Raw genomic sequence first — 62962 nt, 5'->3', positions numbered from 1 at the left:
TCAGGCGTGCCCGAGGGGTCGTGCAGGGGTCCTGTTACGGTTCCTTGTGTGCTCTCTCTTGGCAGGCCCCGCTGTTGGACTCGGACTTCCAGGGCCTCACACAGAACGAGTTGCAGATGAGAAAATGGTCGAAGTTCACAAGCATCCCTTTTAATTAGGCAAAGGGACAGAGGAGGGGCTGTAGCTTCACCAGGCAGAGCCGACGCATAGCGTGCCTTTTAGTGGGTTAGGAGGCAAAGCAGGTTGTGATGAGGCAGGTGAGCAGAGGGATAGGGAGAGAGTTCAGCATTGGAACGAAGCTCGGAGAAAGGTGGCCTTCAGGGCTGCCGCCTTTGGCCTGGAGGTAAGAAGCGTCTTACCGCAGGCAGAGCAGCAGGGCCACGCCTGAACTTAGGAGGCACTGCTTCAGCCTCGTGATGCTCCGCAGAAACACAGGGGAGTTCATTTAATGCTGCTGTGCATCAGATGACTTGAGGACCTTTGATGAAAAGAACCTGTGGAAAGTATTTTGTTTAAATTTTAATTTGTTGGGTTTTCTCTTCCACTTCTGTTTTTATTAAAAAGAAAACAAATTGCTGAGAAGCAGACTTTGTTCTGTTCAGAGTCAGAATTGTTTCTGTGAAAGGAAAGATTATGATCATGCTTTTGGAAGAGGTATTGTCCAGCTTATTTACCCAGTGGAAAGAGGATATGTTCTAGATGTGTTCTGGCAAATAATAGCAGTAATGCAGCAGAAAAGAGCAGACTGTTGCAAACTAAACAACTAAACCAGCCTGTGTGCCTGTTGGCCTCATCTGCTGAACAGACAGCCGGTAGAACGGCCCAGGAGTTCTTGTACTCACTTTCTACAGCTGAAATAGGACTTTTTTAAAACAAATTGTAATGGAATGAAATGGTTTGTTTTGAGACTGTAGCTCTCAATCTACTATTTCTTGGAAGGCAGTACTTTAGGATGGTGTCTGCATGGTAAGAATGATGGCCTGGTGGGCAAAACTGCAGGTGGTAATCATAAGACTGCTTATTATTTTGGCCCTATCATTTGTCTTCTGTGAGTCCTCAAGCAACTTAACTCACACCTCAATTTCCCCTCTGTAAGTAGGGTGTATTATTATACTTCTCTACTTTTCTGGGGGTAGTGAGGATAAAGTGCAGTGAGAGATTGCAAGGCACTGTGAAGAGTCCTGTGTGTTAGGGACGGAGGGGATCCTTAGTTGAGTAATCTTTGTGCTTCGGATTTTGTCTTCAGGAGGATGCTGTATGGAAGAGAGCAGGAGGAACAACCATCTAGTCTGGTTGAGTTAATCTAGAAGGCTTTAGGATAATGCTTTTATTCTAGCCAAATTTTACAACGTGTTTCCCTTCTCTGTTTAACCAGTTGTATCTTATATTTTCTATTGCAGCTGTTGCTGTGATATTCTCTGTTAACTGCTCCTTTATTAACAAAGCTTCTCGTCCTCTTGCTGCTGGAGTGTTTGCAGTAACAGACCTTTTGTCTGCTACATTGGAGATCCACTTTTGGAGCACGTCAATGGTTCCCCACTGGTTTCCCATGCTCATGCTGTTTTGGAAGCCTTGTGTGACTCCTGGCTGGAGGTTCTCTCTGCCTTAGTTGAAGGGGTGGTGACAGGACTGCAGCTGTGCTCAGACGCCCCTTGTCCTGGCTGGGATTGTGTGTGTGAAGGGGGAAATTAAGTGTTGGGAGCAGGGACATTAGTGACTCCATTCCAGCTAGAGGTGGAGGCTAATATATGCATCTAAAAATACCTGTAGTGATGCCTTGGTTTTCCCATGTAGTTTATCTCATGCTTTATATGCTTTGTTTTCTTTTCTAAAGTAGAAATCATGCAGTGAGTGCTGTGGACAAGTGTTGTGTGTTTGTCATTCTTGAGACAGACACGACACAGAAGCTTGTGAGCAAGAAGACACTTTTATTGTTCTAACAAGCCTTTTTATACCTTTTCTTAAACATGTGTGTCTATATATGATTGGCTTAGTCAAGGATCAACAATTCATGGTTGGGCAACTTTTTCTCTCTCCTGTAACTTCAGGAAACTTCCTTTGTGTTCCTCCCGGTGGTCTGGTAGTTCCTTCTGGCAGTTCCTTATCCTGTTTACTGTGCTGCTCTCAGTAGGTCCCAGCCTCTTGAAGGACACACGGTTACCTGCTTGCACTCCGACCCCTCAGGCCAGCTGAGGGTCCCACGTGGTGCTGTGTGTCCTGTGCATCTGGCCAGGTGATGCTCCTGTCAGTGCTGCAGGACAGAACCACTTCTTATGTGCACTGAGCTTTCCAGCTGTCCTGTGGCATCAACTGGCACAGTTCATTTAAGAACTGACAGAGTAGGGTTGGAGATTACAGCTGCTGTATGAAAATAAAAACCCCTCAGTGCTATGTTTGATGTTCCTACACTGGCGGCTGCTTATGCTCCATCCTTTTCAGTGTAGCCTTTGACGCTGCACGTATTTTTTCCTAATAGCTGTGAGGTGCCTCTGGAGGCTCTATCTCTTGCCAAGAGCTTGATTCTTTCAAATTTTGAAAGTAGGCATGGTAAGGTACTAGGTGAAAGACAAAGTTGCTGCTTTTCCAAGAGCTTTCTTCGTTTTTGAAAATCAGACTCTTCCTGACTTCCCACTTCACAGAACATCCAGGTTGTTTAATTGAGTGAGAGCCATCATATGCTCTCTAATATATTTTTGTAAAATTGAAGACTGAACAGTAGCTTCCTGTTTGAGAGAGAGTTTTCAGTGCTAAGATGTGCAAATTGCATTCTTCAGAGGGAAATCTGAATATGAAATAAGTGAAGATAAATGGCAAGACATGCTTTTCTAATGGTCTTTATTTTCAGTGTAACTTTGAGTATACTATGGGTATCTAATGTAATATAAATATTACCTCTAATGTTTAATAAATATTTTAAACACTGTAACTATATTCTTTGCTGTCTTAATGTTTTGTTTGGTTTGTGTTTTTTTTTTTTTAAGAAATATGATACTCTGTGCATAAATCATGTCTTGCATGGAATGAAAATAAGAAACTAGGATTTTATATTAATTTGTATCTGTTCGTTTTCCTGCTTCTTAATGCTTTTGGATGCCTCAGGGTGAAAACTTTAAAATTCTAAGCAGTTGAGGCAGGTCATAGTTCAGTAAGTTCTGTTCAGAAAGATTTATCATGCTCTAGTGGGGAAATGCCTCTTTTGGCATTATCTTTTTTTGTAAAGCATGTTTGCAGTACTATTCTAAAGGTAATTTTCACTGCTTTCTCATAAGCAGTGCTAAGAAAAAAAAAACACCTTTTTTCTTTCTCGTCTGTATGCATTATGGCATGGGAACAGTTTCAGATTTTTGAGAACTTACTAGGAATGCAGAGTAAGTAAATAGTACCTATGTTGAAAGCATCTTGTTTTGTCTAAATGGGAAGTGAGTCACTGAGTCCAGGTCCCCTACCATTATGGGAATGACATCATATCATTCCTCATAAGAATTCTTTCATTCTTAATGTTTTCTTAATCGAGAAAACTCTTTGTGACATTTACCTGCTTAGGTGTCAGAAAATGCTTATTCATTCCCTTTTTCATCTTTTTTTTTATTTTTCTGAAAAGGACTAACTAAAAATGTCTCAGAATCCTGACGAGCCACAGTCAAGTGAAGAAAAATTGAGTGGTTTGGAGGATGGTCAAGAGGAGAGCTTGGAGAACCCAGATCAGTCTGTCAGGAAAAGAATGCGGCAGAGTGCTCCAGGCTCACACAGAGGTGACAGTCCAAAGTGTAAGCCAAACTGCTTTATGGTTTAAAAAAAATAAATTTGTGAATTTTTTTTTTTTTTTTTTTTTTTTTGTGGCAACAGTTCGCAACAGTTCTAGCGTTTTATAGCATTCTGTGCAAGAATATCAAGATTGACAGTTTTGCAGTTAAATACTGCATGGCTCCTGATCGCTTGCTTTGAAACTGTTGTTAACACATTTTCCCCCATTTTGTGTTAGTGATTTATTGTCCATGATAACCACGTGTATCTTGAATACCTTTGCACGTCTGCACTGATGGGAAGAATAACCACCACTCCAGTGCTTTCTAGCTGAACCACTGCTGCTCTTTGCATTATCTGCTAAACCTTCTGCATTGTGGTAGCTTCTGCTTCTACTGCAGGATAAGGAGGGCTGTTACCAACTAAGTAATGTCCTGTCATGGAAGGTTGTATATTCAATCTAAATGCTACTACAGTCAAGCAGGACTGAATATTTTCAGGCAAAAATAAAATAAAATAAAATAACCTAGGAAGTTTATTCCTAAGGCATATTTTTCTTTGTCGTTCCACTTTTAACACAAGGAGCTCAATGCAGTATGGCTACCAATTACTTGTGGCAAATCTAGAGATAAAACAAAGGGGAAGTTTTCTGGTCCCAGGGATTCAATTCGAAGAGGCAGAAGTGCTCAGATAGCTACTTCCAAACTTCTGTAGAGTGTCTCAATATTTAACATTGTATTTGTTGCATTCCTTTCATTTTTCAATAGTGTTCCTTATTACTTGAGGTTTAGTGCCATGTTTGGTGTCATGTCAGAGGAGATGTTCTGAGAGAGTTCCGTTTGTTTGTCTTGCTGGTTGCCTGCCAGGAGATGCAGGGTGTGTAAGAGAGGGGCTACAAGCACATGAAAGTACAACGCCCAGCACAGTCTTGCACTGCCTTGTACCACAACACAGTGGTAGGTCTGGATCCCTCCCCTTCTGCAAGGGAGCAGGTACACTGTGAGATGAAGAATGTGATTTAAGAGAGTTCTTTGGGAAGTGAAAGCCCCTTAGATTTTAGTGCATCCATCGCTAGGGTGAAGTCACTTGGCAGTCAGACAAGAGCTTTCTCATTTAGCTGTGAACTTTGTTATCCTGCTAGTTCTCAGAATATCAATACTTGCTGTGTTCCCAGATATGCTGTGCAAGATAAAGGTCCAAGCAGAAGGAAATAAGGGTGTAAGAGTGCTGCATGAAAAGAGCAAGATATTATTGGATAATTAGCACATTATAAACATACTGTATATACGTGGAACAGCTCTGAATGGCAGACAAGTGATGGGCAGTTACTTTTAAAGGACCTTTTCTATGTTACTAGTTTTAAGTCCAGTTACACTGGATTATCAAATGAGGCAGACAGGATAGGTTGCCTAAAAGACATCTTAGTGAACTCAGCCTGTGAAGATCCATGGTTGGTTTCCTTCACTTGGGGAATTAGTACGTTGCTCCTATGCCTGAACTCTAATTGAAGTGAATGAACTACGGAGAGAAATCTATCCATTAGGGCAATTCTGTTGTGGCTCTTTTCCCCTCTTCTGCTTCACTAGATGTTTTCTGGAGGAGCCAGAATGAACCTTGCCATTCTTGTCTGCCTGACCTGAGGATAGTAATGATGTACCCTTCTCCTTTTTCTTAAACACTTAGGCCAGGGAAGAGCTGTGGTACTTCTGCTAACTTTTGGCAAGGCATTGCAGAGCACCCACACCCACTGCTGGCACTGATGGTAGCACAGCTAGGAGGAATCTCTACCACAAATAATCAGTGGCAACAGGTTTCAGTTCACTTCACTGGGGAGGGGGTGACTCCTCTAACCAGCATGGCCTGTGCCCTTGGGACCTTCTTTGCATTTATGTTTACTTGTTTTTGGGGCCGTGACACTTCCTGCCCTACAGCAATGCCAGTAGCATCCCAGGAGGATGTTCTGTAGTCTAGAACAATTAGGAACTGTAATTCCCAGTGCATCCAGGAAGCAAATTAAGTTTTCTGAAGCTGTCCCTGTCCCTCTTCTACCTTCTAGATTTATAAAATCAGTTGCTACCTTTGTCTTCCATATAATGAAAACTGGCCTGTTTTTTCAGGTTTGGCAGTTCCTCCGTCTTGCCTGTAGGTCCCTGGGCCCAGCTGGAAGCTGCTCACCCGTCCCTGTCAGTCCCAAATGCTTGCCAGAGGAACAGGGCTCAGGCATTGGTGCTGGGACTAGGTTTGATGTCCTTTGTTGCTTGGACGAGGGCCTCTGGGGAAAAAGAGAGTTTGGAGAAGTGCCAGTTGTGCTGGAAGCAGCGAGAAGAATTAGCTACTGGTGTGTTACTGCTTAATGCTAATGGCAGTTTGTTTGCTGACTGCTTTAGAAATGAAGTCACTTCCTTGAAAAAATTAAAATTGAAATGGCAACATCTGCACAATAATTGGAGAAATAGTGTGGTGAAAATACTAGTACTTACAATACTTTCTTCCTACGGTATGGAAAAAAAATGCCAAGAGGCTCTAAGGGAGTCCTAAAGAAGTGACAGTTTGGCTGTGAGGCTTTTTTGGTTTTGTTTTTTAAAAGAGCTTGATTGAACTTGGAAGCAATTGACATACTGAGCCCAGGGTATGAATGGGGGTTCACTCCTTGTTTTCTGTAATACTCCAAACCTGTGTCATCCACCACTGGGGAAGGGAAGGGGAGGAAAGGAGAAGACTCTTCAGACACTGTCTTTTGGCCCTCAAACTGTCAAGAAGCTGGAAAGGGTCCAAAAGTATTCTCAGACTTTTTTTTCCCCAGATTTCTATGGCTGTCTGAGAATTTAATTTATGTTGCAGCTAGTCCTCCTCAACTTGTGTCAATAGAAGAGCTCATGGAGACAGCTAAGGGAGTAACCAACATGGCATTAGCACACGAGATTGTTGTGAATGGAGACTTCCAGATAAAACCAGCTGAATTACCAGAACACAGGTAAGTAAGATTGCTACCAAACAGATACATAAACCTGTACTTTGGAAAGTTGGGTGCTCTTGCTCACTGATGCTGAGCAGTGGCTGTAGTTGTTCACCAGAGAGGCTGATCTGCATCTCTTTATCTGATCACAGAAACGGATGGATTGCAGAGGTCCCCTTGCTCAGGAGAGCCTGGGCTTTGTGATGGGGCAGGCCTGCTTTAGTAAAAGGGTCCTGTATTTGGCTTAGGTGAGGGTTTTGTACACAGCTCTTTACCACATGGAAGAGTGGTCAGTCAGAATGTGCTTGAAGAGGGCTCTGGAATCTTCCTTGGATTAAATGTGGGGGTTTTGTGTGACTAGAGTGTGTAGATAAGTGGTTGGAGCAGAAAGCACCTATGACTGTATCTGCAGTTGTAGACACTGTCAGTAGAGTACTGTATTGGCTGCTCCTGGAGTGCCCCAGGGCATTTACTCCTCAGCTGCACACTGAGAGAGCCTTGGGAACCTGCTGATCCCCATGGGCCTGCTTTGTGTGCCTGTACCTGTCATCATTATCCTGCTTCAGTGCTGAAGTTAACCTGGGTGTGAACAGGAGCCTGCCTGCTGAAGAGGAGGAACTTTCAGTGTTTTGAATTAGGATTTGGTACTGAAGTAGTAGAATTGGTTTTTTGGTTGTTGGTTTTTTTTTTTATATACAAATGGAACTGATCCTTTATCTCAGAGTAGTGAGGAAAATTACTTCATTTCTCTTAGGCTTACTTAATGAATGTTACTTGTTAGTAAAGGAATACAAATACTGGTCTTTTGAAGACAAGCAGTAGTTTTTGTGATTTCTTCTTTTTTCCTTCCAGTTGTTTAGTTTAGAGGTACCATATGATAGATAGCTTCAAGGATTTTAATTTGTAGCCACCTTTGCTTGTATGTAACCCTCTATTAGGATACAAGGCATTCTAAATCCTGTGTCCAGTTTTTCTTGCTTTCCTGTGCAACTCCAAATGACAGATCTCTTTTCAGTTAATTGTTATATATTCATTATGACATTATATTCATATTATTACATGCTGGTTTTCAGGAGCTGCAGGTTATCTTTGTAAGGTGGTGCAGGGACAAATCTTTTTAACTGGTCATATTTACCCACAGCTTAGAAAAACAAGTAAGAGATATTGTGCATAAAGCTTTCTGGGATTGTCTGGAAGCTCAGCTAAAGGAAGATCCACCGACCTATGACCATGCAATTAAACTGCTTGGAGAAATTAAAGAGGTAAGAGGATGTGATATCAAGATAAATTATTGAATTTGAGTAGCTGCATTGATATATATGAGCAGAAGTGGTTGAAGTTTGGCTTTTCTTAAAGGACTCTGTCTATCTTTTTTGTTACTGTATCGCTGTCTGTGAACATACCTAAGTTGTCCGTAAGTTGTATAACCCCAGAGGAGAAACTTGAATGTATAAACAAATGCCAAACCTGTAAGATGATTAAAAGGCAAGTAATACTAGTTTCCTAATTCCAGGCTTCCTTCCTGTTAGAGCAGTGGTATTAGTGACAGGATCCGTGAGATGCCCCACGCTGGGCTGACAGAGCCAAGGACAGGAGTCTGACGTATGTACTACAGAGTATTTACCACTCAGTAACCTCAGTACCACCAGAATGAGGTGAAACATTTGGAGCTGGTGAATGGTTGATGTGTTTTTTTAAAAAAAATGAGATTCCACTTGTAAAGGGCAATTACTTTAAATAAAAAGTGGTTCAGTAACTGTTTCAATCTTTGTAGTCTTTGATACGTAGAACTAATGCACTGTTAAAAACTTCCCATTTCAGAATCTCCTGTCTTTCTTGTTGCCTGGTCATACTAGACTGAGAAACCAAATCACAGAGGTTCTTGATCTGGATTTGATAAAACAGGAGGCAGAGAATGGAGCCCTTGAAATTTCAAAGTTGGTTGAATTTGTTATTGGGATGATGGGGACACTCTGTGCTCCAGCTCGAGATGAAGAAATTAAGAAACTGAAAGATATTCATGAAACAGTTCCTCTGTTCAGGTACTGAAATGGCATTTATTAGTCACATTGGGGGTCTCTTAAATAATTCTAAATATGGGGGTGTTTTCTAGCAGGGCAACTTGCAAATCATTGTAGAAAAAAAGAGTGGTAGGGAAGGGGATATAGTTGAGGGTGTGAAGGCGAGAGATGCTCCAGAAGTCTCTAACAAGGACCATCTTTGTTCTGGTGAATTGGAGTATTTGTCTTGCTCCTGCATGGCACTGAAGGATATCCTCTTAAATGTCAATAGCAGGCAAATGGTCAGTTTGTACCAGAATTTACAATCCACAGCAGAAAGGGGGGAAAAAAGCAAGTAGGAGCATGGGGAAAAAGAGCAACCAGGACCATAGGAAAAAGTGTTGCTGTTCTCCAAGCAGCTTGTCCTTTCTCCCCAGTCCGAGCTCTCTGCATCTAGACCCGCTCCCTGTAGAACGTCCTTTCGGTTCTAGAGGGAGTGTGTGTGCCAGATGTCAGAGCAGAGAGGCTCTTCCTTTGTCACCATGTTCTCAGCTGAGCAGCACAAGGTCTCAATAGTTCAAAGAAATTTAATTAACCTTGCTGCTTTCTAATTTGATAAGCTTCCGGGAGTTCAGGAGTGACGTGGCAGAAATACTGCCAGCAGAAATTAGGTTGCCTCAAAATTAAGGTGGTTTTCTTTGGTGTTTATTTATTTTTTTTTCCCCTTGGGTCTGATTATTCACTTTCCACTGAGGCTGGCTTTATAGGCTGCCAACAGAGACAGCATGCAAGCCTAGAAACCCAGGTGTCTTCTTAGGTATTCAATATAAGACCCTGCACATCCTGGGAAATAGAATCTATGGAGCTAGGAAAATTAATTCCATGGAGGGTTTTTTACAGGAGAGCAAGATTGATTTCCTGCTTGGAAGCAGCACATGCATGTGTGTACGTGCTTGCTCAGGCTTTCTCTCTGTCTCATGCTCTTCAACGGTTAAGCACCCCGTTAATGTTTCTCCCATGCATGTTTTCCTTCTTTCCTTAGACAATCTGTAATGAATCTTGTACATAGTACCTCTTAAACATCTGCAGCCTTGAATAACTTTCTCTGTTTGTTTGTTTAGAGCAATTTTCTCTGTATTAGACCTAATGAAAATGGATATGGCAAACTTCGCTGTCAGTAGTATTAGGCCAAAATTAATGCAGCAGTCTGCTGAATATGAAAGAAAGAAGTTTCAGGAGTTTCTTGAGAAACAGCCAAGTATGACTTTGTTCCTTCCTTTCTTCCCTTCTGACCTCCCGGTAAACTGCATGTCTTTGCTTGTACACCATGAAAAGAAATCAGATTTTTTTTTAATAAGTTCTAGAACTTGTATGGTAAATGACAGCTTGTGCCCCAAAACTGTGGTGTGAAAAAATCTGCTGGAACAACAGTTCTGCACTGAGTACACTGGAATTCAGTTTTGTTTCAGCACAGTGTGGGACATAGTGACCTAGTGTTGTGTCACCTACAGCTCCCTGAAGCTGTATTGGTTAGTTCTGTTTCAGATGTTCTGCTTAATGCAGTAAGTGAAGTGCATGTCAGTAACTGATATCATGGAGATAAGTGATAGTAACTTATGGGATTATTTGGAAATTATTGGTTAAAAAAACTAACTTCAAAAAGGAGTTTTCTTAATGATTTGTTTTTTCCCCCTCCTCTTCTAGATTCTTTAGACTTTGTCACAAGGTGGTTGCAAGAAGCAGCAGATGATCTTGCAAAGCTGAGATGTAAAGCGTTGCCTCCCCACTGTAGTGATGATGGTGCCACTGGTGGAGCTTCTGCCTTGTGCTCCACTGCTGTACAAAATCAGGCCTATCTGAAGCTCCTAAAGTGGGACCATGTAAACAGGCCCTTTCCAGAAGTAGGTATTTAACAAAAAGTGGATCTCTATGCTTGTTCTTTTTTGGTTTTGTTTTTTATTTATTTCTGGGGTATAACAGAATCTGTTTGGATTTGTAGCCTTGTAACAGGTGCAATACTAAAACCTTTATCTCATTATTGAGAGCTCTTGTACCTGTCAGGTACCTTCTTCTCAGTATTGAAGCTTCCTTGGTTGGAAAAGATTCTTTTCATTTTGTTCCTGATACTCACCTACCGAGTATGTGTTGCTCTTGTCTGTACCTTATCCTTACTGCTGTCAATAGGTGAGCACCACAGTGTCACTTCACAGCCCTGTGTCCTGACTTCATTCTGTGCTGCCCTCCTCATTCTTTGCAGACAGTGCTGATGGACCAGACTCGTTTTCAGGAAATACAGCTGGAGCTGGAGCAGCTCCTCCTGACTGGGACAGTCCTCCTGGTCACATTCAGCGCAGCCGGCTCGGCGCTGCTCGACGTTCCTGGCTTTGCTGAGAAAATCAAAACCATTGTCAAGGTGCTGCTGACAGGAGTGCATCTCCCGTGAGTATGGAATAGTCCCAGTCACATGGAGGCAGCTGTAGTGGTCTTTTCACCCCACTAAATAAACAGTTTAAGCCTCTCTGGCTGTGGAGCGCAGAGTATCTAGAGGCAGCTGGGAGGGCTTTTTATGAGCCCAGGATGGCAATTTTAATTGTTTATTCACAGAACTTTCTTGTTCTGTTATTTTCTGATATATACATGCTCCTTTTTCCAGAGTACGCTTTCCATGATGCCTGGCTGGCACATGGGAGAGCAAGCAGCTAACCACACTCGCAGCTGGGGCCAGGCTTCCTCAAGAATTAGAGTGTGGAACAGTAAGCTGCTTGCAGATGTTGAGTGATGGCTCTGCACATTGCAGGTGGATAACTGGTTTTGGCATTAATCAGAGCTGTCTGTGTAGGCAGAAAGTCAGCTCTTATTTGTATGGATTGTTCAGGCTGGAAAGCTTTAATGGTATCCCACCTCCTTCTCTTGTATCTCAACTTTATTCTTCATATGTATACATGAAACCTTGTTTATAGTTCTGGCTTTATCTGGATTATGCTTCTTCAATTACATTTGATATGTAAGACAACTATAATTGGATAGTTCATTTTTAAAAGGTGGGAAAAAAGTAACTAAAATAGCTAAGTAATGCTTTACTCCACATTCTCTAGGTCCTTTAACCTGAAGGAAGCTTTGGCTACCATCGGTGAAAAGGTGTGTGCAGAAATGAACAGCTGCCTTTCCCAGCACGGGTTTACGCCCTTCTCAGCCGAGAGAGAGACTGTACTGAAAGGACAAATCCAGGCTGCAGCCAACCCTGACAACACCGTATCCAAGCTGATAGGTATGCTCTGACAGAACTGCTCTGTCCTCAGCCACCCCTTGTCGCTCAGTGCACAGCTGTAGGTAGCACGTCGTGCATGGTTTCTCATTTAACGTGTTTCAAATTCTTGTTTGCTTGCTGTATTTGACATGCAATTACACTGTTTCTGACTGACTGTCTCTTGCGAACACAAACCAAAACCCTTGGTCCAATTTTTCCAGATTCTCGAATTCAAAAGTTTCTGGAGAATTATCTTGCATCTAGTCACCAGAAATCGTTACCTGCTCTTCCTGGAGGATTAGGCCCTATTCAAAAAGAGCTGGAGGAGATTGCTGTCAAGTATGTTCGTCTTGTCAACTACAACAAAATGGTCTTCAGCCCTTACTATGATGCTATCCTTGGCAAAATACTGACTAAGGAAGAATCCCAACTTCTGGGGAAGTCAGAAGAATCATAAAACCAGTTTGTATGCTACCAATATGGTATTGTCAGCTGTTTCTAAAAATTGCACCGATATTTGTCTAGGAAAACAGCTTTCCATGTAAATACTGGCTCCTTTTAATTCACTAGTGATGGCTGATGAGGAAAATAAACGAGATGCAAAAAGGGCTCTGAAGTAAATAATGAGAGAGATGCATTTTTACTGTAAGTATGCAACCTGGGGGGATGTCTGGGTAGTGTTCTGACTGCAATGACTTTTGAGCTGATGCTAGGCAGAGCAAGTTTAAGAACCAAACTTAGTATTTGACTGGCTCATTTTAGGGCATTTTACACCAATTTACCGTGAATTTAGTTTAATTAATCCAGAGCAGGTTAGGAATGGTCCTTCCCAGAAGCGGTTATTTGGCTTTAAAAAAGTCTTTAAAGACTTAAGAAGAAAATTAAAATCCTAGATAAGAGAAACTTTAACAAAGGCAAAAAACAAAGCCAAACAGCACTTTATTGTAGTGTTATGGTTAGTATGGTAGGCTACTAGTTTTTTCTGCATTTTACTGCATTTTTTAATAGCATTTTTTTGCTGTTTACCTGCAAATGTTACAAAACACATGATATATTTTTGTAGCAAATTTTCTGGTTATTGGGTAACTGTCCTCTGCTATGTACAGTACTTACAAAGGTGGCAATCTTATAGATTGCAGCTGTATTTATCTCTTGTAAAGACTTCAGAGGGGCAGAGCTAAAATGTTTTGATAAAAGTGGCATTTCTTACCTTTTTTTTGCTAGTAGTTTACTCCTTTTTATGTGAAATACTAATTTTCAAGTAAATCTTTGTCATTTTTCGGAAGGTGGATTTAAAGTGTGTGAAACTTTAGACTGATAATTTTACTTGTTTTTTAAAACTACGACTGGAGATGGGAATATTTTCAGTATAAGATTTTTTTTGACTTTGTAGAGGTGTTCTTGAAAATTAAAATATTTATAGGTCTTGAATTTAATTAGCTATATCTTGTATAGATGGGTGTTCACAGAAGAGCTCAGTGATCTTACAGCCTTGTTGCAATTTCAAACTCAGCTAGGAGGTAAGTACCTTTGAAGTTTTTCCCTAGTTGAGCACAATGCTGTATTACAGTCATCAAAATCTGACAATTTTATGAAAGCAAAGTTCATAGTTATTAACAGGAAGTGGCTCAAGTACTGGACTATCCAAAACAAAAGAAAACAACACATTCTAAAAAAGACCCCAACAAGTTATGTAAGATAAATATATAAAAGGGCCCTTTCATTGCTAACGTCCGCGTTCATTTTATTAATCAACTGCTCAACCAAAATAATAGAACTTGAAGGAGGCACTTGATCGTAAATCAACGTTGACACTTCCCTTTCCAGTTTTCCTTAAGTGTCAGTGTCCTGTAGCTGCACTAACTTTGAGTTGGGAGGAAGGTGGGATAAACAAGACCTTTTATTCCTTATGAGCCTGTGCAACTACAAAACCAAATCTTTTCTAATTAATTACAAACCACCTTCCCTAAGGGAAACCCCCACCAGAACCCTGCAAGAGATCACCAGCTCAGACAAGTGATTCTTCTCTTGGCTAAACATACTCAGATAGTAAAAATGGATTTCTGTTTTTCAATCTGTCCTTGATAACTCAAAACTGAATAAGTTGTTTAGCCAGAAAAAAAAAGTTCTTAAGGAAGTTTTTGGTGTGGTCCATGTCACTGTTTGAATTGGCAAAGGATACTACAAAGGTCTTTAAAATTGCTGCGTCTGCTTACTGCACTCTGTTATTAGTGCAGGATCCACCTCAAAACACAGCCTACAGCTCTACAGCTCCAAAAAAAGGAATTCAGGAGTCACTGTAGCAAAAGAACGACCAGAAACGTTATTGCTAGAGATCTATAAAAAACACAAAGCTGTTTTGATTTCTGTTAAATGAGAGTTGCAGAAGGTATGAATTGCTGCTGTTACGTTGTCTTTTAGTATTGCCTAGCAGCTGCCTTTAAAGGCCCCTGTGAATTATGCATACTGCAAAAATTTAGATGCTGTAGGGAACATTCTGAAGGGATGTGGGGAGGAACATTGTCATGGTGAAACAACCTACCTAGGAAAGGCTTAGAGAAGTACATGACTGATGCTAGAATGCACAGGGCTGTGTCATCAATAGACAAGATTGTACTTCCTTCATCTAGGAGGTAGCTGCTCCCAGTTCTGGACCTGTGAGTCCAGATGTCCGTGACGGCCAACTCCTGCTGAGCCTGGCGGCGAGGCATGGGCGGTGCAGAGCACAGGGGTCGGTGCAGGGGGTGCCACCTCCCCTCAGGGTGGGGACTTGGTCCCAGGGCTTCACAGAGAGTAAAGCGCAGGGCCCACTTCTGGCTCTGGTGTCACCTCTGGGGGCACACACAGTGGGGAAGAGCATCTTGTGGGTGGGTGTTGTAGGCCTGTCAACAGTAAAGGTCGAACGAGACTCTAGTAAAGTGCAAACCACGTTAGTGATTTTCCGAGGTTGGTGTTTTAATGATAGTGGCTGATGAAGACTTTTTCTATGTCCTCTGTAAAAGAAATAGAGAGACACGATTAAGTGGCAAAGCAAAAAAGAAATTCTAGGATTGAATTCACACCTCCTTGTGAATGTTTGCAGGGTTACACATATGCTGTTTCACCCCTCAGTCTGGCAGATTGGAGCACTGACCTATGGTCTGTGCTGCTGGTGACAGGGACGTTTTCCAGCTTGTCCGAGTATCTGAATTCCCTGTAGTCCACAGGGGTTCTTAGGGTCTCACCAGAGTGCAATTCTGAATCATCAGTTACAAGTTAAAAGCTCAAGTATGCCTAGAAACTGCTTCGGAAGTTCATGTAGTGTTTTTGTTAGCTTGTTTGAAAATAACAGGTGAAACTGTGTATCTAATATCTGAACATTTAGCTTTGTACATTAAGTGGAAGACCAATGCAGTTATCCAGGAACAGACTGTGGCCGTTAGTCCTCCTGAACAATCCACATCAGAAATGTGTACCGAGTTTGTCGTACAGTGCTGTCTTCTTTGAGCAGTCATGGAATTAAAAGCAAAAGTATACTGTATCCTCTAGAAAAATGGAAAAAAAAGCTAATTCTAATATGTACGCTCTGATGAATTTCCTGTGACAGTCTTATTAACATTGCTTTTGAAGTGGCTGAGCAGTATTTAAGAAGTACCTTGTTGTGTTTGAATAAAACCAGAATGAGGCATGATGTTATGGATATCCTTTTATTTTAAAGGAATGTTGGTTTTTTTTCCATTTTCAACTACAAAACAGATTCCATACATTCTGCCATAAATAAAAACGAACAATAAGGCAGGGCACTACATGAACAAACTGAGAACAACTGTTTTCCAGAAAATGTGAATTAAAAATGCTTCACAAGTATAAGCCATCCAGTTTTTAAAATAAAACTGTTGAAAACCCACAAGATTTCAAGTGGTAGATGTGAACACCCTTGAAGAACAAAATGCAGTTTTGACATTTTGTACTTTTGGTTTTGAAAACCTAGTTTTGTTCAGGGCACATTCTAAGGTTGTTCTGGCTGTTCTCAGATCAAGAACCATAGGGGAGAAGAGGCACCACAGTAACAAAACCATTTTCAAGATTTTTTTTGTTTGCAGCTGTCCCTTTTAAATGCTTGACTTTTAAGAGACTGACGGACTCAATGCAAGTCTTTGTCTGTCACAGTAGAACTCCGGGCTTGTTTCACCGGATCCTCTTCTGCTGTCGTGCTCTGTAAATGTCATGTACAGGGGGAACTACGGATCCTTTCTCCTCCTCGTCGTCAGAGTCCTCGTGTGGTCTCTTGGCGGCCTTGTTGAGCACAGCGTTATTCTCCACAGGTCCATTGCCTTCCACGGCTATTTCAGGTAGGCCTCCAGTAATTATTCGGACAGCTTCATCAACAGCTTCAGACAGAGAAAAAGATGAATTTAATTTGTGAAACTAAACTCCCTGATTAGAACCAAGCATGTGAACAGGGACTCCAAGGCAGATGCATTGTGGAGATTTCTGGAACATGAGACCTCTTCCTACCCTGTTCTAGAAATGTTAAGAAATAAGTCTTGACTGACTAAAACTCTGAGCTATGGCAAACACTAATTATAAAGTAAATGCTGCTGCTTCAGCTTGAGACATCCCTTTGCACAAGTATTGAGGTCATCTGCAAGCTTAATAAAACAGGAAAGCCTACTGGGGAAACTGTGTAACTAGTTTGTGATTCATCAGAAGGTAGGCAGAGGAGTCAGTTTCTGCTTACCAACAGAGAAAGCTTCAAAAGTACCATGTATCATTTAAATAGATGGTTTATTTTCACTCTAAAGAAATGAAATCCTAGCTTGGTTTCTCTCAAATCATTTGCTCCTTAAACTAACAGATGTGGTGGAAAGTAGTGCATTATCAGCTGCTGTAGTCTACACAAAGCCTGGAGTGCGCATCTGTCCTGTTTTTATATTTCAGAAAACAAAGCTCTGTGAATTGTTCTTAAGCACTGCAACAATTCTCATTCAGAGTCAGGCCTGCCAGTGAAGTTACCACACTGCAAGTCTGGACTTTAATGTTACAGTTATGATGCTGCCAGAAATGACTCTTTGCTTGTTTTAAAGGATAGTCTGAAAAAAATCTTCATTTCTTTCTTTTAATGGTTACCACCAAAATGTTATTTAAAGTAGGAGCTGGTGATTTCCATCCAGGTTTTTGTCTTTGGGATGATCTCCCCACAGTTAAATGGACAAACTCTCTGTACAGGTTCCAACCTAGGGACGTAGGCAGTTCAACAGCATACTCTTAAATAATAATTACACATCTGTAAATGAGGTCTGGATTTTAGACAGCGATATGCACATGTAAAACAGAGTCATACCCAGCACCATCACAGACTCCAGGGCGAACAAATAACTTACTGTCTGGCAGTTTGCATCTTCTGAATATCTCCATGAGCTCATCCACTTGAACAAAGGGACCCTGATGTGTTACCGGAAAAAAAAAGTTTAGAAGATTATTTTCAACAGAGCAATAGCATACTGTGGTTCTGGCAAAAGAGAATCTCTTCTACAGCTTTTTGAAGTTTTCAGAATTCATTAAAACAAACCTGAAAACAAACAGGAGGTGGCAGGAGCTTCATGAGAACTACAGCTGCTGGTGGAACAGGAAATACACCTCCCGGGACAGGATGTAAACCTGGAGCTGTGGGAAGAAAAACTATGAAGCCAGGGCAAGAAAGCCAGGCTTGAACTGCTTCTACAGCCTTATTATCTGGTGCAAATTACTACCCTGTCACTTTTACCTCTACTAATTACACATCTAGTCAGTGATCTGAAGTCTACGAGCAGCATGTGTAACAGCTTATCATTTACCAGACCCCAAACTACTTGTTTTTATTTCCATGTGACCTTCCCATTAAGTAAAATATGCCTTTAGCAATCCAATTAAATAACAGCCTAAAATTTAAGCACCTGTTTAGATGACTAACGACTGGGAAGAGCCTGTGATTAGCTTCACCAAGCACACAGGTTAATACCTGGCTGCCAGGTGAAAGGTAACCACTTCTGGCTGAACATCTGACTTACGTGCCAAGTGTCTTGGCTGAAATGGGATCATTTGTTGAGTGTCCGGTTTTGGATATTCAGGTTTTCTGTCTACTTCATCTTTGAGAACAGGCACAATGGAAGGTGCAACCACAGGGTCTGGAATTATCGCTGCCAGCTTGGCACGGGAGACATCCTGCAAAAGCAAATTAAAGAGCACTGAACTTGGCAGGATCACACTGCTTGTTTGAATTAGAATAAAATATCTCTCTACACCAGTTGCTTATTCTCACGTTGTCATCGTTGTAATTTCAGAAGACCATCTGGGCAAAACTTGCAGCATGTTTTCATCAGACATTTAGTCCTACAGTGTCCCAGCTGGGAGTAATGAAATTTATTTTTTTTTTTTTTTTTTTTTACCAAACAGGACCACATTTGTAATTTTTGAGTGGCTCTTTTTCTAAGGTTAAAAATATTTAGGTGAACAGGTGCAGACCACTAGGCCTTCACAGCTATCGTTTTCCCCTCATTTCACTCCCTAGACTGCTCTAGCTGGAAAGGCAACAGAGCAGAAGGTGGTCAGCAGGCATGCAAAGCTCCAGTTCAAACAGAATTCCACGCTGGATTGTCCCAGGTACACCCCACCAAACACCCACTCAGCGAGACGCACTCTCCTGCACGTCAAAGCACACCTCTGACTTTGAAATAACTGTGTCCCAGTTGTGCTAAAAGTATTCAATGACTCAATGTGACTCTTATTTCTACCAATGGAGTTGTTTTACAAGTGTATGAAGACCAACAATTCAGCCGCTTTGCTAACTTTGATGACGTCTGTATTTTAAAAAATTCCCTTTCTGTGTAAGAAATAAGTGGAAGCTGAGGCACTATTTTTGAGACATGAATTGAAGGCTCTCTTCCTGCTCACACAAACAGGAACCAGCAGTTCCCCAACAGAGCTGTTTCTTCCTCTCTGGAAGCCTATTTTACATCATGCTTAAAATAAAATCAAATAAAAAAATCAACATTCTTTTCCATTTGGATGGTTTTCTAGAGAGTTATGACTTTCCACATGACTAAAATAGTAGTTAAAATACATGTGGTGAGAAATGAGATGGGAGACCACCAGAGAGAGGTGTCTGGCCTAGACTTCTGAACAGCAGCACCAAAGCACTTTAGCCCTAATCAACAATGGGAAAAAGCAAGCAGCCACTGATCTCTGCAGAGACTTCTCCTCAGTCACTGGCAGCTATCACTGGGCCTGCAGAATCTTTGTTTTGATGTGGTTTGCAATGAAGTGAGTTTTGCCAGCTGGAGCAGAAGGGCAGGCAGTGATGCTTCATAGACATGACCTGAGTCTACAAACTTTCAAAAGAATCTTGGTGTTTGAAGGAGCTCAGGTTTACGTCTGAAGTGGAGGCCTGCAACTGAATGGTGATGGTGTTAACACATCGACCTTTCCGTGGGAGGATGAGAGGTTAAGATGAACACAAGAAGTTTCATCTGTTAGTCCTGTTCTTGCTCCTGTTCTGCCCTGGCACTTCATTGCCCCACAAGACTACAAGGCTGAGGCATACCAGGCTGGTTTACCAGCATTTCTAACAAGGGAAACATCTGTAAGGCAAGTCCTAAACAAGGAATTACTCAACTTTGGCAGGACTGAAGAGAATTAGCAATAAAATTGAGTGTTCTTACCCACTTACCTTATAACCCAGAGCCTTCAGTTCACTAGCAGAGCAAGGGTACAAATCCATGAACTTATACCTGTCTACCAGCAGAGCTGTTTCTTTACCCTCATATTCTTCCTTGAATGCTGTAAACCTCCGTTTTTCCACTTTCAGTATACTGGCTAGATCACCAATGTTACTTTCAAAAGCTAAAAATCGAGCCCAGATTTCCCTGTAAAAGAAGAGATAGACAGCTGCTGAAGGAGAACAGATTACTGATCCCAGTTAAAAAACACACAAGAAGAGAGATTCAAAGAAGGTAATTTAGGAACACATGACCACTTCTGTTACTTATTTTAGATGCATCTGGAACATGGGTTACCTTCCCAGCACCTGACATATTTCTGTAAGAGCTTTCAGTCGGGTGGATCATAAAGGACTTTGGTATGGGAAGCGAAGGACTTCTGCTGTGTATGACTTCAGCATTTCAGGTAAGCTTTTATCATCAGTGTAACATGCACAAATAGACTTTACTCATCCCACTACACAGAATTTCACTCTGATATATGAAGGCCTTTTCAGCACAGGTTATGATTTAGTTCATCTGCATAGCCAAGTGTATTCTAGCAGCCAAGAGCAATACCCTGCAATGCCACAGGCGGCACTTAGGAGTTTTACGTAGTCCGGAATAGTACGTTACTGCTTATCTCTCTGTGGAAAAATCTCATATATAACTTAAGCAACATCTGACCATATTCTGGACTTAATTCGACTTTCATTTTAGCTTTGGAGTTCACCTTGGAAAAAGATTCAGATTTAAATTCTTGGCTTTCTCGCTTTTGAACTGGCCATGAAACCCTTCTGCCCGACGGGAGCGGCGGCGCCCATCGGTGTGCGCAGCAACGCCACGTGTCGCTCCCGAGGGCTGCTGCCTGCTGCCAGAGCAACAGTGCTGAACACCTGGGCTGCAAAGGGGCTTGTAGCTGGGGTTTTTTGAAAAATAAATTTTTTTAAGTAGTAATGAAAACACAGTGGTGCGTGGTTAATGCAAGTATTTTTCTGGTTCTTTTGCCCTTTTATTTTCAGTTGGCTAGATGTTAGCATTCTCCTCAAATTCCCAACTCATCTTCTCTAGTACAATGCTCCTCAATCTCCCTCAACTTGAGCTGAGAACTCAAGATGTTCTCAACTCCCTCTCCCCATCCACCTGGAGTATCTATCTGGTGAGCCCTACCTGTCATTAGCCACTCCACCTGCTCAAACCCCTGAACCATTATCTATCCTCAACACTCCAGCACCAGTGAGGTTTTAAAGCCAGTAAGATAGGGACTTTCCAAAACCTGTCACAGTTGTTGCTATTGTGGACAGCATGAAGAGGGGAAGGAACATCTGTCATGCTAATTTTGTCATGCTGTTCATTTTTCTAATTTCTTTGGGATGTTTGTAGCTGAAAGGGGTTATGTATCTTTTTTTAGTGTAGTGAAACTGCTTTTGCAGACATACCCAGATTTCTCAGGTGGAAGGCTCCCTGAAGTTAAAACACGTTCAAACAAAACTCTTGTATTATTGTCCTCTTTAAAAATAGAAAGAAAAAAGAAAAATCACACTGAGTAAAATATATTAAAGACAATTTAAAATAATTTCCATTCAAAGAAACGTGTACATTGAACTAAATGTAAGGCTGACATTCTGATACCTGGATTTGAATTTCAGTACGTAGAAAAAAAATCTGAACACCTACATAAATCTTAACCAATGTCAAATTCTACTGTGAATTTGTTATTTGAAAGTCTGCTTTTGTTGACAGCAAGAAACCAATCCCAGTACATTTTTTTTTATAACAGCACAGCTACCACTTAGCATAACTTCAAGATCTCTGTTTTTTCTGGTTTCTTTAATTATCACAGTGGCATATCTCAACAGTTTTAAATTTGGCTTTTCAACTCATTACTTCCCTTTTAAATTAGGACAATTACTTATATATTCCTTAGTACTTATATATTCCTCAGAAGTCCCCCTCATATTATTTATTAGACCTGGTTCCTGAAAGCAGTCAGCCTTTGTACTTTGCCAGCTGAGGAAAAGGAGTGGTTGGTGGTTTTGTTCTTAAAACTGCTGGCTTCTGCCCTGTCTCTCTCGCTGTGTCTGTTACCCTATCTTACATTCACAGGAGTTCAGAGATCAATTTTCTTGTTTTCAGCAGTCTGCTGGGTTGACAAGATGGAGCAAAACAGTGGCAAGTTTAAGATAATTTTTTTCTGGTGGCAGTCCATGGAAAGGCATTGCAAATACTCATGTGGACCTAAAATAATTTCTTGCAAAATTAAATATACTTTGACTTAGAAAATAATCTGTTTACACCCCATAGGTGATAAAGCTCCAAATCTGTTCACACTTTCAAAGCCTGAAAGAAAAAAAAGGTACTGTATAGTCTGACAGGAGAGATTCACATGCCTGGTGCCTACAGACTGCCCTGGCAGGTTCACAAGCTCCAGCAGCACAGCTACCTGCAGCCACCACTCTCGCTGGCACCAGAGAGGCTGGCTCCCAAAACTGAGCTAGCAGTTCCTAATAAACCCCAGACTGTTACACCTCTGTGTTGTTATGCTACAAACAGTGAGCTTGAGTACTGAATGCATGAACAAATACCTGAAGAAATCTGAAAATCTAATGGGTACCTGGCAGAGAGTACTGGGCAGAGAAGAGCCTGGGATGCACTGCTCTTCTCCCTCTTCCCTAATTCCCCACCAAACACAGAGCAGGGCAGTTCCACACAAAGGTCTGTCAGCCCCTTCCCACTCAGCAGCTTGAGTTTCTCTTAAGGTATTAACTCCTGCATGAGGGAAACCCACACAGAGACCTCCCAGCCTCCACCTGGCTGAGGCTCTCAGTGTACTTCTAGAACTCCAAGAAGGACAAACCAGCAGGTTTTAGTTTTCAAATTAATTGCTTGGTTTCATGACACGGTTTCATCGCTCTTCAAGAAGAATTAAAACTAAAATACATGGAATTTGGCTTGAACCTAAACTCACAGAGAAGGCAGATCAGTGCTTCGTTAGATCTCTCAAAGCTTAAAGCTTACCATTAAGGTGAGAAAGGTAGTCAATATATGCCAGTACATATTCTGGAATGTCCCCGTATTTTTTCAGCCCTAGCTCAAAAATCTTAAAGGCCACAGATTTATCCTGCAAACATTAAAAAAAAAAAAGTTATTAGCGTCAACGAGCTATGCATCCTCCTGACAATTCTTTAATATCAAATAGAGCATCTCTGATTACCTTACTGCAGTAATACTCCATTAAAGCTGCTGTAACATAGACGTGATGGCGGGTGCGGGCATCCTCTCTTGCCTTCTTAAATATCATTCTTCCGGATTTTATGCCTTCTGCTCGCCTTGCAAATTTCATATATTGGATATAAACCTAAGGTGCATATTAATATTTATATAGTACCAGTGCTAACAAAGAATAATAGGATGTAATAAAGTTTTTGGCTATATGTGAAATAATCTTTAGTCACAAAATATAGCTAAGGAGTCATAACAGAAACAACATTGTGCTGTGCCTCTGTGTTCTTTGGCTACAAACACTAAAGCAAAGCTTTTTATATGTTTTTTTGTTTTTTTTTTAAATAAATGGAATATACTAAGACTGATGCCCTGAAATGACAATAGTTAATACACAGCCTTTTCAAGGTAAGTAGGTGAATGCAATTTACATAAGCTGGTGCCTTCAGAGAACCAGAGGCTTATTGTAAAAATGGTAACTTTCCAATAAAGTTAAGGCATCCAAGAAGGCTACAGAAGAGTCAAAACGCATGATGAAGCATTCTACTGTACATTATACAATCCCAGACACAAATCACCCTGTCTCCAAATATTTATCCTTCATCAAGGAAATAATGAACGTATTTAATTCAGTGGTAAACTTGTGATTTGCATTTCTCTGGGATTTAACTTTTCTCCACTCTGCATTAGATCACCACATCATTCCTCAAACAGGAGAAACTGGTGTGTGGTTTCTCAGAAAATGTGTATTTGGGAAGAAGCACTATGATCTGTGTTTACTGAATAGAACAAATCAATAAATGGAAACTTCTCCTCTGACACTGACCTGGTGTTTTAGACCTCAGCCCTTTTTCCTTCTCATGCTTTGTCGTGTCTATAAACAGAGCAACTTTAGGAGGGCAGGTACTTCTCACAGCATTTGTTCAGTGCTAGCACAGCTGGCACTACAGACAGTGTTGTTTACTGGATGACTTAAGCAGACGTACAGCATTACATGGCACAATACAAACTTATTTACAAACCACATGCACACAGGATGGTGTATTTCTATGTAGGGAGGACAAGAGGCATAGGTAACGAGCTTTTAATCAGTTAAGGGGAGGCAAAGTGAAATATTAATTGAGCCAACAAAACATATTCCAATTCTTATGAGCTGTGTCATGAAATCTTTAATGTCATCACTTGTTTTAAGAGATTTTCCAAAAGAGAGGAGAGAAGTGCACGACTTAGTGTATCTAAGTAGGTGAAAGCCTTTAATTATCAACCTTGCTGAAATTTTAATCTAATTCTGTCATCTCAGTACTCCACCTGCTCAGTCACCCTTGTGACCCAATGAACTCCTGGAAGTCCTTCCCCATTCTTTGCGTGTACTCTGGTGACTATCCACACAAACGTGGAAAAACTCAACACTAAGGATCATCTTACCAGAGTGGGATCAATGTCTTCAATAGCCAGGAGTCGGTTATATATGCTGTGTACCTTCTCATACTTCATTCGACTCTAAACGAAAAGGAAATGCAGACTGCTTGGTAATGCTGTTACAATTCATTTGTGAGAATCCAAAAATCACTCTGAAGAAAAAAATAAAATTTAATTTTTCTGTTTCCTTTTTTCTGCAGCTGAACTCTCTGTATGTCAGTCCCTTTACTCAGGTGCATCTTCTGTCTTCTATAGTAATTTCTTTTCTTCCCACATGAATTTCTCACTAGTGCTTACATACAATGCTTGTCAAGAGTCTTTGAAATCTTTTTCTAAATTAGTAATACCGCTGCAGAACTGCCATTGGAGGTGTGTGGGATAGAAAACTCTTTCCTTTATCTCTGTCTACAAGTAACGTGCAGGCAGCCAGGAAAACCACCACCTTCATTCTCCAACCTACACATTTCGAATAACTCGTTCTGTTCTCTGCCAGCTGTAGCCCTCCAAGTTGCATTGTGCAGACTCAAACCCCCTAAATATCCAGTATGCTCAGGGCATGAGAGGCTGCACTGCAAACCAAGGAAGGCTTTTTCTTTTCAGGGCAAAGGGGATTTTTGCTGTTGTCCTCAGGATCTTCCTGCAAAGACTCTTCCACGTTATGGTAAGTGGGCAAAATACATCCTGCAGAGGATTCCACAGCCCTCATCTGACCAGGGGGAAACGGCCTTTGCTGCTGATGGCTGATGCGCACAACCTGCCACCGCCAGGGCGCTGCTCAGGACAGAGGCTGCGCGACACGGCGCCAGCCTGGGGAAAGAGATTCCCCAAGAAAGGTGCAGGGTAGAGTGCTCCCTTCTTCCTCACAGTCATGCAAATACCAACATTAAACACCCAAGGATTTGATGGGAAAGGTGTTCTTTATCCCCACATTAAAATAAAACAAGCTGATGCTCTGGTAAATGTAAATCTATGGCCTTTCAACTTCACATTCATTTGAAAGATATAGTCAAGATTTAACTGGAAAGATGGTAGATTAAAAAAAAAACCCAAAACTTTCTAACTTGTACTATGGGCTTTTCCTCTCCGTTCTGTCCACTCAGTTTCAGAGACACTGAATGAGGTTAAGACGAGAAGAATCAGTAAACTAATTCTATAGAATTCTGTGTATTCATTAAGGTTTCAAATAAATGGCATTATTGTTGGGAGATGTCTTTGGGTTTTAACATCAGTACATCACTGTTTTTACTCACCTCTTCATAATCTGCATATGCAAAATATAGAAGCATATTCTTCTTTAATAAAGTGCTGATTGCTCTTTCATAAATGTTGGCAGCCTCATCGCTGAAAAGTTTAGCATTGTTCATGTCCTGTTATAAAGTAAGTATGACAATGTAATTGTTCAGCATCTGTGGCAGTGAAGGACAATCCATGGAATATCTCCTGTGTGTGAGATGTCTCAGTGAACTTCCACACAGTGCTCCGGTAAAGAGACAATCATCTCCCCAGCACTTAAGGAATCACAAAACCAGCCCAAACCCTTCCCCAGACCTAAGACTAGCCAACACTGAAACAGTTTTTTATCATTCTTAAGTGCAAGTATTTTGACTTCTTAAAACAGCCCCAATTTTAAAATTCTGACCATGACACAAGTCATGGTGATAAACATCTCTCACACCTCCCTCCTTGGTTCTTAAGTATTTGAAGAAAAATTAACGGTACTCCATGTCAAAGCAATGAAATAAGTAAGAAAACCAATGGCAATCTGCTTACCCCTTTTTCAGCTAGCAGTTTACTAGATTGCTCGAGGTACTGAGCAGCTTCATACCAGATGTCTGGGTGATGTCCCAGAACCAAAAGGCATTGCTCATAGGCAAACATAACTGGGGGGAAAATGTAAGAAATGCTCCTTGTATGTTACTGCAGAAACAGTGCCATCCTGCACAGTACAAGTACAAAACACAACACCCAGCAAACACATCAGACAGCATTAACACTAGTTGGCTTTGAATACGATGGTCACAACTAAGTCCTTCTGTATTGCCAGGAACTTTCTCAATCATAACCAGCAGCTAAAACCTGCCTCCTCCACAGAGAAAGAGCAGAACTCCTGCAAGAACATCAGCTGTAAAACCAGGCTGTGATCCACCATTTCCTGACCTCCAGTGAGGGTTCAGCGGCACATAACTATAGCCCCGCCCCCCCCGATCCATGTATTCCTTTCAGCTTGGCTTGAGCAAAACCTAAAAGAGTAATTTAAAAATATCACCTGCACAATTCAAGGAACTAAATCAGCTTCTGCTCCAGCATGATCCCTGAACGCTAAATCACATCATTTCTTCCACTGAAGGTCATTAATGGAGCTAAGAAATACAATTCCACATGTCCTAGCACGGTATCTAATTACCTCTTTTTGTTATGAGAGTTTGATCCTCTGTTCGCAGAGGATTGCTCTTTTCCCACTGGATGTATTTCTTCCACATGTCTACCTGCTGAGCCTCCTGTGGGGTGTTTTGAGGGGGGACAGAGGGAGCATTGCGGTCCAGACCTTTCATCACTGTCTCATATTCCTGAAACAGCAGCAACGTTTTGAACAGGACATTTAAATGCATCAATGCTTATTTTAGGTTACACTTCAGAAAGCAAATATTTCAGTGTATCAATCTTATTAGTCTAACACACACTTCTATTTGAAAATAAGTTTAATGCTAGTTTGCAGAATTAAACAGAAAAAAGAAAAAGTAACAGAGGGTTGTACCTTTGCTACACGTCGTGCATTCATATAATCTCTACTCCTGTCTTCAATCATCTTCTTAGCTAAGTGAATATTGATGCCCTGGAGAAGGGTGAAAAAAGGGATTGGGAATGTGCAATTTCACTTTGGATATACTTCATTTAATTTCACACAGAAAACAGCTTGAAAGGGGATGCAACAGTGAGCAAGAAGGACAAAGATATTTTAAAATACTGATCTTGAAAGGTACTGCATTTCTCTTAATAAATGTATGAGCAAGAGCTTATTTATCAGAGAATAAACTCACTACTAAAAACCAAGTGACCTGAAGCACCTCAGTATATTTTTTATCACTTAGAGCTTTCAAAAAGACAATGAACTTTACATAAACCTGCTGGGGGAGAAAGTGGAAAGAATGCATTTGTGATTGACATTTTTCCTTTCAAATCTTGGTTTGTGCCCAGTCACAGTCACAGCTCCCCACCTTGCAGCTGCCTGCTGGTCACCAGGTGAAGCCTGAGACAGCATTTGAGCCCTTCAGCTTTCTTGGGTAAAGAGTAACAGAGGTCAACCTCTGAGCTCAAAGCTCAGCCTTCTCCTCAGCTCCCCGACAGCTTTCAGGTCACATTCAACAGGCGCCCTGCCTTGTGCGTTCCTCTGCCAGGCGGGAGGCTCCCGGCCGGTCCCGGCAGAGCAGGACACCCCTCCGGGCCCGCGGGGCTCTGCCCTGAGCCCGCAGGGACCCGGGGCAGATCTCGGCGTCAGCAGCACAGGCCTGGGTGCCGACAGAACCCCAGAGGCCGCTCGCAGGGCAGGATAAGCAGCAGCCCTCGTGCCCACGCCCGCGTCCGGGTACATCTCCCTGGCATGGCCTGCCAGCACTCTGAGGAAGGTGAGTGCAGCTTTTGGTCCTTTTCACTCCTGAGCTGGGTGAGGCCCCACTGTGGAAGCCCAGGTGCCACCGGGACCCGTGCAGAGGGCTGTCTGGGGCAGCCATCTGGGCCAGCTCACATAAAACCCCAGCAACACCCCACTTAGCCCAGGGCTGGGCCAAGGACACAACAACGCTCTCCCAGCCTCATGAGGGTTGTTGCTTCTGTGTCTCACTGGGGTTGTTACCGCCTCTGACCAGTTGTTTAATTAAAGACACTGGTGACTGACAGGCTGATATTGCTACCTTGTGGCTACCAACTGAGCTAAAGGAAAGCTTGAGAGTGTTTTAATTAGAGCAAACAGCCAGTAGCCTTTGATACCGAGACCTGAGCACGATCTGTGTTGTTGGGCTGCTGATATGGGGAATCTCCCCAAGGCCCTCTTGGTGAGGAGCATCTCCTCTGTGCCGGGACACCTGTAAGCCCCTTCCCCTGGAGTCAGCCTAACCAGAGCAGGACGTGCAGAAACCCATGTTCGAGCAGAGCACTGGCCCTCAGCATCCAGGATTCTGAACAGCCCAAGGTCCTGGTTTGTGTTACAAGTGTGAGCCAGAGCTGCCTCAACCAGAAGGTACAGAATGAACGTAGGACTGGTTTCAGCTATTGCTTTGACAGTCTCCCTACTTATTAATGAAAGTAGTAGGAACCAGCAGTGACAGCCTTCACTTGCTATGTGGGAGGAGAGGAGAATTACAGGGAAGTTGTACTAGGGATTTTCCCAGGCAGGAGAAAGACTATCACCAGGGACCTTCCCTGTGGTCAGTAGCCTGCCTGCAGTATCCCAAAACACTGACTGGGTGCTGAGCTCTTACAGCACACCCTCGTGGCTGTGGACGCCTGGAGGTACTCCCACTGCCTAAGCACAGTGGCCCTACTAACATCAGAGGTCACCAAGCCTAAAACATGCCTAATCAGCAACAAGGGATGAGAAATGGTCCTTCCACAGCACAGCAGCACCTGCCTCCCCAGCCGTAACAGGCGGGAGGGGAGAGCGCTGCCCAAGCACCCCGGCTTGCCGGCGTTGTGTGTACTGGAGACTGTAACTTCACACTGCAGAGGGGAGAAGGGAGCCCAAACCAGCAGAGCCAAATGCCATCCCATCCTGCCCAGCTCTAACTGAAAGCGGGGGAGTGCCTCCCTGGGGAAGCAAGCCCTCATTGCCAGCTGACCTGCTCTAGGTTCCACTAAGTATATTTTCCATTGCTGATGACAGTGATTTCTACTTCACTAACAATTCCACTGGGACAACTGGGAAATGGGACAGTTAAATGTATCCTATGGAAAGCCTTTCAAATAAATTTTAAAATTTGCTCAGGTACCTGTAAAGCTTGGCCACAGGTCTTGGTGCATACTGCACAAGCTAAACATGTTAATACTGCCAGTCATCTCAATTATTTAGTGGATGCAGTTTGGGCACCATACTTTATTATTATTATTTCTTTCTTAATGTCACAAAAAAATTCAATGTTCTTGATTACCTCTTCGTATTTGTTATAATCTCTCCAGAGCTGTTCTATGTTTATCATTGGATTCACGCAGCCACGCTGGTAAACCCTACGGACAGCTGTTATCCTCTGGTTTTCTGCATAAGATCCTACTGCTTCTCTAAACGGTGGGAGAGAGATTCATGTCAGCTATTACAGGTCACAACTGGTATGAACATCAACATTACATTAACTGAGCTCAAAAAAAATTCTTTTAAGGTACTTACACGCCTTTCAAAAAATTGATGTAATCCACCCAGATCTATGTAAGAAAAAATATTACACGTAATGAAACCAATGTTTACTTGTACTTGTTTTAAAATTAAAAATAAAATGTGTTTTGATAAAAAAACATACCTGGTATGACATGATTTCCATGCCAATCTTATCCAGAGCAAAATCATATGCCTGAGCCATTTTTTCTCTGAGGAAAAAAACAAACCACAAAGACCATAGAGCAACTGTTTAGTATTTAAAAATTCTTTATTTTTCTGTAAGAGTCTTTATTTTTCTGTATTCTTTTGTGCAACAAATTCTAACCCAGCATTAAAGTATGAAAAGTACCATTCAACAGCTGAGAGTAAAACTGGCATTCAGATAGCTTTACATTCTGCATTTAGGGTTTTTGTTTGTTTTTTACATTTAAGAAAATTATTTCCATCTATCGGTGGCAATCTGGCATGCTAATAATTCCTGAGCCCCTGCCCCACCTCCCCTTAAGTGAAAATCCACATCTACTGTGTGAAGTTGAGGAAACAGAAAACAACTGCTCTCCACGTCATCTTAGTGGACAGATGTACCCGTGGTTTCTTTTCCTTTCCCCTCAGAACTCCCCAAACCTTGTTGTAGTTCTCCAGGGGCCCCAAAAGGCTGAGGCAATCAGAAGTAGCTCCCCTGTATGGCAACTGCCTAAAATCTTTCACACGATTTCTTTACCCCCAATTCAGTATTTTTCCCCAGATGTAAAAAGCTCACAGAGTACTTCCTTCAAGTTTCAATGAAAACTTTTTTTTTTTATCCCTCCCACTCTTCTCCCAGTTTCCTTTACTCAGACATCTTTCAGTACCTTGCTACCTCCTTGACCATATTAACAGGAAAAACAGAGGGAAGTTCAATTGCAGGAAAAGACTGGGGAGGGGGGACACACGACATGGACACAGGACAACATAGGGACTGATACCTTCTTCATTGTTTATAAACAGTCATAAAAATAAATAAAATCAGCTTTTTTCTTTTTTCCTGTTAATGCATTAGTTATCTTTCCAATTATAGCACAAAGAAATTATGGTGGGCTGGGAAAGAAACAGTTTATAGATGCAGAAAGGTACTGATATTTTTTGAAACCTCAAACAGGAAGAAGCAGCATTAAATTCAGTATACAGGATTATAAGCAAATAGAATGTAGCTGAAACGGGATGAAGATTAATGCACTCCAAGACTTTGCACCCTGACTTTTTATGCCTTTTTATGCATTCCAAAACTCCCTCTAATTATGGAACCATTTACTAGTGCTAGTCAAATATAGTAGCTCAGCTGGAATCAATGCTGAGTTTTGTGGAGACTCTGCACAGGGCACCCAGGGGGACGACAGCACAAGGTTCCAGCTGAGGAAGAAGCGTGTTTCGGATTGGCTCAAGCACCGATCTCATCTGCAGGGAACTGGCACGGATACACCAGTTACTCCCCTGCCCTCATCCCACCTTCTTATATAGATACAGGATAAGGAAGCAATTTTTCCCAGCAAGTTCAACTAAAGAAACTTTGAAGAAAATGTTTTCTAAATGCAGATTATATTTTAACCCCCCAAACACTCTACCAGAAAATCCCCAGGCAGGTTTGCCACCCAGGTTCCTCCCCACCACCTAGACAAAAATTGAGGGCAAATTCACCATACAACTAGAATAATTCAGAGCAACTCTGTTAACTTACTTGTAACTAGGTAGCTTCCCCTTGGTTTCTCGTACATAGGAAAGGTAACATTTCCATAAATCAATGTGTAAAACCTTCATAAGGCATCGCTGAAATAACTGTTTAATACATCAAGAAGACGTGATCAGGATTCCAGATACAGAAATTAAGTTTCTACTTTTAAAGCTATACAGTATGAATCAAAGTAATATTGGTAATTATGATTGAGATCTGTAAGAAAGGACAAGTTAAACCACTCATCCTTTTGACTAAAGCACCTCTGCACTATGCAAGGGAATTGGAGAGAATTAGAGAAATTCCTCTGTGCACATCGCTGATTACAGCTTGGGAGCAACAACAAATCCACTTTACTGATATTTCGTATCTGTTGGTTTTGAACAGTGCAATCAGTAAGAGCTGTAGCTCTTTTCAATCTGCTTTAGCCAAACCACAAGATACTTGTTCTTACCACAGAGATATATTACATATATTAATAGGACTCACCTTTTCCACTTTGTCATAATTTTTTGCTTTAATCTATAGGGAAGCAGAAAAAAATAAATCACTTAAGAAACTATTTTAGAATAGTAGGAATATATTCTTCATACAGTATTATAGCATTCCACCTTGTACTTTGTCTGCCTAAACTAATTACATTGTAATTACATCACATAATGTTGCAAAAATATAAATAAACATACAAAAATCATGTACTTAGCTTTTTCAAAATTAGTGTTTTGTTTGTTTTTCACTTCCACTAGGGCCAAAATGTAGGTGTCAATAGGTAAAGTTGCTTTGCTGTATTCTGTTTGGGACACCCAGACTTAGCCTCTTATTTCAAGGTACTCTGTTGCCTTAAGTGCATACATTCACTTAAATACCACAGCTTCTGGATCAGGATTTCGGATATTAAGGGCAAAATACCATATTTACAAAACTAATAGTCTAAGAAACGTAGTATATTTGAATATTTATTTCTCAAAGTACACTTTGCTATAATATGCTGATGTTGAATAAGCAAATAATAAACGACAGAGAACCTGTTTTTCCAGAGGTGCCCCCAGCCCCGGTGCTCCCTTCCAGGAAGGGCCAGACCGCACTCACACCCCAGCACTTGTTTTGGGAAGACAGCACGCACAGCACAAGGGCAGTGGGTGAAACCTAGTCTCAAAGTAACAAGCTGCCTTTCAAATAGGACAAGGAAAAGCACGAGACAGATGTACAAGGCAGACTGGCATCCTTCATGTATTTATTAGCTCCAGTTATGTTAATATACTAGGCAATCTGTAGAGACATTCTGAAGAAACAAGGAAAATCCACAATGCCTTTAGAAGATGGTTATCTGCATTAAAACAAAGTGCCTTTAATGAAATAAGGATGTTATGCTGAGTTGCATTGTTTTAAGGATCAAAATTCCCCTTTGAACCCTATTGCTCTTTGTTGAACCCTACAGCTCTTTGTTTACCTACAGGACTCAGCTTTTTTCTTGGTGTGAACACGAGAGCCACTGTAGCAGCTCTGAAAGCCTTTCCCTTTTCCCATGGAGCACAGTGACAGGCAGCAAACAGCGCCTTTTGCACCACGTATTAATTATATCGTTTTAATATCATACCCATTTTACAGCAGAAGAGAATTTTTAATGGAAGCATTAGGAAACACCAACTCATCTGTAAGAGGTCTAAAATAACAGTCATGTCTGTCCTGCTTTTGAACTGGAGCAGTATCCTGCCCAGGCTGACAGGATTTCACAAAACCCAGGTTTGCAGAAAGTTAAATCCAATTACATCTTGCATATATGATTTTCACAGAGTCTTTCTGCAAATCCTTTTGCTACAAGACAGCTGGCCAGAGAAATGACTGATTACAGAAATAACAATCATCTGAAATAACTAAAATCAGGAGGTGGCACGTCCATGCTATGAAGACCTCTAACCCCTGTGGTTACACTGACCCAACACACGCTCAGGTACGGGTACATATCCTACTGCCACTTTCTCACAGCTTTTTGTGAGTAGAGCACAGCCTTCCAACCTTTAAAATAATAATTGCAGGGTTATTCAGACAGAAGTCTTCTGTGGATACAAACTAAGGAGTTTGATGCTACCCTATTTCTAGTTAAGGAAAGTATATTCTTATAGACCTTTCTCCTCCATTGTAAAGTCCAAAAAAGACAACTCCCATTTTAACTTCATCCATCTTCAACAGTAAAAGAAAATTTTCAGGTTCCTCAGCACCTCTTAGAATAAAACAAAAGGGATTCAACTTTCATTAAAGAGCCATAGCTTTTTAATGAAACACCTCCTTCTCCCTGTTCCCAAATAGAAAAGAACAAATTTATCTTGGTTTGTATGTCTAGCACAGAGCACAGCTGCCTGCACCTTTTTCCTTGTACTTACTCAAGTAAAGTCTTCAATAAGATTAGCAGAAGTGTTTTATTTTTTCTGCAAGTAGGACAAAAATTTGCATGCCTTCCAGGTTTAGCCATTTAAGAACTGTTTTTCACGTCTGCCCTGAGTTACACCAAAGACAATTCCTAGACATAGCTGATGGGGCTGGGAATGCCCTTTGCTTGCTTACCATGTCTCCATGTCCCTTGTCACCCAAAGGCCCAATAACAACTGTTATTCAGCATAAATGACCTACGCTGACATCAATAATTGTATACAGCACCAGGGAAGTGCACACTAATTCCACTTAATTGTTTACTAGAGCAACCTGATTAGTGCCTGGCAGCACTGCACCAAGCGACATCAAAAGACAGAGCACAAGGAATACTTATCAATTAGACTACATGAACTTCTAACAACCAAAGATCTTGAGAAGGATAATATTTTGCTAAGGAAAAAAAGCTATACTCTTTATTTCCACTTGTTATGACTCAAAGTACAAAATATTTTTCACATGAATTATCAGATTTATGAAAAGCCAATGACTACATCTGGACTGCAAGTCGGTGTTATTATTTGTTAAATTCACACAAGTGGTTTCACATTCATATGTGAAAATTCAGAAATCTTGGTACAGATGAAGTTGGGAGGTTGGACATTGGCATGATTAATTAAAAATAAGAGAAAAAGCAGTATTGGCCAATGCCTACTGTGCAACTCTCAGTGGAGAGTTCTTATGAGGCCCCCAGGGCCAGAAGGAAGAGTAGCCATCTCTCCTGCAGCAATCTGTATTTCTTGGCTCACTGCTCTCAGGCAAATGTCCTGCCTCAGGGATGCCACAGGGCTGGGGCAAGCCCATCACCAGAGGGGACGCATGCTACTCCAGGACACACCAACACACATTGTTGTTACGTTCCTTGTTTTTCCAATTACAGACACAGGGACAGGCAATGATTAGACTTGGACAAGCATCAAAGAATTGACATTAATACTGTATTTTTATTCTTAAAGACAAAGATAATAAAGCGAACTATAGATCTTTAAAGCAGATTATCCTTCAGTTTCTAACCCTGCCTGTATCCCTAGTCTGATTGCTTTCATTTGAGAGGTAGGTGTTATCTTCATGGGGGCTAACATATGGGAGTGTCTCCACCACCTACAGAATGAGCTTAGGCACACTGCCATCTGAAGGTGAAACTGGTATACACGAGTGTCTCCCCTCCATCCTAGAAGACTATGCAGTGGCCACCTAGTCTGACCAACTCTATTTAAGACAGTCCAGTAGTAAAACACAGCAGACATTGCCACCTTCTGATGTGACAATGAGAAATTACACCTGTTTTGCTGAAAGAGTAATTTCAAATTTGATGGCCCTACAGGAAATTTAAGTCACTACTGTATCTGCTTTGTATAAGATGAACTGATAAAGACAGGGTCAAACTTCTTCCCAGAATACACAATGTGCTTCCCAAACATTCAGATTTATGTAATCCATGAATTACATTGCACTTCACCCTTTTTAATAGACTTGTTAAAAGACATACTTATCATCTATGATTATGCAAAGCGAGTGATTTTATTAATCTAGAGACTTAAGACTACTTGTAGTTGTCTGGTAACACAAATGCAAGCACAAAAAAAGTCCTAGTTTTATTTTAAACTCTTCAGTGTTTCTTGGTTTCAGTCAAGCTCCTAAGGAAGCAAGGTTAGTAGGTGGTACTTAAGGATCAACATGTCTTTTTCTGTCATGTATTTCCGTATCCCAACTCCATCTTCTTTTTCAATAGTTGATTTCCAAGGGAAAAAAAAAAAAAAAAAATTCTTAAGCATAAAATCTAATGTTCCCTTATCCACTGCTTCTAGCTTTCCCCTTGGTGAGGTACAGCCTCTTGCCTTCTCCTCTACTCACCACCTTCTCTGCACTTCTCTTCAATTTTTTGAACTATTTTTTGGGAGAGGGACCCGAACAGAGATGTTACACACCACTAGCATGCTACACCAGCTGATGAGGGACAAGCTGGGAGAGGAGAAAATACCACAGCAACGACAGAGGTAACTTTCCAAGGATTCAGTTCATAGTGGCTGGTGTTTTTAGAACTGTTATCTTCTAAAATCTGAGGGTTTTTTTATAAATTACAGAATCACAGAACATTAGGGGTTGGAATACTACCACGTATGCAACATCTTTAATATTTTTTAAGAACACACACACAATATATGTTTAAGACTACAAAATTACAGCCAGAGCCTACACGTATGTATTTGGAAGTACTGCTTTTGTTTACTGACTGAAGGGAACTTCCTGTGAAAGATCTGTATTCATTCAGTTACATGACTAGATATTAGCTAATTACAAAAGTCACATTTTAAAAATAAAATCAAACTACACAAAATTTATCATCCCTGGATCCATTTGTGTTGACCATTTGGTTTTTTATTTTTTACATCTTGATTATTAAGATAAATAATAAACTACCCACCATCGAGCCCAATGGGATGTAATTTGGGTCTCTACTATTACACAACTGGAGATGTAATAAAATGCATTCACATTCCTCAACCCATTTCCAAAATACAGGCTAGGGCTGGCTGGAGAGATGTTTGCACTTCATTTGCAGAATAAATACTGCTTGGACCATTGCAGTTCAAGCATTTCAGACTGCCTCAAAGAAATGTAATCTTTGAAAGTGTGACATGTAACATCCCTCTTCTCTCTTTAGCACATTCTGCCTTTTGCTATTTGCTGAGGCTCCTAGCAAGTGACTAATTGCATGAACACATAACATTACAAACTCATTTTCCTATAGGTCAAATAACAGCAATTACCTTTTTGAGTAGCAAAGCAAGCTCTGTTCAAGCACATGGAATACAGGTGAAATGCAGGAACAACACTGCACTTGCATGTGGCCATTAACCCAAGGAGGCTGGATTATAACTGCCTAGGTAACTGGAGGTAAAACGTATGCTGAACGAAGTACCTATTGCATTTGTGCCAGATATACCAAAGCTTAACCAATGAAACCCTTTTTTAAAAAAAACATTAGCATATAATTGCAGATGTAATTTCTGTAACATGTAATTTTACTACAACCTGTACCAGATATGGATTGAATGACTCAATATTTCTGCAGCCTTCATTCGGAGTTTTAATATTCCTTGTGAAAATATAGGCTTTATATTGCTATTAGTAAAGACTGTGAGGAAGAGATACAGTATACTGAGTATGGGAAAACTAATTTTCTCAAAGTGTAATAAGATGAGATTCCAAGTATTTTCATTCAGTATGGTGTCATTTTTCACATTCACATAGGTGTCTCAATTTGAAAGTCTGCCACAAAATGGGATTTGAAAAGTTCCTTTAAATTACTCTAAATGAAATGCCTCCAACTACTATTACATGTATTATTTCTAGTGCTTCCAGAACCATGGCATTCCATCAAAGTTCAAGTCATGTCATTTCCACTAGCTATACCATCACTTGAAAAAGTCTCTCTACAGAAGGCAATCACAGCTGCCATATAAATGGCCATAATGTACTGCAAAACCCCCATTGTTTTGCAGTCTGCTCCTGAGCAAACTTAAGAATAGAATATTTCAGCTGTAAACACCTATCATGATCGTCTAGTCCAACCACCTGACCAGTTCAGAGCAGACCAAAAGTTAAAGCATGTTGTTGAGGGGACTGTGCAAATGGCACTTGAACACTGACAGGCTTGGGGCATCCAGCACCTCTCCAGGAAGCTTATTCCAGTTTGGCCAACCACGCTTTCTGATCACAACCATCTCTTAGGTTTCACATTTGTTTGTTTCTCAGTTAAGAAAGCAGTAGTCAGCCATGTACATTATCATGTTTTTATACTGATATACATTGCTTTTGCTCACAGTATTTAAGATACTTCACAGTAAATGAGAATATTATTTAGAGCTAATGAGCAGGACCTGTAATTCTGCAAATCCAATTACCAGCTCATATCCTGCATACCAAAATAAAAGAGCAGGCACTAACTGAGCAGCTAGTGAAAATAGAAATACTTATAGCAAAATTCTGGGCCACATCACCACTTTCTGTTAAAGACAAAAAAAAAAAAAACCCAAACCAGTAAAAGGCAGCCACATCTACAGGAAAAGTGATCACTAATGAATAAGGGGCAGCATTTTTCATAAGGAGCTAAGCTGCAGGGGGAGACTGGGCCAGGACAGTGGCAGAGCTAGAGAGCTGCTGCATGCATAGCCAGTAATATGCAAGGCTGCTCCACACTCTCAAATTTCTTGAAAACTGTCACTAGAGCCTCATGACCACAGGCCTTTAACAGCCTTTGGGAGCAATTAAACAGAGCACATCAACACAGTCTACCACCAACCTTTCTCCTCTTCAAGGCACAGAGAGATCTCTGAATGAACATCTCCAGATCTGACTAATTGTAAAAAAAAAAAAAAAGATAATGGGCTTGAATAATTGAAAATACTATCTCCAAAACTGTGTGCATAAAGCAAGACTGATTTGGAAGTTTGGGAAAGGGAGGAACCCAGCTGTGCCTGCTTGAAGGCAGCAAGGGAACAGATCAGCATGGAATTCTTTTGGGAAGAGTGCAAATGAAGGAACTGTGAAATGCTATTCTGAAGAGAGAGTAACATATGCCTCAGCTGAAACAGAGTTAAATCATTCTTAATTAAAAAAACTACATAAACAAGTAATTACCAGTTAAAAAAATCCCCTGCAGATGGAAGATGTCTTTTTGTTAAATCTATTATACTAAAAATCCCAATACCTTTAATTTTCAGATACATCAGAAAAGAAATTAATCCAGGAGAATACATTAATATAATATCCTTAGGTATCAGTGAACTGCATTCTAGGACTGCAGTAATACAAGGACTGAGAATCTGGACAACCTTGCTGAACAAACACAGAGTAAACAACTCTCTAGGACCAGTATCTGCATTTACTCCCTTACAAAGAACACTGGCCTGGTGGTCCTGCAGTGAGACACAATTTATGTCAATGCTGCAAACAGCAAGTGTAACTTTCAGGTACCACTACCAAGAGATTAGCCTGGGCCTATACAGAGAAATATTTATTTATAGGCAGGCTTAGAAAAAGTTGTGTGGTGATAAAACTGTTAAAATGATTTTTCTTGTCAGAGAATGGTACTAAATTGCAATTACTGACTCACTATCTAATTTATTTCTGATGTCACATATACTCATGTTTTTCCTTTGCTTTATTTTCAATCTGGACTACAAGAATGAAGAAGCAATTTCTCAAGTATATTTCCTACTCTTTCAAGAAAAAAAAAATCAAATCAGGTTTGCAGTTATGTTTAAACACCAAAGCCCTTTTACGTTAGCACTTGCACTGCTATTTTCCTTCACACAAACCGAGTCCCACTATTGCAAGTATCTCTTGTGGATTGGTCTAATTCAAGCAAAACTGCAGAAACAGCCTTTTTCAAGTCATGATGAAAAGCAAGCCTACTCCATGCCCTTAAAAAAAACCCAAACAAAAATACTTCAGTTACCTGCTACTTCATTGCCCTGCAGATCTACCATTTAAAATTGCCTGGAAACTGGGGCTGAAGAAGAATGGCTGCATCTCTAAGTTTTGTTTACTTGTGACTACTGTCACCATCCCCTGAACTGACTGTTCTTTGCTGTATTGGCTAAAGCTCACATACATAGCTCGTACAAAAGCAGCAGCCACCAGCTTTTTCTCCTTGTTCTCTTTGCTCAGATGTTTCTCTGCAAAATGATTACATTTCCTCTACGAAAGTTTCACGACAGCTGTCCCAACAGAACCTGGTATCAGATGTATAATCAATAGTTACACTTTCCCCCCCAAAATCAGTTTTCATATATCTGCTCTTTACCTAGTATATAAGAAGTTCTTACAGAACAATTTAAAAATCAATAGATGTCTCCAATAAGCACCTTCTGTTTGTGGTGATACCATGTTTAATAGACGTCAACGAGTATATCCTACTTGGAGAAAGACAGGACTACCATCTTTCTTTGCTGACTACTAGAAGACATTAAGACTAATTTAATTTTTTTTAATAGAAATTTAGATCCATTCCTTCACATTTTATCAATTCCTCCAATATTATCTTTTGCCCACTTTTTGCATCTAACAGCTTTACACCCTCATTCTGGGACACCATTCCTTACCCACCAATTCCACCTGACTGAACTGCACCACCCAGTTCACTCTTCATGTTCTAAAATGCGCCTGTGGGACCTGCAGCCTAACTCTGGAAGATGCCTTTCACACACCTGCTCAGCATTCCTCAAGAGAACAACTTGGCTTAGGTGCCTAGGTCTTGGCACACAAGAGCACATTTTCTCTAACAGTGTCGAACTTTATGCTTTGATCAGGAAGTAGGAGCTACCTACTCCAATCACTTTTCCAAATAATGGGAGACAAGCCAGTGTTCTTTGCCTCTTTGGTCTGCATTTTGTGCAACACATCTTCATCTATGGTACACATTCTTCAACTTCTTCTCCAAATCAGGAATATCATCTTTTTTATTTAGGCAATTTGCCCATTATTAAAGTTAATGTAATATCTGTATGAAGTAATTTACAAATGCTAAGCATCCTTCTACTTTCCACTCCTTTCCAGCCAGATACAACTTGATATCTAGATTCTTAATGTCTGCAAATCTCATTTTAATAAAAAGTCAGTTTTCAACATACCCCACGGTTTGTAATTTCCTTTTCAATTCACAATCACTTTAAACCACGGGAAAAAATAACACCCCACATACACACTCCTGCAAACCACCTAGCCTCCTTCCTGACTTGGGCACTTCAGTTCCTCCAATTTACTTCAGTTTACTTCTGCTCCTCATTCCTGTTCCTCAATGTCTTTTGTATTTCACAGAAGCCATGGAAAGTTTTAAAATGTGTTTTCAGATGTGTAACATTAGAGACCTACCAATATCCTTTGCAGTTATTAGGAAGTATGCCATTTCACAAAGAAGCAGCGCTTTTTCACCTAAAATTAATTTTATATTGGTTTAACTCTCAGAAGAACAAATTCATGGGACTCAAAAGCACAGGTAGTACCCATGGATCGCAAGATAATCTGTTAACATGACAAAATGCAATGAGATAAATACTTGCTGTCTTATCTATTGGTGAGATAATTAAACTTTAAAAGCTAAATTCAGAAAGAAGCCTAAAAGCAAGGTATTTGGCCTATCTCACTGGGCTAGAAATCCCTAATCTGTAAACTCAGCTAAATTACACCAGTTGCCTACCTCAACTGCGTGTCGTAAGTAGTCCCTCAGCAGGGGCAATGGAATTGGACATGTACACTCCTCTACGGCTTTTTTTCAGCTTAATTTAGTAAGATAATAGATGCCAGTGTCTTACACAAGGCTGCCAAACTGAGGAGCACAGATAGCTTGCAGTCTGCCATCACCACTAGCAAGGTACTAACCCCATAACCCAAGCTACAATCTCCTGGCAATACTAAGACCTTAAAAATAAGGCAGGGATCAGACAGCTGCAACAGATTACAAACCATAAGGGGTATGTGAGGCACCACTACCTAGAAAAAATAATAGCCAGTTGTTTCATTACACAGAACACACATCTTACAATGCTCTAAGTTAAGACCCTTAATTTAAAGTAATCTAGTTGCTTTTCACTTCTGTCAGAAATCAGTGCTCATTACAGTCACATACAGCTCATTAAAAAAAAAAAAAATAAAAAAAATCATCCCTTCCCTGATTTTGGTATCCTCAAAATATCTCTGGGAAAGTAAGAAAGCAAAATCTGTTACAAAGTGGTGATTTACTATGTAATTTGACGGTATGGCTGGGGAAAACAGGACACTTTAGGGGGCATTAAGTTCCCCATCAGGTTTATAGTTTGATATAGTTTGATGATTCCTTACTACACTCACTGCATGCCTACAGTCTTGATAAGTTCTTTTCAAATATGCTTGCATAAAATGGCAGAAAATTAAGTCTGGTAACCGTAATTGTTTCACATTGAATTATGGTATTCCAGAAATTTTTTTTTGCAGAATAAAGTTATCAAATAATTTTTGCATGGAAAGTTTTAAGAATTCTCCATTCATTCACCAAGATTTTATGTTAATAACCCACCTGAACAAGCTAGAATTTCAGAGAAATCTTACTTTTTAAAGGGATCCTTGAATATCTATTTAAAAAAAAAAAGAAGCAACACTTGTAGAATCCAGCAAAGGTCCCTTAAACTGGCTAATAGTACAAATGAACACCTCTTAAGACCAGAAAGAACTGCTGCTGGTCACATTCATTCAGAAACCATGCATTAATGACTCCCATTTTCTAGCATGGAACTGGTCTAATAAAGGCTCTTCCCAAATTAAGAGGGCCAAATAAGCGATACTCCTAGGGAAAAGAAACACAACTTGCTCAAAGACTAAAAAACTGGTATTAGAAGATTTATTAGTTGTATCATACAGCATAATCTTCTTACTGTTAAAATATTAGCACATGACTATCTTGGCCTGTCAGCAGAAGACAATTTGTTCTTAATGTTTTATCCCCATGGCTGGAATGTAAAGAGCAATCTTCCAATAATTTGTTGCAAAAACGGCCCAGAGAATGGTTCTCAAAGCCACTAGATTGGTCCTAAGTCTCCAAAGGTGCTCTAGTGTTTGACCACAGAAGACAGCTGTCTCCTCACAGAAAAACATGAATCAGAAATCTAAAAGTTAATATTGGAGAACAATGCTCAGGCACAAGTGATTCTCTGCAGCCACATCACAGCAGCAACTCGCTATTGACAGGATGGACACTGCACTACAAGATCAAACTTACTAAACCCAACCCAAGTACACTTGAACTGCAATGCTACAAAAATTATCTTGTAAGGAAGGGATGTGGGTCCTGGCTTTGCCATGGATTTCCTACACAATCATGAAGAAACACTCAGTATGCCAGTCATTTACTAAACTGGGAAAATAATCCGCCTCAGAAATGCAAGATTAACCTGATGACTAAGCTGGTTTTGTTCTACAGCAATGAGACATTCCAGCTGAAGTTCAGGGAATTAGCATTTTTTTCTAATAGAAACTGCTGCCCTAATCAAAAATCCCTCATATGTCTGCCAAAGATGAAGGAAATTCCCTACTACTTCCTTTCAGAGATTGCGTATTCTTTATCATAGTTACTGAAGTCTCATCTGTAACATTAAAAACAGAAAGACTATTTTAAGTTTATTACAAAATTAAACATCCATATTTCTGTCTTTCAGTGATGAAGAGGAAACAACATTCACTATAAAAGTAGCATTTAGTGGCAAGAATTAAAAGTTCCCTTCAACATATGAGTTTCACTGCACTGTCTTCTCTATATTTAGTTACCAAGTCGGGACTGATTACCCGCAGCCTAATCTGAAACCACATGAACAATGCAAATCTTTTGGTTAAAGATTTGATCCAAAGACATGGGTAGACTCTGCACAGCTATTCTGGGACCTCTGTTTCCAGACTACTTGACTTTGTAATTACTACCCCAGTTAATGAGACTTAGTACATTAACACCCAGGTTTCTATGTTTTCCCTGCTTATGGTGGGGGGGTTGGATTAGATGACCTTTGGAGGTCCCTTCCAGCCCAGACATTCTATGATTCTATTTAAATGCTATACTGCTTTCCCCACTGAAATAGTGTACAAGTAGATTTAAATTTCAGCTTGGTGCCTTCAAAGGTTAAATCTATGCCAGCTGGGCTTCCATCTATGGGAACAGTCCCGTCACCATCCATTAACCAGGATAAAGACAAAAATATACATAGTTACTTTTAAATATATGAGTTTATATTAGTGCTTAGGTAACGTATTAAGACACCTTATACTTGAACAATTTGCTACACAAATGTACAGAAATTGGAAAACAAAAATGCAGATTACAGCTTCCCCTATTTGAGAAATGAAAGCCACGTAGGTGACATTGCTACTGAAAGGGGAGACAGGTTAGCTCTATACTGAGGTATATTAAAGGTCAACTCAAAAGAACTTGCACCTTAGGGGAGATTGGTTTGTGGCTTTTTTTCTTGGTTTTCTTTTGGTTTTATACACTCCATTAGAATGATTAAGATTAAAACCCATTTAAGTCGGGTCACTTTTTGTAAGACAAAAGACTTGTAAAGACAATTATGTTGCTCCTATTTGAAATGTATGGGTGTTGGACTAGCAGAGAAGAGCTGCGCTGACTTCAGATTTCAATATAACAAAAATGTCATGTGCTATCATTCATTTCATATGTATAGGTATGGGCATTTACAGTTTATTTAACACGTCACAAGGAAATACGCCAAAGCCCCTCACATATGTACAGAGCTGTACAGAAACTTAGAGCCCATGTAGCCTAACAAAAAAGACAGACTAGAACTGACATCCCAGTTTCCTCCCACCTCTCCCCATCTCAGTATACAGAGAAGAAATACCAGAATTTATAGTCAAATATTTAAGCTAAAGACTCTGATTTTCAAGTAATGAAAGGACGTTGGCACAGGTAAACCCCTAGACTTGCCAAAAAAAGGTTAGCCTTGACCCATAAGCTAGAAAGAAAACCCTGATCACTGACCAGAAATGGAAAGCAACTTTTATGTATACCTGTACAAGATCATGTCATTGCTTTTCTCAGTGAAAAATGGGTTTGCTTCTATACCCTGACACCAACAAGTGATGTCCATGTAGAGTTATGCTACATTATCTATGTTTGAGACAGCAGAGATCCAGTCAGTTTGATACTTCTTCCCCCCACCCTTCAAAGTAAGCATTTTGTGGCTTTTTTTGCTATAACTGATGCTTCAGAAACCCATAGTGCTCTAAGACATTGCGTAACCAAAAGCCTCTTCCGTAGACAGACAACAGGTAATTTGATTTGGACCATGAGTACTTAACTGCTCAGATGCATTGTTATCTAGACAAAGACAGGACAGAATAATACAGATCGCATTTACATTAAAGAATGTTGCAAAGTCTCTGCCAGTTTCAAGCACTGCATTAAAAAATTCTATGTAGGCTCTGAGTTGATTTCTTTTATCTAATTTGCACAGAAGTACACAAGGAGAAATACTCAGAAATAGTAAGATAGTTCTCGTTCTGTTTGGCTGTATTAAGCTAGGATGCCATAAAGAGCATTCAGGCTGATGTAAAGTCACCAAGCACAATACCAGACCACCATCACCTGTAAAAGTGATGTGTAACGAACAGTGAATTAGCTCATAATCCATATCACTAGCAGAAAACATTAAATTAAGTATAAAAGAGAAGTGCTATTAAAACAACATAAGCTACCTAAATTAAGAAGATGCAGCTCACAGCAAGGCAGGCAAGGTTCTCAAAAAAAGGCATGAATTTCCCTATTTTCAAACTTTAGCCTAGCATTGAAGACAATGGTCCTTGAGGTGGTTTTGATGTACGTCACCATGGTGACGCAGCACGCTTAAAATATCCGGTCTGAAGATGGAGCAAATGGTGGTGGAGCATCACTACAAGACCTCCGTGATTCACTATATCAGCTGGCGCTTGAGCAGAGAGCTGACCTGAATAGAAAACTGCTCACACAGGTTAAAAACAAGGTAAACAGTTTTTAGCAACTCTGGGAGAAAGGCAAAACACAGATAATACTACTGAGTTTAAGTAGTTAGTGCAGCTTTACAGTTGGTCAAGAGTTCTATGTGTTGGACACACAAAGTACACTCTAAGAGCAATGAAAAATGTTTGACTGTGAAGCTTTTGCAGAAATGACAGACCACAGTAAGTCTATCACATGGGCTAATGATAACACCTCATCAGTGCAGCGTCCTCATTTCATTCAGGCCAAAGATCAACAAGAATTGTCAAATGTAATTCTTTAGGAATAACTTCTCATTAGTAAATTACTAAACCCCACAGACAGACCTTGTTTTTAGAATTTGTGAAAAAAAAAAAAAAAAAAAAAAAAACACAACCTAACTTTTCTGGGGATAAAACTGAGTTTTAGGAACATCAGTAAAATGACAAACTAGCACATACCTAACCTCGTGCCTTTTTTTTTGTAAATCAGTGGCATTTCTTATACAACAGTATTTTTTAACAGCTAAGACTAGTAGCACAAATAGCAGAAGCTTTGTGGCATTATGAAAAGAGAAACTTACCTCCATCTGCTTAGTATCAGAAAAATATTTCTGCTGAATTAAAGTCTGTCAGCTAATTTTAAAGTTCCATAGTACTTCCCTTCTAATACCTATCTTTAACACACAAAAAAAAACACCTAACCACAATAATTTTTAAGTATTAATCTTAAATTGAGCTTTAAAAAAAAAAAGCAAAGCTTGAATTATGTTTAGTCATGTCTTATGTTGGAGAAACTAAAAATTTTATCCTTTAACAATAAATTGCACAGTCAATTTCCTTCTCAGGTTTACCAGCACTGAGATTTCATCAAGGGCAAATACCACGGGATATTCTGAGTTTTTAAATAACTAGTTATACTGCCCATGCTGCTCCAGTACTGTGCAGAATTTCAGTTGACATAAACATATTGATAGCATTTCCCTGAGGAATGCTAGCTAGCAGGCACTCCTAACAGGCAAGTAACTTATACTCACCAGGGCAGCAATTCCTTTTTTAGGGGGTGAGTAGGGATGGGAACACTGCTCTGTATTACACATTTTAGCGTGCACCCACAGCATTTCTTTCAGGTAGATTGAAACCAAAAAGTCATGAACTGGGGACTACTTCAGAGTGCCTTTTTACAAAGAAAACCTTAAGTAGCTAGTATGGTTGCCAGCACCACTTATTTGGCCTTTTAAATATTTATTGCAGTCTTCTAAGACCAGTCCACTTGAAACTTTACATTCTTCATCATAAACGAATTGTACTTTCAGTTGCTTTTTACATAATTATCAGTCATCACCACCACGTATTAAGCGTTTCTAGCACAATTTTACTATTAGACAGAATTTACAAGTCCCAAAGTCACAGTCAGTACTAGAATGATGGGCTTCCCCCAGTAAAATTCAAACCACTAAACTAAGGCTTTGAGTGTAAGGCTTGCTGTTCTAATTTAGTATGAAAGGAACATTTCTTCATGTACTGAAGATCATCACCACTATCTAGTTACACAGGCAGACTTTCAGTGCATATTGCCTGCACTAAAAGGAGTAATTACTGCAACAACTATGGAAAAATCTGGGGAGAGGGGTCAGCTAACATAGCCAAGTGAAAGAAAGCTGCAAGCTAAGCCTACACCAGCAAGATGCATTACAAACCCAATGTTCTGTAAACTTAATCACTGTCATTCATCTTCAACTTAACTGCATGTTTAAGTGATTAATACCTTTAAGTAGATGAAGGCCTACATGTATTGAACTACCATCATTCTACTCTTCATAACAGCAACATCAATGAGATTGCTTCTTACACCTCAAACTCTTTGATGATACCCATAATTACAATTAATTTCTCAAAGTATTTGTGATGCAATACAAAATAGAACTGTAAATATTAAGTAAACAAAGTTTCAGGGAAAGTTTAAATCAAACTCATTGAGAATTCATTCTACAACATACTGTATATCACAGGCTGCTAAACGTGTTCTCGTGTTTTACAAATGCAATACCATTACAATCTCACCAGCAGCTATGCAACTGCATAAGCATAATTAAGAGACGTTACGAACACCAGACTTCTGGAATAATTAGAGCATAAAAAAGTTTGCCAAAGGATTAGTTTTGGATTTTTTTTTTTTTTTAAACAAAATCAGGAAAGCTACAGAAAAGTGGGAAAAAGCAACTATCATTTTGTTACTGTGGAATCTTCCTCCCACATCCCATTCTGCCCCATCAAAAATGCTAAGTAGAATTACACTACTTAAATTCAAAGAACATGTCTGAACTGTCCAAAGACAGCTTCTTAAAAAGGACTCCTTGGACCTCCTTGTCATGTGAAAGATTAATTGCAAGGGCATATCAAAGGATGCATTCCACAGCAATACCAGATAGCCCACAATTCTTACAGCAAATAGATCTCTAACTCTGCCCATGAAAACATACAAAAATAATCTTTTGATGGATAGGGAGGAATGGAGAGTCTATAGAATTTAGATACATGCATAATCTCCATAAATGTTTTGCTGAAACAGAGCAAGAGTGAAAGTATGAGTAAAATCACCAAGCTTTCTCAGCATACCAACAATTCTAGCTCTCCTCCTTCTGGAGAAAATCCAAGATGTTAAAGCTCCAAAAGCCTTCAGCTCAGCAGCCAGTCTACAAGACCTTTGCTTACAGGACCTGCCAATAGATCAGCAATGTGTGCCCACTGGAACCTGTGAAAACAAGATTAGTACAGGGACCCTGTCACATGGCTTAATATAACCTGCTTCTAAGGGAACAGACCCAGATGAAACGTTTACTCTTCAGGTTAGGAGTTCTATTAAACTGTCTCATCTCAAAATGAAAGATTCCATCCTATAGCAGTATTACTGAAAACTGTCCACAATCTAAATTTTAAATGGACATCTCTACTTATGCTCATCCTTAAAGTGAATCATTTCTGATTCCACAGTTCCAAGGAACTCTGGAAACGCTTCCACGCTTCTATACTACAAACATTCGTCACCGCCAAACTAGTTAACCCCCAGTACAGATCAGATTCGCAACATAAGATCTTCTTGTGTGTCGTTAACTGCATGCATACAATGTGCCACAAAAAAAATGAATATTGCTTGTGCAATGGTAGTTATGCACCAATGAACATAATTTCTTCTCACTTTTGAACTCTTACATAACAAAGGAAAATGTCAAAGCTTATGGTATTAAGTACACAACACTTCATTGCAGAGTCCAAATTTGTTACTGGACGTACAGCACCTGTCACACTGAAAGCACCAGTGGGAAAAAGCAGAGCCTGACACGGGGAAGAAAAACAATGCACACTCCCACGTGGAGAATGACAGGAAAAACCAGTGCACGCTCCTAGGTGAAGAACAGACAAAGGAGTGCCAGACTGAAGGGCTGGCCTTCACAGAGTTTCTAGCCAAGAGAAGCCACTCTATTTGATCACAGCAGTGACTCAAAGCCTTTTCATTGTCTGCAAAGACATCCTGCTGCAAATAAAGTCAATTGTTATTTCAAGTAGCAGCACTAGCAGGTAAGGTTTAACAGAAAGTGTTCTCCCAGCCAGCAGGCTTCTCAAAATCTGAATAAAAATCATCAGGTAACTCAACCAGATGACAACTGGAAGAGACGCAGAAATGAATGAGAAACTACAGTTACAGTTTCCTTGCCCATGTAGATGAAGATAGCCAATCTGTAGCTAATACAGGGTACACAAGAAAGCTCTTACTTTTTTTTACTTGTGGTTCTTTCAGGTTCGGACACAAGAGAGAAGCTCAAGTTTGTACCTAACCTAACACACCTATTTCCCCCTCAAAACATCAGTAGAAGGATCAGGAAATGACTTCAACAAAAGAGAGCACACAATGAGAAATGTTTTCACTGTTCTTGTTACATTTGAAAGCAAGACTTCAAAAGTGTTGTGAACAAGAGTTTCATGTAACTAACACTTCTAATAGGGATGTTTCTGTCACCCCACACAGAAAGAATACAACAGAACAGGAAATAGTTCATGTTTATTCAAGTGAAAACAGCAACACTATAGAAGAGGGTTCATAGTAATCTGTTTGTTAGGCATCACTTCCACTTCAAAAAATTAAAATTCCTAACACCCTCTCATGGTATTTTTAATGATCAAATACAGAAAACAGAATTCTAAGGAAACCCACTCGTGTTGTACCACGTCTTCTGAAGCTACAAATGTCAATTGTGGATACCTTTCTGATTTTATACAGCTTGTAGGACTATGGCAACTACACAGGATGTACATGCCTGTATTTACATATCAAGCAGAAAAGACAGGAAAGAAGTTGCATTCACTTTCTAGTGCAAGTCTACAATAATCACACAGACAGAACAACATTTATTAACAGGAATGGAACAAGTCCACACATGAATAAGAAAAGATCATAAATACAGTTGCAAAAAAGATTTAAAATCTGAGACTGAGGTAGTCAAAGATGTGCAGTATGGATGTTTGTACAGAGCACCTGTACGGCAGTTTTTCAAAAGCAAAAGTTTAGTATGAGAAATGTGGCAGACTAGCAGGGTGGGCACGAACTATAATGGGTATGCCTTCCATTAAGAAGTTAACAAAGAACAGCTAGTGATATATACACAATATTTTCCATTGAAAATAGCACTGAACAGTATCTCAGCCAAGAAGTCTATTCTACTTTCGTTTCTGATCTCTCCACTTTCATCCTGACATAAGTCAGGTCCCACTTTTACCCAAACAGAACAATTTTGGTGGTATGTACAACAACTTTTTTCTGAACTCAGAAGCAGATTAAAGTAAAACAGGGGAAGAAAATGCTTTGAAGAAACACAAACATTTTAAACAAAAACAATCATTTTTTCTAAATTGTTTTATTTACATTTTCATATACAATTACGTCAAATGATACATTCTGACTAGTATTCACACCAGTGTGAATTACATGAATTAAAGGTACTGATGTATTGCATATGATGAAATGCAAAACAATCAACCCTAAGCTTTGGTCCCACCCTCTGAATCCTCATACAGCATCTGGTTTGTTATTGAGACCTCTAAAATCCAAAGTGTTCATATCAAATTGAAGTTATCTGAACAAACATATCTAGTTTCATTTCTTTAGAACAAGCAATAACACAGGAGTCTTCCTTGCAAAATTCACAAGATGAAAATACAAATTAACAGCCAAACACTTTACACGGATGTTACTAGCTTCGTATTTATTGTTTCTAGGCTTGGGATAATTGTCACAACTGTCTCATGCTTATGATTTTTAAATCTTTAATTATTGCAACCTTTCAATCTCTCCTAACAACAGTTCAAAGTGACCAGGATATAATGCAATATACTGAACAATGGAATAGGTAAGGTGTGGTGTGAACTGGCCTGAAACATTCAGGGCAATTACAGATTAAAGTTTCCACTTCGAGCAACTGCAACTAAAAATTCAGATTGTTTGAAAAATGTTGCAAATACATGAGCATAGTTTAATGAATGTGCTTAAAAGGATTTTTAACCTGATGATTTCTCAAAGGAAACTAGCAGAGAAAAAGGTGACAACTTCAAGTGCTTGCTTCACAACTACTGGAATATTTACAACGCTGATAAAGTAGAAGTTCTTTCAAGTGCAGGAGAAGTATTATCAAGTCTTTCTGTACCTAAAAGATGGTTCAAACATTTGAAGAGACAAAGGAATAGTAATAGACAGCTGGGCCTATGGGATCATAGAGCATTACATCAGAATTTATTTTTACACTCCTGTAGCACCTTTTAGCCAGATGCCAAAAGCACTTTAATCACTAAAGTGAGCCTCACAACAACCCTGTGAGGTAGGTAGGTATCCTTTAATAATGGCAAAACAGTTAAATAACTTACCCAAGAAGACACTTTAAATCAGCAGAGCAGGCTAGAATCCAGATCATGTGATCTATGAATATAGCATTGCAGCATACATAAAAGGGAGACTCACATGCTCCTTTTTAAAACTGTGAAAGAGGCACTGATGTATGAATTGATACAAGTTTACTGGAGGTAGATTTTTACAGGAAAGGTATCTAGAGAAAATTGTGCTTTAAGCAACCAGAGAAAACAAGACTCGGAGTAAGAAAAGTGGCATTAATCTACTACTTCCTAAATTTCAGTAGACACAGAACAGCAAGTTAACCATTTTACTTGCTAAACAAAATGCTATTCCCACAAGTCTTAAGCATTCCAATGCTATGACCCAAAACCATTGTGGGTTGAGAGTTCTTTCATCCAATTCTATTATTTCTATGACCTGCAACTGCTTCTTTGAAAGTCAGAAGAAATAAGAACCAGTGTGAGAATCAAAATTTTTTTACCAATTCAAACTTTAATAGCAGAGTTCTCATTAACAAACTGTCAAACCATGCTCTTCCCAGTTAATCTCCATGTTCTGCTGACTACTAAACCACTCATAACAGAGGGACCAGAGCATATGAATCAGTGCTCAGCACATAAAATGGAAACGTGACGCATTCAGTTACTCCAGCACAGTGTGTGTATCACCAGCAGTAAGTTAGATGACATGCTAAGTGCTGTGCACTGCTTTGCACTATATTCCACTAGGGAAATAAGTGACACACAAGAAGTAAAAGTCAGCTAAACAAACACTGTCATAAAGACAGAAGGTGACCACAGCAGTAAGGCCTGCACTTAGAAGTTTTACATTAGAAAAGGAACTGGCATATGCAGGGAAACAAGTTTTTGTTCATACAGATTGGAAGTGACTGAAAAGAACACATTCCTCAAGTCAGGCAAAGGGAAGTGTAAAGATTTCTAACAACTTGATAAAGAATACAGATGTTAAAGGGCTAATTGCTTTTTTGGTTAGGTTGTAACCATAACCTTCACCCTAGCTCATCTCTGAATATTAGAGCACCACTATGTAATGATACTCTGATCAGATTGATGTCATTCAGAGGACAAAATTATCTAGTCAAAGACAACCTGCCAGAGAACAACCCCCACCCTTCCTCTCCCTTTTTGTCTTTGTGTGATGCAGAGGAAATGCTGCCATGTTAAAGAGGAAAGTGATATGCTTGTTTTAACAATAGGAAAAACGCAGCTTACAGATGACTGAAAATTTAGCAATTTTCAGATTTAAATACTGAGGCAGTGAAAGTGAATCACACAGAATGCTAAACAAAGATTTACCACAGATTTACTTCCCCAACTCAAGGCTGGATCTATACTTCTGAACTACCCAAGAGAATCTTTCTTGCAGGAAGAGACTACTAAGGTTACTGAGGAAAAAAAACTTTCAGAAAATACTTTCCCTATATTCCTTGTACTTAAGGCTGCAATAAAAGAAACCACAAAACAATTCCTCTATCTTATGTAACCTTCATGAATTACTTGAAGTCTTAATTTATATTCAATCACACTTTTAAAAGAACATTTGAGAAAACATCCCAGTTTGAATTTACCCTCAGACAGGACCATACATCTGATATGCAACTTGAAACAACATTGAGAGTAGCACCCAGCTGTGTGAATACATATTCTTTTAGAGATTATTTTGGAAATAAAAAGTTATTTCAGCTTATAGCTACAAATGGTTATGTATACTAAAAAAGGCAGATAAGGCATGTTGCTCTTTAGTTAAATCAATCATTTTGTGAGTTTTGAGAAGAATTATTTGAAACAGGAGAGCTGAAAATTCATGTCAAGACTGGGATTTTTAAAATTTGCCTGTTAAGATGAAAGACATTTTTTTAAAAGTAACCCCTTAGAAATATAATATTTCTTTCAAATATAACTGTTCTCAAGTGTAGTCTCTACCAGAACTGTACAGCTCACATTTTCCCACTGTTCTGAATAACTGAATCATACATTCCATTTCTCTTATATTTGAAGTGTAACTACAGGCAGACACACACACACGAACTGGTGACCTTTATGCCCACTCTTCCCTTCTCAGATTTCCCCAGTGTTACCTGGTTACCATACCTGCTGAGAAGTTGATCTTCCTTCCTTGAAGGAGCACGTAAAAAATTAAATCCTAGACTGTTTTAAGCTTTGTCACTGTTAAGGTTTTGAAATACTACAATATTATAAAATAGTTAAGGGAAGTAATGTCTGTCAATCTATGAACATAATTGAAGACAAGAAGCTTTACACTGATAATAGTACTTCCTACTGGAGACTTACAATATACTACAGGCTTTCCAAGGTGGTCTAAACTCTTAAATTTGAGGCATGGGAAAGATAAACGTCTTAAATGAGCACAGAAATGAGATAACAATGTAATCATCAAACTAGATCAGAATCTAAAGACTAGATCTTGTAGCAAATATTGCAGGGTACAAGAGGCTAATGGATTTGGCTGCAGGGTCCCCAGGGGAGAAGTACACATCTGTATGTGTTAGTGCATTCACAATCTCCCAAATATGTCGAATCACCCATGTTCCAACTACTATGAACTACTGGAAACAAAATACTGAAAATTCTACAATACTTATTAGGTAATGTTAGGCTGCACTATAATATCTTAATACAAAATGCAATATAGAAATTTGTTAGAATCTCATCATTCCAATTTTGTCTTCAAAATTTACTGCCAGAACATATTTAGATATGTAATTTAATGTAAATAAGATATAACTGTATAATGGAGATTGCTGCTTAGCAATTTTCACATAAAATGGAAAAAAAAAATTAGCTATCTAATGTCTCATCTACAGAACAAAGGTCCCCACCCCTGTAGTTTAGCATGTAGATTTGTCTCTTAAGAGGAATATGCTGCTAGAAGATGCTCTCAAAAAGTATGTGTATTAGTATTAATTATCAGCTACAGAAAATTAAGAAATAACCCAAAACTCAGATTATACAGTGCATTCATAGAATGTCATTAAAGACTGTTTAAATGACCAATGCACGTAGCAGGAAGTTTTATAGTTATGCAAACAACCACAGTTTTGTTGAGACTTTTAGAGGCTAATGAGTTGTGCTAAAGCATTTTCCCAGCATTTTCATCCCAGAAATCAGCTTCCATCCCACACCCACCCTGAAAACACTGTGCACAGAAACACTCAATTCCCTAAGAAAGCAAAAAAAAATAAAATATCCAAACATTCAGAGAAAGTCATTCAAATAAGTTTGTATGTATAAATTAAAAAAAAAATCCTCTAAATAAATGACACAGGAGGCAATAAATTGACACGACAAGTAAATAAAAGGCTAAAGCACTCCAATACCATTGAAACTGTTTTAATGTTGTTGCAATTCCATAATGCAACAATCATCAACTCGTAAAAGACCCAATATTTTAGAATTCATTTTAATCACTCCTTTGTACCTATTTTACAAAATAAAGGCAAGGCATATTTAAAATCCCCTTTTCCCTAGATATTATGTGCCTATCTTATCTATGCTTATGAAAATGTAAACTTAAACTCCTACTAAACATTATATAAGAAAAAATAAAAATATTAACCTCTGCTTCAATGTACAGTTTCCAGAATCTGCCAGAACTGGGGAACTGGGCAACAAGACGTTCATAGGTCTTCCGTGCTTTGTCTATAGGTTGATTCTAAAAATTGAAAATCAAAACAGCATTTACAATATTATGATTTTTGTAAATGAATATGCTGATTTTACTCCAGAACCAAATAGTGTGAGTGGACCATAGATAAGGAAATGTAATCCTATATCACTAAACCTGTGCCTCTCGAATGAGAATGCTCCAAGCGTCAAGGTCATATGGATTTTCTTCTAGTTTCTTTTCAGCTTTCTTCACTTTTTCTGGGACATATTCAGCAGCCTAGAAAAATTAAAAAGACAACAAAATAGATCACAAATACAGTTTGAGAAGTTCTGTCCCAGCTACAAAGCCAAGCTAATGATAACATTCTGACAAGGTAACATTACAGTTTAGCAACTCCAGCATAAAAACTGAGATCTGGAATTTTACCTGGAAAACAAGTTATCCCAGTAAGATAACACACTCTTACCACCAGTTCTAAGACTGGTTGACTCAGGAAAATGAAACTAAATGTTTCTAAAACACTAGGACAAATCTAAATTTCATAGAAAATTTATTGCACTATGAATTTTAAACAGTTTCACTGACCTGAATTTTTAAGATGCAAAAAGTAAATTCAGACCAATTTTTCTATTGCAGACCTCAGCCAAACAAACCCAGGTTACTGCACGAGCCTTTCTATATAATGCAGGACAGCATTTTGTATCACACACCTCCTAGTTTTCTTGTCAAATCTGTAACGGTTCTATCAGCAACGTACACATTATCCAAACTATTTCTTTGTTAACTTTCTGATGTGTCAATCAGGTTATCCTTACAGTTGCCTTCCTGTACCTTTGGCACTAACTACCTTAAAATGTTTGGTTTACACACATTTACATTGGAGTTTATAAGCTTCTTTTGATTCAAAAACCTTTACTAAATTGAATGTTAACTTTTTAACATATTATAGTTACTATTAAGTGCTCTTTCAAAGACTTGTGGAAATACCTTACTTTGATCTCCAAAAATAATTTTCTAGATTTAACACTGTTAGATCAAAGTACATTAAAATTACAATGTGATGGTTACATACAGACAAGTGTCCAAATTCACTCTCATTGCAACCCTAAATGACACGAAATTTTTTATTAAGCATGAAATATTGTTCCAACCTGTACTTCAACCAGCTTATTTAATAACTCTCCAAATGCAACTCACTTTCAGGCAGATGTTAGCAGTCCCAAATCACATGATCAAGTAAAGTCTTGCTTTCATGAATGTAATAAATGATTTACATTATTTATATTTACATTACGTTATTGCCCCTAAATTATTACTATAAAACCTTTCTTGTGTAATTTTAAAAATTAGCTACATAATTACTCTTAGAATGTAAGACTCTGTATTGTATAGCACAGCGTAACTGATTGACTGCATAGAAAAGAATCCAATAAAATTGTCAATTCCTAAAAGAATCTTTCAAGGAAATATTTTTATTTTAATTCTTCATATTTAGCCTAAGTCAATACACAGCTGTGAAGATAAAGTGAACAGGACAGAGAGTACTGATATTCCTCTCTACCAAAGGTGCCATCACACACTTGCAAAGAGACACTGAAGAGGTATGACCTCTAGTAAAATTAACAAGCTTCATTATTGTGCATCTCTATTGCACATTGCTCCTGAAGGAAAGCAGATGTTCCAAGAACACAAATCTAAGGTATTATTCATAGATTTTACTAGAAGATCATTTACAGTGGCAACATACAAAGATCAGCTGACAGTGAAGTACTGTACAAACAGTGACTTGCACATTATAACCCAAATTGATCTTTTAAGCTACAGTATTTTTAATTATTTAGCACTGTCAGTTTTTATGTCAGTCCTGTTAGCAGGATATAACTCAAAGTACATCTCTTAAAATATTTTAAATTTACTTATAGAATGGACAAATTAAAACTATGTTGCAGAACTGCTAAACTGACATGTAATAGCAGCCATGCATGAAAGGGAAAAGAGGGAAAAAATATCAGTATGAGGGGTTTTATAAGAGCATTATTCTTTCTGATTCAGTTTTTGAGTCTTTCTTAGCATTAATTGCTCAATGAAAAGCAGTGTAGCTCAGAAGGCAATCAAGTTCCACAGCAAGCTAAATTATAAAATTAATTTGATTAAAAAAATAATTAAAAAATAGTCGCTACAAGTTTTCAGCTCATGAATTTCCATATGAACATTTTCACAATCCTAAATTCATAAAAATTTTGACTGTAATACATGTTACAGTTCAACTGATACAGGCTTAAGATGCAAAGCACAGTACGAAATGAACTAGTGTTTTTTCTTCCAAAATAACATGCATAAACATTTCAGTATACAGACAACAGCACTGAGGCTGAAATTTCCAAAATTTAAAGGCTATATGTAAGTTATCTTTACAGACAACCCCAAGCTGAAATATTATTTATTCCATTAATTCAGATTCTCCCACATCAGTGGTAAGCCTTGCTTCTCACTCCATCTCACTGAAATCTAGTTGTCTCATATTCACTCCAGCATACGTTATGCTGCACTCAGACAGAAATGCCCGTCTGGAGTACGATCAATGCCAGCTACAATAAAAAACACTCACCCTACAAAAACAACTGAAGCATTTGTGGGAGCACAGGGTCCTCCTGCACTCTAAGTAGTAACTTCCAAACAGGAAAGTGTAAAATGGGCTACTGAAGCACAACTCAACTGTTTCAGCAGCAGTTCATTTCTATTACCTCAAACCTTCCCACTGGGCACACTAAACTCAGCTGACTGCAGTGAAACAGCTAAGGCTTCCAGGAATTCGATTTTACCTATGCAGATGTAAAGCAATAAACTCAAAAAGGATGAAATAAATTAAGCTGGCAAAAAAAACAAATGTTGATAAAATGCATAATCATAGCAATCCTACATTAATTTTGTATGTTTGATACAGGATGTCCGTTCTGTTCATTCTTGTATTTAGAAAAAATACCCATTTCCTAAATTTGCAAATATTCTCTTACCAGCAGCAGATAAATTTCTCCACGCAGTTACAAAAGAGAAAAATTATAGGAGCCCTACGGAACCGAACATAATGATATAATGAAGGTTTTAAGCCAAACTGCTTGGAACTACTTATACGTTACGTGCTGTGTAAGAAAACACCCAACTCCTCCAGGTGCGTGGGCACTCCTGCTCCTGTCCTGATCCATCTCTAGGACAGATAAAAGCCATCCCCATTCCAGAGAGGCAAACTGCACCGAAGACAAGTCAGCATCCTGGCTAGAGCTGAGCCAAAACAAGGCCTCCCTCACTATGTTGCACCTTCAAAGTCATGCCTAACACATTAGAGAAATCAACCCTTAGGAATTTCCAGTCTGGAGCACTTTGCCAGAACAAGGAGTATGAGTAAAGATGCATTCAGCTGGACAACAAGCACATGAGGACATCTACTGCAAGCATGCCATGAGAGGGAACAAGGGTCTTGACTTCTAGTCTAGCTCAGCTATAGCCAGAAAGGCATTTGATCCCAGTTTTGAGAACTGCACCATGTGCTTTGATGTGCTGTTATCACAGTTCAAGGGTGCATGGCTTTTGATGATGTATTTTTAATTGTACTGCTTCCCAACAGCCAATAACTACACCAAGTACTTAATTCTTGGGTGTCCTTCCCTGCCCCTAGATAAGCACTTCAAGTCCCTCCCTCTGCTTAACAGAGGCCCTGGAGTTAACCTCATCCTGTAACAGGCTAGTTCAGGGACTTCAATCAGCAGAAAAATAATCCAATTAGAGAAATTATTAATTTTCTAATGGCTCAAGTCTTCCATTTCAGGATCAGATGTGATACAGAATAAACGATGTAAAACCATACAGGACTTTAGCAGACCCAACTCAGATCAGCTTAAACTATGATAAAACTGCACCTGATCAGATACTGGCTTTTAACTTTTCTTTACTGCCTTAAAAAAAAAAAAAAAAGCAAACAAATGCTACTAGAACTGTTGCATACAAACTAGAAAAATTTTTTTCCCTCTGCTTTTGATGACTGTGTTCAGTATACTTCCCACATTAACTGGGCTCCTATTTCACAAACAACCCTTTGATGATCATGGAATTATTTTAGCATTTAAGGTTCCGTGTTCACAAGTACCTGCACTATTACTGTCTAGTCTGATTCACAGCTTCCCCCTTCATTATTGATACACAGATAAACACCAATGGATTTTCTAGTTTCCCAGATACTAAGTCTAAAATAACATTTATGATCACATTTTCCAAAATTTGTAAATATCTAAAACCAAATTAACCTACAAGGAGTCCAGAAGCTCCTTTCTGCAAAACACAATCAACTGCACAAAATCCAAATTTGAATTCATAAAGGAAGCCTGAGGCAACAATAACAGAAGAAACAAAGTTGGCTTTTAATATTTACCAAAAGTTATTTAACAGTCACCTTCGAGCAAAAATTCTTGGTTTATACCTTGCTGTTAAAAGCAACAGTTAACAATTTTCCAAGCTTCTGAAAATGAACCCACTTGACTCCAAAATGCGAAGAAAATATATAGCCTAACACCTCTTTCAACTATTCACACCTAATGCATCCAATTGCTTAAGGCATTCTCCCATTTCCAGAGAAGCATCTTCTGAAGTGAAAAGGAAATGGTATTTAAACACCTGTTCCAACTGTGAAGTGGCCAGTGTAAGATGCTTTAAAAACTGCCATTAATTATGAAATGAGAACAAAACATATAGGGCTTTGTACTAAAAAGAGCAGGAATATTAAGGGCTAGTTCAGTCCAATTGGAGTTTCAAGTCCATTAGGACAGAGGCTGCTGTTTGGCTGGCTGTTCATAGGTTAGCATGGCATGGACTGACAGACCCAACGAACAGAATTTCAAATACATCGGCACACGACTTTGCAAGCACTGTGAACTCTCCAGTTGGGTTAATTTACAGGTTTACCTAGACTAAGTGAGGGAGGTTGGTTGGTTTGTTGTTTCTTTACAGTTACAGCTGTGCATAGAACAAGCTTTAAAATTCTTTCTTCAGTAACACATCCCTTCACTACACTATAGTTCCACCTTATCAACCCCTGCACTTCATTAAATCTGTTTTAAATGCTTTCCTTTCTTCTATTCTACCTCAAAGTCAATTCAGCTGTGAATACAATCTTGAAAAAATGTTTGTTCTTTAAGATGGGGTCACTATTTACAGACATAACCCAGTATATATTGATCTTAATTTTAAAAGCATACTTGTAAGTACTGCCCCCCACCCAAACAATCTTTGCTGGTTTGTAATCTTCGAACAAAGAGAGAGTTTTAGATTAGTAGTGTTTACTATTCTTTCCTCATGAGACTATTTCCAAAACATTAGCATCTAGACACTTTTTCTGCTTTAACAACTTCTTGGCATGCTTGGAACTTACTGACCATGGAAATGCAGCTAAAATACATAGATTATTTACAGTTGTGTAGGAATTGTGTACAACCCACTGCATTACAAACTCATCTTTCTCCACTAATGCTTGTGTCCATTCTGTCTATGACCCGTTCCTGCAGTAAACAGTGACAGTTAACCCAGTTTTGCTATATAATATATAGAACAATATGCTCCCATAAGAGTTTTTCAAATGGCTCCTCCTGAGATGTTAAACTCCTCCAATTCTGCAAGAATAAACTTCTGCTTTCAGTGTTACACTCGATGTCTATTTTTAAAATAAGCTGAAGTTAGTTTAGACTAGATCTTAGGAAGCAGTTCTTCAGTACAAGGGTAGCAAGACTCTGGAACAGACTGCCCAGAGGCTGTGGATGCCCCCTCACTGGAGTGTCCAAGGCCAGGTTGGATGAGGCCTTGAGCAACCTAGTCTAGCTGAGAGGCACCCATGGCAGGGAGGTTGAATTAGATGCTCTCTAGGGTCCCTTCCAACCTAAACGGTTCTATGAAGTTAACTACAGTAACATTTACTATTGTGTTTAAAATTCATTAACTTCCACTATGTACTACGTCAGACAGGCCATGAATGAGAGGAAGGAGTAGGAACGGGCAAAAGTAACAGAGACAATACAGGCATCTTTTTTCCCACAGCTCAGTCTTTGACCAGATTCATATGCATTTAAAGTACCACTCATCACAGACCACAGTACATATCTTCAAAATAGTTAACAGGAAGCATGAAATGCTTGTTCTAGCCTTACAAGATTAGAAGGTAACTAATGCAGGGGTAAAGCAAATGCTGCATCAAGTCCAGATAATAAGCATGTACTTGCCAGGCATCCATTTTAAGTGCATAAGAATAGTGGTTCTGTCATGGGAGAAAGAGGCAGAGAGAACAATGAATTTAGGTCTTGTTAAGCAACATGAAACAACCACCACACTGAAATAAAACTAGATGTGTACATTAAGGTCCACAAAAATATAAGGACATACATAGATGCAAGCATGCACTTAATATAACCTCAATACATGAGGGGATTGGGAACAACTTGTGAGGGAATTTTCCGGCAAGCAGTGGCAGATGCAGCCCTTCAGCCTACAAATATGGATTTCCATGACACAGGCAAGGCCGACTGTTCGGTATTCTAAAAAAATGACCTTGGAAATTCTGAGGTTTTAAACATGATGTAGCTCTTGCCAGGAGTCCAGCAGGGACCTAAGAGATTTTAAGTCCTAACATCACTCAACTAGTTCTGCAGAAACTAATTTGGGCCCAGCAGAGATGCTGCAGTAGTGGTGGCTACACCATGTTTCTTTGAACCTCTGCTCCAGTCTGTTCTACAATAATGCTGCAAGGCAGAGGCAACCTACACAATGCAGCTTGGGTTCCTGATCAACACCGTAAGGCCGTGTGTCAATTGCACTGCACCTGGTGCAATAAGCCTTCAGCTGGGCCTTCAACCTTACAATACCTTTACCCTCTCACCCTCCCTACACCAAACATTCTGCTTTGTTTTTCCTTCCCACACTACCACGACTTTGTACTTGCTGGAGACAGACAGCATGGCAATTCATTATTCACCTGGCTGCTTTTGGAAGTCCCCTCCAAACCCTAAGATTTAGGAAGCAAGATGCAGACGCCTCTGTGTGTTGGTGAGTCAGAGCTAACAATTCTGTCTTGTCAAAGGTCTTTCACATCGGCAAGAGACACCATCATATGTGCATCTTATGCACAATCTAGATGCAAATTAACCATACAGTCACCCCCTTATATTGAACTGCGTGACTGTCAATGAAAATGCCACCCAAAAACTCAAGAAGCTGGTAGTGGAAGCAGTGGATGAAACTGGAAACAGGAAAGCCAGATCCAACCTCTGCCTAACTTCACCCTTCTATAGGAAAAAACCCCACAAACACTTAAAGCCACGAGAATACTGTGCAGGTAAAGCCAGAGAGCCCTTGGGATAGCCCTAGGTTAGAATGTGTAGTAGCTGCAACGTGGGGAAAGGAGCAGGGCTCAACTGCCCCAGTGCCAGTGCTCTGTGCCCCGGGGCAGACCTGCCGCCTGTACAGTGGCGCCAACGCCAGCCTCGGGCGCAGACGGCTCCACGGCAACATTTCTAAAGACACTGACACCAAATTATGGCCTATCTTAATGTACAGGAGTAAGAAACAGAAGTTTGCCGAGGTAAGGAAAAAAAAAGGCAGAGGACAACTTAGAGAAACTGAAGAAAACTGATGGAAGGGAAGTAACTAACCACAGCAAAATTAGAGACTCCTAGGAAACCAGAGGCCTTCATAAAGAGGATGGAGTATGAAAGAAATAATGTCACCCAACCTATAAAGAAAAATTGGGGTTTAAAGACTTTTATTTAAAGTGCATCCAACACAAAAACACTAATCACAATGGGTGAAGAGGATGAAGCAGTGTATCAATCAAAAAACCCAAAATGCAAGCCATGTTAAACTACATGGTTTACGTAGGTGCAAATATTGATTTGCACCAACCATCTGCATATTATTTTTTTTATTGCAAAAGAAAATAAAACCTTAGTAAGCACTGCTTTTTGTTAAGCTCAATAGCAGCATATTACAACCTACAGAAACACACTACTTCAATCAGCAGTTTAATTGTGCAATTAAACACCAGTGTAATTTTTAAGAGAAATATACTGGTGTGGATAAG

At 39.6% G+C, this 62962-nt stretch overlaps 2 protein-coding genes across 2 annotated transcripts; one reads left to right on the top strand and one right to left on the bottom strand.

Moving 5' to 3' along the window:
* Positions 1-3611: 3611 nt before the first annotated feature.
* On the top strand, positions 3612-13303 carry TCP11L1 (t-complex 11, testis-specific-like 1). Its single transcript, XM_008936761.1, has 9 exons — positions 3612-3767; positions 6586-6718; positions 7842-7962; positions 8522-8742; positions 9822-9958; positions 10405-10601; positions 10958-11139; positions 11796-11968; positions 12169-13303. The coding sequence occupies exons 1-9, from the start codon at positions 3614-3616 to the stop codon at positions 12402-12404; spliced, it is 1554 nt and encodes a 517-aa protein (XP_008935009.1). The 5' UTR covers positions 3612-3613; the 3' UTR covers positions 12405-13303.
* A 2314-nt stretch (positions 13304-15617) lies between these two features.
* Positions 15618-55125, bottom strand: CSTF3 (cleavage stimulation factor, 3' pre-RNA, subunit 3, 77kDa; the record flags this gene model as incomplete). Its single annotated transcript, XM_008936763.1, has 20 exons — positions 15618-16317; positions 17311-17371; positions 17499-17593; positions 17977-18130; positions 19635-19830; positions 21102-21171; positions 22681-22783; positions 22877-23020; positions 24310-24384; positions 25554-25670; positions 26074-26183; positions 26708-26870; positions 27059-27136; positions 29445-29571; positions 29678-29712; positions 29808-29874; positions 31380-31477; positions 31863-31895; positions 54799-54894; positions 55024-55125. Coding segments are annotated over 20 exons (2127 nt in total), but the record flags the coding sequence as incomplete, so codon positions are not given.
* Positions 55126-62962: the final 7837 nt, after the last annotated feature.

This window comes from Merops nubicus, unplaced genomic scaffold (genome assembly GCF_000691845.1).
Source record: "Merops nubicus isolate BGI_N331 unplaced genomic scaffold, ASM69184v1 scaffold39843, whole genome shotgun sequence".
NCBI lineage: Eukaryota > Metazoa > Chordata > Aves > Coraciiformes > Meropidae > Merops > Merops nubicus.
The sequence above is the reverse complement of the archived record's forward strand: the minus strand, read 5'-3'. Positions and strand labels throughout refer to the sequence as shown.

Bases quoted from the DNA above. Each gene is read 5' to 3' on its own strand.
- TCP11L1 (XM_008936761.1), top strand. From the start codon at position 3,614: ATGTCTCAGAATCCTGACGAGCCACAGTCAAGTGAAGAAAAATTGAGT. The intron at 6,719-7,841 runs GTAAGTAAGATT...ATTTACCCACAG, and splicing joins GCTGAATTACCAGAACACAG to CTTAGAAAAACAAGTAAGAG. The intron at 8,743-9,821 runs GTACTGAAATGG...TTGTTTGTTTAG, and splicing joins GAAACAGTTCCTCTGTTCAG to AGCAATTTTCTCTGTATTAG.